The 72,089-nt window shown below is 35.9% G+C and overlaps 3 protein-coding genes across 6 annotated transcripts in view; 1 reads left to right on the top strand and 2 right to left on the bottom strand.

The window, feature by feature from the left end:
- Positions 1 to 13,818, bottom strand: part of LOC121407247 (geranylgeranyl transferase type-2 subunit alpha-like) — a 15,650-nt gene extending 1,832 nt beyond the window's left edge. Inside the window, exons 1-12 of the mRNA XM_041598222.1 lie at positions 13,710 to 13,818; positions 12,210 to 12,320; positions 9,520 to 9,644; positions 8,996 to 9,183; positions 7,041 to 7,238; positions 6,721 to 6,804; positions 5,588 to 5,766; positions 4,504 to 4,603; positions 3,643 to 3,783; positions 1,981 to 2,213; positions 922 to 1,120; positions 1 to 332 (exon numbers count right to left, since the gene is read on the bottom strand). The exon at positions 1 to 332 is cut by the window's left edge and continues 1,832 nt beyond it. Coding sequence (XP_041454156.1) covers positions 175 to 332; positions 922 to 1,120; positions 1,981 to 2,213; positions 3,643 to 3,783; positions 4,504 to 4,603; positions 5,588 to 5,766; positions 6,721 to 6,804; positions 7,041 to 7,238; positions 8,996 to 9,183; positions 9,520 to 9,644; positions 12,210 to 12,320; positions 13,710 to 13,802 — 1,809 coding nt within the window. The 5' untranslated portion in view covers positions 13,803 to 13,818 and the 3' untranslated portion in view covers positions 1 to 174. The remainder of the gene's footprint in view (positions 333 to 921; positions 1,121 to 1,980; positions 2,214 to 3,642; positions 3,784 to 4,503; positions 4,604 to 5,587; positions 5,767 to 6,720; positions 6,805 to 7,040; positions 7,239 to 8,995; positions 9,184 to 9,519; positions 9,645 to 12,209; positions 12,321 to 13,709) is intronic.
- A 12,553-nt stretch (positions 13,819 to 26,371) lies between these two features.
- Positions 26,372 to 56,995, bottom strand: LOC121407246 (D-aspartate oxidase-like). 4 transcript variants are annotated; one of them, XM_041598221.1, is made up of 11 exons: positions 56,941 to 56,984; positions 51,984 to 52,181; positions 51,300 to 51,411; positions 49,256 to 49,338; positions 48,417 to 48,482; positions 47,872 to 47,926; positions 47,497 to 47,598; positions 35,082 to 35,155; positions 29,011 to 29,128; positions 28,329 to 28,430; positions 26,372 to 27,711 (listed from the first exon to the last, which is right to left on the bottom strand). In XM_041598221.1, the coding sequence occupies exons 2-11, from the start codon at positions 52,175 to 52,177 to the stop codon at positions 27,595 to 27,597; spliced, it is 1,023 nt and encodes a 340-aa protein (XP_041454155.1). In that variant the 5' UTR covers positions 52,178 to 52,181; positions 56,941 to 56,984; the 3' UTR covers positions 26,372 to 27,594. The 4 variants fall into 4 exon arrangements, with proteins under 4 accessions (XP_041454155.1, XP_041454154.1, XP_041454153.1 ...); XM_041598220.1 differs by lacking the exon at positions 35,082 to 35,155 and adding an exon at positions 32,917 to 32,999 and having other exon boundaries at positions 26,373 to 27,711; positions 56,952 to 56,995; XM_041598219.1 differs by lacking the exon at positions 35,082 to 35,155 and adding an exon at positions 45,827 to 45,909 and having other exon boundaries at positions 26,373 to 27,711.
- An 8,441-nt stretch (positions 56,996 to 65,436) lies between these two features.
- On the top strand, positions 65,437 to 68,650 carry LOC121407245 (transcriptional adapter 1-like). The gene is made up of 2 exons (XM_041598216.1): positions 65,437 to 65,492; positions 67,107 to 68,650. Exon 2 carries the CDS (start codon positions 67,134 to 67,136, stop codon positions 68,145 to 68,147), a length of 1,014 nt encoding a protein of 337 aa, XP_041454150.1. The 5' UTR covers positions 65,437 to 65,492; positions 67,107 to 67,133; the 3' UTR covers positions 68,148 to 68,650.
- The last annotated feature ends 3,439 nt before the right edge of the window (positions 68,651 to 72,089 follow it).

Genomic DNA, 72,089 nt, shown 5'->3' with positions numbered 1-72,089 from the left:
CGATAATGTTATTGTTATATGCAAGCTTACATCAAAATTGATCCATACTGACATTCATCTATTCATTCAACTTAATTTCTTCCTCTCTTGATTTGGTACAAAACAATAATGAGCGATTAATGTTATTTGCACTTGAAAATGAGTAACACGGACCTAAACACAAACTAATTATTGTCATAGAGACTCTTTATTCAGACTTTTTAGCTGTGGAAGTAGTCGTCCTACTTCAGACCTAAACATGTCAATGTCGCAAATTGGATTACCTGTCAGATCTAAATTTTGAAGATTTGGACAGGCTGCCAGGGGCTCTATGTGTATGAGAGAAGAGATATCTGAAAATATGGAGTTAAGAAACTATTTCAATTGATCTACATATTTGTTGAGTGGATGGTTGCATCATCATCCTCCTCCTTTTCATCCTCCTCCTCATCATCATCCTCCTCCTCATCATTATCATCATCCTTATCATCATCCTTATCATCATCATTCATCATCATCATCCTTATCATCATCATCCTTATCATCATCCTTTTCATCATCATCCTCATCCTCATCATCATCATGACATAATCATCATCCTTATCATTATCTATGTCACCACCACCACCATCAAGATCATCATACCGTAATTATCACAACCACTTGCATTACCATCATAGCATCATCGATTCATTATCACCACCACCACCACCACCACCATCATCACCACCACCACCATCATCATAATCATCAACATCATCATCATCATCAACATCATCATCATCATCATTTTCATCACCATCATTATCACCATTATCTTTATCTTCATCTTCTTCATCTTCGTTGTCACTATCATCCTCCTCCTCATCATCATTACCATCCTGGTATCATCATCACCTTATCTTCTTAATCTTAATCATTTTGCTATTTTTGAAAGGATACTGTTGTTTTTCAGTGATAAAGTTTCCAAGGAAGGCAACCCACGCAGGTGTGAGATGTCTTTGATCTTGTTGTCATCAGCCTTTAAATCAGACACACTAAACAGTAGATCGACATCATTGAGGGCAAGAAGATCGTTGGTTGAAAAATCCATGAATCGTAAAGATGATAAGTACTCGAGATGATGTAGTGTTGTTAACTCCTGTAAGAAAGATAGGTTACAACATTTGGAACTATCTATCCACCACATACAGTAATTTGTACCTTGTACATTAGTTTTGATAACCGAATTGGATTGAACATCCAATTTTTTTTCTCACTAATGTCTGGTAAAATCCTAGCTATTTATCTATATCTCTAGCCAAATTTTGTGTGTATATTTACCACCCACATTTATTATCACGAGGGTTGTCGGTCAAACACTTTTTTTAAGACATACCAGATAACCTGGGATTGCAAAAGTGTATTGAAATATTGAAAGAACATTCAACTGAATGATGAATCTTAACTAAAAGAAGAATTCCAGGAGAACTGCAATATCTAAATGGAGTTTGTAATTACTTTGGAAGAGAAATACTGCGAGTACATCTCTCAGGATTAACAAGAATGAATGACGTCACAATAAGGGCACAACTTATGTGCATGCAAAGTTGGTAAGAGGTCCTAAAGGTACACACCACTCGTTCCTTATCACTCATTTTGCATCAATTGCAATGGTGACATGCATGCTCTCCATGTATGGGACTAGCAACTGCAGACTGTACCCGCAGTGTGACAAACGATTCAGATTTTCTACAGTGGCTGCAATGATTCAAAAGATGCAGAGAAAAATCCTGTAACTGTTTGCACATTTGAAGTTATATTCTCTTGAATGTCTTATTTCCCTTTTTGTTGGAAATCAAGGCACAGGAAATACAATTTCTGCATATGATTAATGATTGTGTAGCTTTAGGACCCCTTCAAAATCCAGTTACAAAATAAAGGGGGTGTTTGGAAAACATGGCAGAAAGTTTAGTGTGTTTTGAGATGAACTTTTCGGCATTAACCAACACTAAAACTGACCTTGCCAGATACATCAAATGTCATTTTGTTGACCTCTGACTCTGTGACCTTTGACCTCTCCTGTAGATATCTCATGATGGCATTCTCCATGATAAACTTGGACCTGAGATCCTTGAAATAATCTGCTCTGTAGGTATCTTGAGCCAGGATGGTTGTGAAGCAGCTAAGCATCTCCGTCTCTAGTTTCAAGGGGTCGAGAACCCTCATGAGAAGGATCACTGTCAATAAACACCCTATACAAACATACAAACAATGGCTATAAATAACAGCACAGAAAATATGATATGGGACTACAGATAGAAAAGACGGGAATAAGGTGAATGAGAAAGCTCTGGTCTAAAGTTGTGCTTTAACTATGGATAGCCAAGTGTGACACAAATCTTAAACAGTACAGGGGGGTGTTTCACAAAGAAATAAGTTTGACTTAAGTCGCACTTAGATGCTGATGCATACATGATATGCAACACGCAATCTTCATTAATCAATACCCAATAATGTGCGTCCTCCTCGCATGATCTGACCAATGCAGTGAAGCCTTTTATACCGCGCACAACACAACTAGACATTTAAATGTAACCCTAAGTCATTCTTAAATATTTGTGAAACACCCCATGGTTTTGATTTATGAGCTAATTTGACACTCAATAACTGACTAGGAGTAATTACTGATATTGTTCTCATTAAAACATGAATAGGCAAGATAGGATTCTTTTTTTTAGGTAACATATGATGTAAATGCAATTTTGAAATTTTTGGCTTCCCATAAATTTAGCAGCCAGTTAAGCTATAATCTCAGTTCATTTCATTTCAGAATAGGGGCATGAGAGGCCCGCGTATGTTTGATATTTTTTTTTTTTGGGGGGGGGACCATCCGCCCCTAAGAATTCAGTCTCATATTGCATGATTACAGCAAAAATTTGCATGATGGAAGAAATTGCTTTCCTAACTTTAATTCACGTTATATAAATTAAAGGACAAGTCCACCCCCAAAAAAATTGATTTGAATAAAAAGAGAAAAATTCAACAAGCATAACACTGAAAATTTCATTAAAAACGGATGTAAAATAAGAAAGTTATAGCATTTTAAATTTTCAAAACAGTTATATGCACATCTCGGCCGGTACGCAAATGGGGAATTGATGACATCACTCACTCACTGTATTTTTTTGTATGAAATATATGTATTTTCTCGTCATTGTCATGTGAAATGAACTTTCATTCCTCCCTGAACACATGGAATTCCATTATTTTAACATTTTGCGCTTCAGGCAAGGAGGTCCTAATCGTCAAATTCATAAAAATTGAAATATTGTGTAATTCAAACCATAAAAAACAAAAGAAATAGTGAGTGAGTGACATCATTGACTCTCTCATTCGGATGTAACTGGCTCGTTCATATTACTATTTTGTTAAAAATAAGCGAAACTTTGAAATGTCATAACTTTCTTATTTTACATCCGATTTTGATGAGATTTTCAGCATTGTGCTTGTCTGATTTTTCTCTATTGATTCAAATCAACATATTTCTGAAATAGACTTGACCTTTAAGTATGCAAATTTTTGCATGAAAAAAATTCAGTTGTATCCATCAAATAAACTTGAAGACCCAAAAATATTTTAAAAGCAGTTATTGCCTTCTTTCATATTGTAACAAAGACTCACATTTATTGTCCGGTTCCAATTCTCTTAGTTGCTGACATGACTCTAGTTCTGTTTTGAGGAATTCTGTTTTTTCATCACTGAGTTCAGCAGTGAAGAGTGATCCTGAATCTTGAACGTCCTTACACCAACATTCCGTCACACCTGAAGTTTAAATCCAAATTTTTGTTACATAAAATGTCAATTTCAATAAAGGAATGAGAGAATATCAAAAAAATGGCACAAATAAAAATGCCATATTTTCAGAGCATTTCTGTTTCAGATTTCTATTTTGAACAATAAATCATTTTTTTTAATTTACATGCATGATTTTGGCAATAACATACGAGCTCAACATACTGAAATATAATTTTATCAAAAGCACAAAACTGAGAATGACTGAACAGAAAAGCTGTTGCAGTAAGAAAAATGGCCTAATTTTAAAGTGTCACTGTAATATATCAAAAGACCTGTTACCAGCCTAAAGGCTAAACATAGGCAAATCAATATATTCAATGCCGCCTCCGTCAGAAAAGCGGTGCCTATTGAGTCACTCAGCTATGCAGGTGAGATAAAATGAAATTCATTGTAACTTGGTGGTGTTTCAAAAAGCTATTTGAAGAACAGAAAAGCCCCCACCCCCCAAAAAATCCAAGTATTTTAAGGATTAAATACACTTTGATCAAGACCATAAACTAACTTTTATATCTAAAACATAGGTTCTAGGAGTAAACATGTCTTGTTTCTCAGCTGAAATAATCCATTCTCAACATAAAGCAAATGGAGATCAATACTAAGTATACTAAGCGAAGCCAATGCTAGACTTTAGGAGTAAAAATTGTTAGACAGGACCCTAAGTCTCAATTCTACATCTTTTTATCTTACCTTTATCTAGATGGCATGTTCTACAAACATCTTCGCTCAGTTTGACTTCAAGTTTTCTTCTATTCTCCTGATTTAATGCATCACTGTTGACTGTGTAGATCTTACCAAGAATTAAGGTTTATTTCTGCTCTAATAATATCACATCATTGCTGATTATTCATATGACAATGCCAAATGATAAATATTCAGAGTCTGAAAAATTAAATTTGAATATACTATTCGAAATAAACTTCAGAATATACAATCTAATTCTCAAATTGTTGTAATGTTGTTGTGATGTGGATCATAAGGACTGATAAACTATTTGTTCAATGCATGTTGAGAAATGAAATCACCAAGTTCTTTTCAACAATGTGGAAACAAAAAGTGCCAAAATGAAAGAAGATTGACACAAAACAAGTAGTGGGTATTAAAAAATTCTAGCCCTCTAAACAGACAGGATCAGAATTGATTTTATTATTTACAAAATTTAATATATGTGTCTACCTGTGTTGCTTGAAGTACTCAAATACACAAAGCCCTAGATTCATTACCCCTGATCACAAGCACATGGACATATAATACAGACTTCCTCTAAAAAGCATCCATAGTCAACTAAAAGAAGTTCACCCTGACGATAAATTGGTCTTTATAAAAGCAGAAAGATTGAACATGTCGCTAAGCAAGGAGAGGGGTAGATGGGCTGGACACAGGTAGACCCACATATCTTCAGTCTAACCGGCCACCTGTCTAAAGTGAACACCAGACTTTAGTGGCCACAATAATATTCTCCCTATTGGAAAAAATAATGTTATAGAACCTGTTAATAAAGGTCACCTGTCTCTAGTGGCTCCTCTTTATGTTTCCACTTGGTGGTCTTAATAGACAGGGTTGACTTGACTGTAAATGATATGACCAGTTTAATTATTGCTTGGTTTAAAAACGAATCAATGTTTCTGCCTGTTTTGCTTAGATCAACACAAATTACATGGAATGTTCAGACATGGATCGTAGTGTGATCCATGATTCAAAAGAGGATTAGAAAAAACCATCAACTGTTTCACCGCAATGAACATTATTTATTCTTTTTACATAGAAAGGATACCCACATGATGCTGTGGTATTGATTATTCCTTGAATTCTTCCACGTTCCATCTACGATTTGATCATTTACAGACACCACCGCTGATTGCTGCTGGAGGTTTACAGGTTGACTGAATATCACCATGATTTGATTGAGGGCGCTGTTTACATACATTACTGGGATCCCTAACGGTTTCTCACCTGTAAGTCAACAAATAAACAAATAATAGCCATCAAAGAAAAAGAAAAAGTCAATAATTCATTGGAGAGAAAAAGAAAATTCAATAAATCACTGGAGTGCAAGAGTAGGCATACTGGGCCAAAGCATAAGCATTGTCTGGTTGAGATCAAGGGAGTTTTTCATGAAGCAAACAGTCAGTGATTTTCACTGACTAACTTGCTCTGAGCCAATTAGATGCGATGATTTCAGTAGCTTATAACAGTTGTTAGTGAAAATCCCCATTTGTTTCATAGAATGTTCCCCCTGTTCTATACTGCCAGTGTAAAATAAACAACACTTAGAAACAAAGGTGTGTGCTGTATCGTTGGAGACAAATACAAAATGAACATTTCCGTCTTAAAAATAGCCTATGGGATTGAAATCATTTTCCTTTAAAACCAAAGGGGTGTGTTTGACTTTTTGATTAGCATAAACAGATGTCTGACAAATAAAGGGGAAGTTCACCATGATACCAGAAAAAAAAAGTTAAATGATCTGTCTGTTGGTATAATGAAGGTTCAATAAAAAAACATTTTCATTTTGAGAAATTTACATTTCATTATTTTTATTTTTTTACTATACGATACATGGGAAAGCTGGTGGCATTTGATGTCAATATGAAGAAAAAAAATTCTGATAACTGTCTAATTTTTTATGGAATTTCATCAAACCTTCACTGTCACTGATATTTTTCATAATTTTTGTCTACTATTTAACAAATATGGTGTCCCTTTCAACCTCCATAACAGTAATATTTCCTTTTAAATTCCATTTTTAAAAACATTCTTATAGATTGTAAATCATTATTAATAGTAAAAAAAAGTGTAACTTTCAACCTCATTTCTTTTCAACCTATTTCCTATTTTGAATATATTAAGTTTTTTTTATAAAAAAGCAGATGTGTGTAGGGCTATGTTGCTTATCTAGTCACTTACCTCTACCCATGAGCCATCTGTGATAGAACCATGCACTTTGATCATTGGGGTCAGTAAAGAAAGCATTCTGCACCAACTCATATTCTAGTATATTATAAAGAAAAAACAACGACAATGGTTTAATATTATTAAAAACTAGCAGTGAGTCAAAACTGTCTTTAATTTGATTTAGGCTACCATATTGGTATGTACCATGGACATCTGAAAATTGGCCGTAGAGAATAGTTATGATTAGTTATACGTCAGATATCCTTCAGCTGCTACTCCTACTCATCATAATTTTGATAAAAAAGTAAGTAGAAAAAAAGCCTTGACGATACCTTGCATGAGGATTTCCTCTTTGATTCGCCCTTTCTTTTCTTGATCAGGATGAAGTTGAGGGAGTAGCTTACTCCTGTAATGCCAGGAGGAGTAGTTGGAGAAGTTTGTACTGATCTTAGTACTGGTAAATTCAAGATCGTCTGACGGTGCTACAGCTGACCTAGCGACGACAAACCTACGGTAGTCCCAGCAGTGAACTGAATGAAGACATGAAGGTGAAAATCAAGATAAGAAAAAGTAAATCTCACTTGACATTGCATCTTAAAGCCTCTAATAAGTTTTGGTAAAACCCCTAAATGTGGCTGCTACTGTTTCGGTTCATTATTCCACCAAATGATCGAGTGTGTCCTAAAGCTGGTATGGTGCAGATGATATGTAATAAAACAAAATGTTTCAGTGGATTTCTTAACAATATTACAGGATCACTAATTTGATAGTGAGTCTAATCTAAAGTAAACATAATGCATACATTTTTTTTTAGCTTTGTTTTGAAATTTCATGATCTATGTATGTAGCTATCAGATGTCCAATTACTAAATTTGTAAGATAAGAGTTGAAAGGTCCTTTTCAATGAAAAAGATTAAAGAGAGATGGTGCTAGAAACCTAAAACTTACAATTTTTACAGAGAACAGAAAAAATGAAAATCACGAAACAATACAAAAATTATAATTTTATAGCATTAACTGACATAAAAGTACTTTAAAAGTCATATTCATTTTAATAATATTCATCTCATTTGCTTATAAACACACTGGTTTCAAACACGAATCTACTTTGTCAGAAGTCTCTAAGCTCTCTACTATAAGACCCCCCCCCAAAAAAAAAAATGTTGTATTGGTTTAACCAACCATACCTGAAAAGTATCCCCTACCCTAGCCTAGGATTTGTTTAGTATTTGTACTGTTATCGAAAGCATCAATATCAGATCATGTCCTGCTGACTTTGTCATCAAAGTATAAACACAAAAGTATTGTAGACAGTAAAGTGATTTCTTCATTCCAAAAAATTTGTCAAAAATTGAATATTCACTGAGGAATAATTTTCACCCCCCCCAAAAAAAAAAAAAAAATATGTACCCGTACACCACTATTTACTCTTGAAAATGTTGGTATTTTATATCTTGGTCTGTTGTGTATAATGACGTGGTGCATGAGAATCTCACGCTGGGGTGAATGGGTAACCATTTACTTTGGTGAAATGAATCTTCAATGGGTGTATGTTTGTATGAGTGTGAGTGTTGGGGGTGTATACAGTGGAACATCAATTATATGCAGACTGGAAAAAAACCCACACAAACCTACCTTATTTTCAAAGACACCTACTTCAATAAACAATTTTTTTTGCCTAATACAGCTCTATCAGAGCAGCTGTATACCTGTTTCTACATCAAGGAATGAAAGGTCCCCATTTAATACCCTACTTGGATAGCATGCAGCACAATATTTATATAATTCTTTCTGAAGAAAATTAATGCCCGGAGAAGAACTTATGGTAATGACCCTCTAATTATCAAGAGACAGAAATCAGAACCATTTTTCATGCTGCCAATTTAGTCTAACTACAACCAAAGAGGAGAGTATTTAAACATGAATAATAATTTCTTACAGGTAATCAATCCCCAGGCACTGGTTGTTGGCTTATAAATGTTGGTTATACATTGTTACAGTTTCCGAAGGAAAATTTGTTGCCAAGTCATTGTTCATTGTTATATGTTCCTGGAAATTAAATAAACATAAACATGAAATACATCTATAGTTGCACAGCTCAGTGTATTCTATTCAATACTCTTCATTCTTCCTTCCCCTTTCATCTTTTTAATCACTTGAAATATCAATGATGGCCACATCACATCCCATCCTCCTCTGAGGCACTGTCCCGAGTGTGGAAATTGGGGGAAAAACAGGATTTTTTATCAAATGATGGATAACAAACAGAATGATGGATTAGACTTACAATTTCTCTCATCATATTCCAGATAGAGATTACAGAGCTTGAGTTCCTGTTTCCAATCTGGTTTTGGTGTATGATCCATAACCCAGCATCGATGATACCAAGCACCATAGGATTTAGGGTTCACCCTCAAGCAATTCTCAATAAATCCCAACTCTCGATCGTACAGATCCTCCATCTCATCACATGACCTGGACGTAATATATTAAGCCACCATTATAATGCTGTGAAGAGTTTGTTTTTAAAGATTGAATGAATAATATAAATTTAATGGGCTATTATTTTAACATGCAAATATTAATGACTCCGCTTTTACTTTCATTGACTTGTGACGTAAAAAAATTCTGTTTTTTCCCTGTTGCTATTATTATATCATTATCGTCATCATCTTCATCATCATCATCATCATCATCATCACCATCATCATTATTATTATTACAATACGTGATTTTACTCTAAAGATATTTTGAGAGTTGATTTTGACTCCACACAGAGGATAAAATCAGGTGTAAAGAGTTCCAACTTACTTAGTCTCTGCAAATACTTGGAATGTTTCTTTTCTTACATTCCATAGTGTGTAGACATCAGGATTTGCTGAAAGAAGCTGAGCACACACTTCTAAGATCTCCCCATCATATTCTTTCTTCTTTCTCTGAAATGACATTGGGAAGAATTTGATAAATTCACATTCAGTTTTAAAGGGAATGAATCCCTGAGAGAGTTGTAAGTAAACAGAAAAATGAAACAAACAAATCTATGAAAGTTTTTTTGAAAAATTGAACAAAAAACAAGAAAGTTATGAGCATTTGATTGAGATCACAAATTGTTGAAATCCTCCCATCCGCAACAATTTGTGACATCAGAGAAGCGCAACTCTCCCATTTGTGCACTGAAATATACCCCCAAACATCTATTTTCACCCATTCTAATCAGTCACGTTTTAAAACAATAAAATGGCTGTTTCCATTAATGTTGTAACCGATTTTTATTCCAATTCCCAATCCGATCTTCCCCTTTTTTCTACATTTTTCCGAACTCCGATTTCTGACAAGTGGGGAAAAAATCGGATCAGAAAAACCAAAACATAACAAGACAAAAAAAAACATGTGGCGACATGTTTGCCGTCAAAATGCGCTGGTGATTTGTTTTGATCTCGGACAAAAGCGGTGGAAGGAAAAGAAAAAAGAAGATAGAGGAGAAGAAAATTATGATTTGTTTTTATCTCCGATATTAGCGGAAAGGGAGGTGGAGGAGGAGATGAAGATTTGTTTTGATCTCCGACATAGTCGGTGGAAGAACAAAAAGATGATGATAATTGGTAATAATTTGTTTTGATCTTAAGCGGAGGAAAATAAGATTTAGTTGAACACGCTGACATGCGCTGTAATATTTACGATTATCTGACTATGCGTCCTCTAAGAGTTTAGGATTACCTCCGCAATCACAACGATGTTGTAGAGAAAGTGAATATCATCGTAAACAACTTGGGATAATAATGCGTCTTTTTTGGGAGTTCATGCGACCTTTAAGAGTTTACGATTACCTCCGCCATCACTACGATGTTGTAGAGAAGGTGAATATCATCGTAAACAACTTTGGATAATAGTGCGTCTTTTTCGGTAAGTAATGCGACCTCTAAAAGTTCACAACCGACTCCGCCATCACCACAATGTTATAGAGAAGATGAATATCATCGTAAACAACTCTGGATAATAATGCATCTTTTTCGGGAGGTCATGCGACCTTTAAGAGTTTACGATTACCTCCGCCATCACTACGATGTTGTAGAGAAGGTGAATATCATCGTAAACAACTTGGGATAATAATGCGTCTTTTTCGGGAGGTCATGCAACCTTTAAGAGTTTACCATTACCTCCGCCATCACTACGATGTTGTAGAGAAGGTGAATATCATCGGAAACAACTTTGGATAAAAGTGCGTCTTTTTCGATAAGTAATGCGACCTCTAAAAGTTCACGACAGACTCCGCCATCACCACAATGTTATAGAGAAGATGAATATCATTGTAAACAACTTTGGATAATAGTGCGTCTTTTTCGGGAGGTCATGCGACCTCTAAGAGTTTATGATCACCATCACTACGATGTTGTAGAAAAGGTGAATATCATCGTAAACAACTTTGGATAATAATGCGCCTTTTTTGGGAGGTCATGCGACCTCTAAGAGTTTACGATTACCTCCGCCATCACTACGATGTTGTAGAGAAGGTGAATATCATTTGAAACAACTTTGGGTAGTAGTGCGTCCTTTTCGGTAAGTAATGCGACCTCTAAAAGTTCACGACGGACTCAGCCATCACCACGATGTTGTAGAGAAGAGGGCAGAGGCCTATCGCTGATCAGCGGTAGTGTCGCGCGCTGCAATGCCATTATCTTCTTTTCCTTCCTCCGATTATGTCGGAGATCAAAACAAATCATCATCTTCTTCCTCCGCTTTTGTCATAGATCAAAACAAATTCTGTCATCAATGTAGCTTGCAGCATTTGTCCACGTGCCGGCCACATAAAAATTTTAATGTATTTTTTTGTTTTTGAATATCTTCCGATCCGATATCCGAACCGATTTCGATTTTAGGAGCAAAACTTCCGAACCGAACTCCGATCCCGTTATTGCTCCAACTTACAACATTAGTTTCCATAATAAATGCCACAAAGGGTCTGACATATTTTAATAAACTTTTAAAATCACATTTAGATGCAAGATTACTTTTAAGCAGTTTATAAATAATGCATGGCTTAACGCACGATTGGTGACAGGTGATCGTTTTTTTTTTCTTTGTGAGATACCCCAAAATGTCCACTTCTGTTTAAGACGGAATATCCTAGAACCCTTTTTAAATTTTGACATAACAAACTGTGCATGAGTTTAATTTTTTTTACAACAAGAAATATTGATGAGATGACAGGCAGAAAGATAAACGAATGCTGCAAGATACCACTGGATAGAGACAGATGGAAAACCATGACATCCAACCTCTTCAAAGAGAAGGAACGGCGAGTGGTAAGGTAAGGTAAGCAACAAGAATTTTAACTGACAAATGTTTGGTTTTCAATTGTAGCTGTTGGGAATCAACATGACTCAGAATCTGATAGCAACTGAGAGAGTGTGTCAATGTCATGCGCACCTTACAGTATATGGCTTATGATACACCTCAGAGCTCACCTTAGCTGATGGTTTAATGTGCTGAAATAATCTTACCTTTTCAAACACTTTCTGGGTTCCAGCTGTATAGAGTTTTAGTTTCTTTTCACGTTCCTTTCTCTTTGCCTCTTGCTGCTCTTCAGTCGTCTTCACTTTCAAACGGCCATGCTGCAACACAAGCACATGAATGTCAATGCAGGGTCACTGGACTTGGTGGATGACATATCATTTAAAACAAAACAATTTTTACAAAAAAATAATTTGCTGGTAAATGGATAAATATTTATTTGTTCTGTATTAACCAGACAGATTTATCCAGACAGTACACAAAAACAAACTTCTGTTGCCATTTCTTAACAAAATTTACATGCAAGTCTAACAATTACATGCAGGAAGTAGAACTAGGCATTAGACATATTATTCTTATAAATAATTTGTCAAACAGTTTGGGATTATTGAATGAATTTTGGTATGTTGTGGCAGAGTGAATAAGTCTCCTAACTTTGAAACAGAGAGGATCATGGATATGGTTTCGAGTCTTAAAAAATCTTCTCCAGCAAGAAATCGATCCACATTATGCTGCACTCAACCCAGGTGAGGTAAATGGGCACCTGGCAGGTATTTCTTTGAATGTTTAAAATTATGACTTTATTATATCAACAGCCATCAGAAAGTTGTACAAGGGTTTAGTATAGTGAGTGATTGGAGGCTATTACAGACTGGCGTGTACCTAATGCGCACATCATACGCATTAGATAATTTTATCCACTCAAAATTTGCAACATCCTTCTAAAGGGAAAATAAATAGAAAAAGATGAATGGTCAAAAACACATTTTCAGTGTATTCATAATTATATTCTCCAAATGATACAATATGGTCAAATAGCTCATCAGTGATTTTGTTGTTTTCTCAACTTTTAGCGATGATAGTATGCTGTTTAGAAGAACAATTTATAATTATAGATAAATTATTCAATAATAATTTTTATCAATAAATTGTTCTTCAAAATGTTTATCGAAGGTCATCATAACGGAGCGGTTCAAGGGTCAGACCTTTTGTATTTGCTTTGACAAACACATCACATCGAGAGATCTACATGACATTGGTCTGGTAAGAAACCCCTCATTTTTGCCATTCATAGAATAGTGAAATAATTTTCATCCCTTCAATGAAGGGACAAAAATTATACGCAAATCATACGAAAATCAGGTTTCCGCCACATTACAGAGTACGTGTACGGGCCTCCAAGCTCTTCAGTCTATGTATTGGTGAGTGGAGCCAACGCAGTTCAGCAGAACAACCAAAATACAGAGACTGAAGCTTTTGGTCTACTAGATCTACCAGCTGACCCCATCCTTGCACCCGAGCGTCCCCGAAACTTCAGCGGCGCAGAGGAACTTTCCGAGCCCTGGCAGCCCGCGACGGGTGTTGCCGGTTCTCAGATAAGTCAGTCAGTCTCTCACTCTTTCTTTCTCAAACGCGCCAAACGTACCACACTGTAAAAAAAATCAACCATCAAATAAATATTAAGATAAGATTAATGTACAAAAATATACCATTATGTCTCTATAAATATCCGGAAGGATGTAAAAATTCCCTAAAATTCTGACAAATCGACAGGTCTTCTTCGAGAAATCTTGCGAGATCATCGACTACCTACGGTGTCGCCGAAATGTTGAATTTATGAAAAGAAAGGAAAATAATCAAAATGACGCACCGGTACTGTATTACCGTATGCATTATTAAGAAGAATTATTCATTTATTATTTATTATTGATATGAAGAATTATTGAGTAAAAATGGAACATCCTACTTTGTTAGTTTCCTTTTCAATCCTCCTTTCCTTTTATTCTCTCTTTCCTTCTTATAAAGATTCTCAAACCTTCACCACTATTTCGATTTTTGCTGCTATTTTTACAAATTTTTTGTCAGGGTGAACTTCCCTTTAACTGTTATTTGAAACGTTGTCTCCCCCACTCCATTGTGATCTCTTATGCTTGATTCTTGTTTTTCACTCTCTTTTGTTTCCATATCTCCCCCTCTTTTTCTCTCTTTTCTGTATCTTGTCTTTTTCCTTCCATTTTCTCCCCTCTCTTTATGTTTCTATTTTTTTTGGGGGGGGGGCACAAGCCAGATGTGGCCCAGTGGATACACCACTGCACCATTCTGTTTAAAAGTGGAAAAGATTTGCTTAAAGGTCAAGTCCACCTCAGAAAAATGTTGATTTGAATCAATAGAAAAAAATCAGACAATATTAGGTAAAATAGGAACATTTTACGTAATGTTTTGTTTAAATAGCCGAATCTGGGGTAGAAAATACACAGCAAACATGCATGTTCCCTTTCTACCAAATATTGGATAAAATTTAACTGTGTTTCTAGAGTGTATGATACAAAAACTAGTGATTTTGTAGAGACAATGTTCTCACAAAATATGTTCCCACTAATATCTCAGATTGTAACTACATCTACTTTAACATACAATCATATACAAATGTTATTCATGACCAATATCATCTGGGGCGATTGTGTTCCTAATTATCTGACCTCCCAATATGATCACCTCCCTTTTGTCATCCAATTTGATAGGAAGAATATAATAGGAATGCCAAAAATGTCTTGATGGTTTGAGCGACCGTTCAGGGTAGCCATGCTATAAGGCCGGGTAGTAGTATGCAAAGTTTAGAAACATTTAAGCACTACATAAATTTTACATATTATTTTTATTATGTGATGATTGCTGATGTGGTTTACGGTACACCATGTGGAGTGTTATAGAAACAGTGGATAGAAGAGAAGAAGTGGATAGGCGAGAAAGTGGAGATTTGAGAATAGAGTATTCTTTCTGAAGACGGACAATCAACCTGTCCGAAACGTCGAGTCTCTCTACTACTCATCATCTCTATGGAAGCAGGAGACCGTCAAAAACACGGATATACGTCGTGTCGTAATTCATTTTACTACACGACGTAAATAATTACGTAGTGTAGTAATTCGAATTACTACACGACGTAAATAATTACGTAGTGTAGTAATTCGAATTACTACACGACGCAATTCCGAATTACTGCCCAACGATTTAATGTCATGACGTTAAATGAATTAGTGTCGCTACATCAAATAATTAAGGTCGTGTAGTAATTCGAATTACTACACGACGTAAATAATTACGTAGTGTAGTAATTCCAATTACTACACTACCTAAAGAATTACGTCGTGTAGTAAATAATTACTACACGACGTAATTCCGAATTACTGCTCAACGATTTAACGTCATGACGTTAAATGAATTAGTGTAGTGACGTTAAATCAACCAATGAGACCGTTCGTTATATGAGCGCAATGCGAAGAGCTGAGACTACAGAGTATTGTACAGGAACGTACCGGCAGGAAGTTAGTTGGATGTCCTGACTAATCTCTTGGTGCCGCCAGTGGATAGAGTAAAAAAAACAAGGAGAGAGAGATTACATAATAGGAGAGAGAGAAGCTAAAGGGGGAGATTGGAAAGAAAAGAAGGGGGAACGGGAGAGAAAGAGAAGGGAAGTTAGTTGGATGTTCGATATTCGATATTCAAACTGTGAAGTTGGTTTGATATTCAGGTTCGATATGCAAACGCCTGTGAAGCTGGACCATTTTTTTTGGTGTGAAATCGCCATTTTGTTTCCGCTCAAGCGCGATCGCATCAATTGTATAGGTGTATACCCATCGTGTTCATGATTACAAAAAGTGCTTAGAACGTCCAGATATCATCCCCGAATATATCAAAGCTCTTCGGCTCGTGAGATATCATCTTCATGGACCAATTAATTATGCAAACTGCTAGTCCTTAACAGGTCCCTTTTCAAGTCACTGATTAGAGACTACATTTAAAATAAAATTTAGCTTGCGCCCCACGCTCTGTTTTTAAAAAAAATGTGTGTCACCCTCCCCCTGGCCCCAAAATGTTACTTTGTCTCCTCCTAGGTTAAAAACCTTGGTGCCGTCACATGCCACGGACCCGATCCGCATAGCACTGCCCCCCAAAAAAGTTCTACAACCGAGAATAGGAAATGATAATAGGAAAGAAAGGAAAGAAAGATGAAAGATACGTCATTTTATGCATAACATGTCAAAATCAATCTCAAAGTTAAAGTTTTTTTTCTCTCGCTGGCTCGAGACTTATTATTAAGCAAATTTTTGCTGCATGCGCCATTGTGTGCCCCCTCTTTTTGTAGTTCATTTTGTTCTTATAACGCACTGAGCTTGGGGCTTCGCCCTATTGCTCGGGGCACAATCATAAAACATCCTGTTCATACAATGATATGACCCCTCCGTTCTCCCTTCTCTTTCTCTCCCGTTCCCCCTCCTTTTCTTTCCAATCTCCCCCTTTCGCTTCTCTCTCTCCTATTATATATTCTCTCTTTCCTTGTTTTTTTTACTCTATCCACTGGCGGCACCAAGAGATTAGTCAGGACATCCAACTACCTGCCGGTACGTTCCTGTACAATACTCTGTAGTCTCAGCTCTTCGCATTGCGCTCATATAACGAACGGTCTCATTGGTTGATTTAACGTCATGACGTTAAATCGTTGAGCAGTAATTCGGAATTACGTCGTGTAGTAATTATTTGCTACACGACGTAATTCTTTAGGTAGTGTAGTAATTGGAATTACTACACTACGTAATTATTTACGTCGTGTAGTAATTCGAATTACTACACGACCTTAATTATTTGATGTAGCGACACTAATTCATTTAACGTCATGACATTAAATCGTTGGGCAGTAATTCGGAATTGCGTCGTGTAGTAATTCGAATTACTACACTACGTAATTATTTACGTCGTGTAGTAATTCGAATTAGTACACTACGTAATTATTTACGTCGTGTAGTAAATTGAATTACGACACGACGTATATACGTGTTTTTGACGGTCTCCTGCTTCCATACATCTCTACTCGCCGACTCAAGCCAGCATCTCCTCATCAGCTCTACTACTCAAGCTGTTATCACTCAACATTCCTTCTGGTTTACAGTCCTTTTCAGGACTATTTTCAAGAAAGAATACTCTATTCTCAAATCTCCACTTTCTCGCCTATCCACTTCTTCTCTTCCCCTACAGAAATTTCCAAGCTTGCGGGAAGCGTGCGACTAGCTTGCGCAAGCTTGCGGCATGCTAGTAACTAGCATGCGGTTAGCTTAATAAGCGTGTGATATGCGTGCAGAGTAATAGTTAAGCGATCTTTTAGCGAGCAGGGACTGTTCGCTAGCATGCACTCGCTTATTAAGCGAGTGCCCTGCTAGTCGCATGCTAGTTACTAGCAAGCGGCACGCTTAAATTTCGGTAGGGGTTCTTCTATCCACTGTTTCTATAACACTCCACATGGTGTACCGTAAACCACATCAGCAATTGTACATGCCACCATGCAAACCTTCAAACATCTATGTGATGATTATTATTAAATATACAATGAACGTCTTTTTCTTGTGCCTGCCCGAATGAAGACAAAGAATATAAGTATAAACAGTCATGGATTATTGGTTGTTGCAGACAGAAATAATATATAACATAAATAAATTAAGTAAATATATTTGAACTGCAAAGCAGCACCATTAAATAATTTCAAAAATTAAAAAAATGATTTAAATAAACAAAAACAAAAAACATCTCCAGTAAAATTTTAAAGGCATTTCTTAACAATATAATGATATGACTTAAGAGTTGAGCTACAATATTTTTTCTTCTGTTTGTGTGATATGGTGTGTTATCCCGGTGTGTTATATAACCTTGAAAAAGAACAATTGAAAATCAGTTAGTGCTCTGAACAGGTAAACGGAACATAAACACTGTAACAATCTTACTCCATATACTACAACTGGAGGCCAGAGCAAAAAAATAAAACAATAATTTTCAGTCACATATATCTTGTATGCATGAATTTATTTTTTCCCACTCTTCCTGAGTGTTTTTTAATATACATCATCAAATATAACACACATCAAAGTTCATGAATTTTTCAACAAAACCTTTGTAATGTTAACCAAAGCATTATATATAATAGCTTGTTAAACAAAATTCTCTTCTGAATAGTCTGCATTTGTGTACCACCTGGTATTAAGATAAACAGAAAATTACTGATGTGTTCAAACTTGAATTGAGCAAATATAAGGGAAACATAGGAAATTATGTAACTGCTATGTGAAACTCATTATAATCGCCTTTCAATAGGTAAAAGTGAGGCTAGATCATATTAAAACCCATTATCTGTTGTTGTTGTTTAGTTTTTAGTGGCACTCTCATCCCCCCCCCAATAAAAATAACATATCCACCACTCAAAATTATCTCACATTACTGTCATTATTTTATTTATCAGTAGAAAAGAGCTTTCATACAAATGAAAGAGAGAAAGATTTAAAGAAAAATAAGACCTTAGTTTGGATGAAAGATATTTTGCAAGGGCATGCAAGTTTTGATACACTCAATTCACACATAAAAGGTAACACCCCTTTGCTATATGAGTCAAAATCTTGCCAATGCCCAGCTCAGTACATTGAGCCAAGCTGCATGGATCAGTTCAGCAACCTAGGCAACTCAGAAGCCACTTGGAGGTGCATACAAGATACTGGTGCAAGATACAATGGCCTGTATTCTGAAGTCGGGTTTAACTTAAACTCAGGTTTAAAGTTTTGAAGTTTTTATTGTGCTCCTTCCTGATTCATCGATGGTGGAGACAATAATATATTTATACATCCTAGACAATTATGAATTATTTGAGAGCCAAATGAGGTGAAGTATGATGTCTCTACTGTTAGTGATTTATGTAACAATTGGCTATCCATACTTACACCACAACTTTAAACCTGAGTTTAAGTTAAACCTACAATCAGAATACGGGCCCATGGGTATAACTCAGAAAACTTGGTTTTCTGTAAAAAAAAAAAAATATCAATAACATACATGTATTATAAAGGTAAACATCAGCTGAATGAAATTAAATGTATGAAGTATATTTATGAAAAAAAAGAATATATAACTGAATGTAGTAAACAACTAAAACCATTTAGAGACATTGTCTGTGATTACACTTTGGGATAATTACATAATTATACATTTCATAGCAGATCCAATAAAATACATCAATTTCCTATAATACATTTACTTGTCAGCACTGACATTTCATTGTTCGTTCATTTTCAAGTTTATGTCTTGTCACATTACTACTTTTTCCTCTCCATGTATAGAAATTCTTGAATTATTATTCAACATCCTTATTACCACATAAAATATTTAAACAAAAATATTGCTTGTATTTATCAAGAGTAAAATTTGTAAAAATGTTATACAAAATCAAAGACCCGTTACACTCTTGCTGATTATTCATGAAGGGTTAATGATAATGAGACACCTGAGAGTATATATTTTCTTCACACAAATATAATTTAACTACATAGCAATTGATTTCAGATAAATGACTCCACTCATCTTGGTGCTCTCCATTTCAACAATATCATTGATTGATAAAGAAGATCTATAACCTTTTAAGTGTCTTCATGGATTTAATCTAAGCGTTTGACACCAATGATCACCAGATACATGTACAACCCCCACCCCCAAAAATATATCCTCATAATAATATAAAATATGTGGTCTCCCTTTTATTTTATTTTTTTTAACAATTATTGAATAGGAAAAAGCATGTGGTAATTTCATGGTGCCAATTCTAAATACATGTATGGTTTACAGTCCTTTTCAGGACTATTTTCAAGAAAGAATACTCTATTCTCAAATCTCCACTTTCTCGCCTATCCACTTCTTCTCTTCTTCTATCCACTGTTTCTATAACACTCCACATGGTGTACCGTAAACCACATCAGCAATTGTACATGCCACCATGCAAACCTTCAAACAACATCTATGTGATGATTATTATTAAATATACAATGAACGTCTTTTTCTTGTGCCTGCCCGAACTAAGACAAAGAACATAAGTATAAACAGTCATGGATTATTGGTTGTTGCAGACAGAAATAATATATAACATAAATAAATTAAGTAAATATATTTGAACTGCAAAGCAGCACCATTAAATAATTTCAAAAATTAAAAAAATGATTTAAATAAACAAAAACAAAAAACATCTCCAGTAAAATTTTAAAGGCATTTCTTAACAATATAATGATATGACTTAAGAGTTGAGCTACAATATTTTTTCTTCTGTTTGTGTGATATGGTGTGTTATCCCGGTGTGTTATATAACCTTGAAAAAGAACAATTGAAAATCAGTTAGTGCTCTGAACAGGTAAACGGAACATAAACACTGTAACAATCTTACTCCATATACTACAACTGGAGGCCAGAGCAAAAAAATGAAACAATAATTTTCAGTCACATATATCTTGTATGCATGAATTTATTTTTTCCCACTCTTCCTGAGTGTTTTTTAATATACATCATCAAATATAATACACATCAAAGTTCATGATTTTTTCAACAAAACCTTTGTAATGTTAACCAAAGCATTATATATAATAGCTTGTTAAACAAAATTCTCTTCTGAATAGTCTGCATTTGTGTACCACCTGGTATTAAGATAAACAGAAAATTACTGATGTGTTCAAACTTGAATTGAGCAAATATAAGGGAAACATAGGAAATTATGTAACTGCTATGTGAAACTCATTTTAATCGCCTTTCAATAGGTAAAAGTGAGGCTACATCATATTAAAACCCATTATCTGTTGTTGTTGTTGTTGTTTAGTTTTTAGTGGCACTCTCACCCCCCAAAAAAAAATAACATATCCACCACTCAAAATTATCTCACATTACTGTCATTATTTTATTTATCAGTAGAAAAGAGCTTTCATACAAATGAAAGAGAGAGAGAAAGATTTAAAGAAAAATAAGACCTTAGTTTGGATGAAAGATATTTTGCAAGGGCATGCAAGTTTTGATACACTCAATTCACACATAAAAGGTAACACCCCTTTGCTATATGAGTCAAAATCTTGCCGATGCCCAGCTCAGTACATTGAGCCAAGCTGCATGGATTGGTTCAGCAACCTAGGCAACTCAGAAGCCACTTGGAGGTGCATACAAGATACTGGTGCAAGATACAATGGCCTGTATTCTGAAGTCGGGTTTAACTTAAACTCAGGTTTAAAGTTGTGGTTTATGTATGGAAAGCCAAAAGTATCCAAGTTTTTATTAAGTTGTATGTTTCCTATGTTTACTGTGCTCCTTCCTGATTCATCGATGGTGGAGACAATAATATATTTATACTTCCTAGACAATTATGAATTATTTGAGAGCCAAATGAGCTGAAGTATGATGTCTCTACTGTTAGTGATTTATGTAACAATTGGCTATCCATACTTACACCACAACTTTAAACCTGAGTTTAAGTTAAACCTACTATCAGAATATGGGCCCATGGGTATAACTCAGAAAACTTGGTTTTCTGTAAAAAAAATATCAATAACATACATGTATTATAAAGGTAAACATCAGCTGAATGAAATTAAATGTAAAAAAAAAGAATATATAACTGAATGTAGTAAACAACTAAAACCATTTAGAGACATTGTCTGTGATTACACTTTGGGATAATTACATAATTATACATTTCATAGCAGATCCAATAAAATACATCAATTTCCTATAATACATTTACTTGTCAGCACTGACATTTCATTGTTCGTTCATTTTCAAGTTTATGTCTTGTCACATTACTACTTTTTCCGCTCCATGTATAGAAATTTGTGAATTATTAATTAACATCATTATTACCACATAAAATATTCAAACAAAAATATTGCTTGTATTTATCAAGATAAAAATGTTATACAAAATCAAAGGCCCGTTACACTCTTGCTGATTATTCATGAGACACCTGAGAGTATATATTTTCTTCATACAAAAATAATTTAACTATAGAGCAAGTGATAACAGACAAATGACTCCACTCATCTTGTGCATTTCAACAATATCATTGATTGATAAAGAAGATCTATAACGTTTTAAGTGTCTTCATGGATTTAATCTAAGCGTTTGACACCAATGATCACCAGATACATGTACAACCCCCACCCAAAAAATCTATCCTAATAATAATATAAAATATGTGGTCTCATTTTTATTTTATTTCTTAAAAATTATTGAATAGGAAAAACCATGCAGCCGTTATTTCATGGTGCCAATTCTAAATACATGTATGAAGAATTTTCAAGCGCAATGCTGAAAATTTCATTAAAATCAGATGTAAATGAAGTCATGAAATTAAATTTTTTTGTTTATTTTAACAAACAAGGCAAAAGCGATTTTGTGTCTCGCCCACGTATGAAAATAACCAGAAATATCGTGATTCGCGAGGGCATGCAACAGAATTGTATCGAAACTTCATTGTAATATGATTGGGATGGAATAACACTTGCCTTAAGAGCCTTGCACGTAAATTTTAATGTTGACCTGAAAATGACCTTTGACCTTATCATGTGACCTCCGACTGCAGCATAACATACAGGTCCCCCAAGTCAATCTACCATCCAAGTTTGGTTGAAAAGCACCTTACGGTTGCGGAGTTAGGTAAGGTTGACCTGAAAATGACCTTTGACCTAATCGTGTGACCTCCGACTACAGCATAACATGCAGGTCCCCCAAGTCCATCTACCATCCAAGTTTGGTTGAAAAGCACCTTACGGTTGTGGAGTTAGGTAAGGTTGACCTGAAAATGACCTTTGACCTTATCATGTGACCTCCGACTGCAGCATAACATGCAGGTCCCCCAAGTCCATCTACCATCCAAGTTTGGTTGAAAAGCACCTTACGGTTGCGGAGTTAGGTGTCATAAGAGAGTCTTGCATGTAAACTTTAACGTTGACCTGAAAATGACCTTTGACCTTACGATGTGACCTCTGACTGCAGCATATCATGCAGGTCCCCACAGTCCATCTACCATCCAAGTTTGGTTGAAAAGCGACCTACGGTTGCGGAGTTAGGTGTCATAAGAGAGTCTTGCATGTAAACTTTAACGTTGACCTGAAAATGACCTTTGACCTTACCATGTGACCTCCAACTGCAGCACAACATGCAGGTCCCCCAAGTCCATCTACCATCCAAGTTTGGTTGAAAAGCGACTTACGGTTGTGGAGTTGTGTCATTAGATTTGTGACGGAGAGACGACAAACGACATTTGGATCCCTAAGTCACCTCTGGTGGGCGAGACAAATATAGTTACCTGCACATCACAGTGATATGTAAATGAGAGAGTCAATAATGCCACTCACTCAATCAGTATTTCACTATTTTATTCATTATTTCATTGCACAAATTTGGCAATATTCATATTTTTGTCCATCTTTAGAAAATGGACATTCAATATGCCTGAAACATCGTTGAACGACATAACAGTGTAGCAGCAACTCCCATCTTTTAATGTCTTTTGGTCTGACACACTGTGGCTTGAACTCCCGACCTCCTGGTTGCGAGACAGGCACTCTACTGCCTGAGCCAACACACCAGTTATATATCATATTCTAATATTAAGTTATATATCATATTCTAAAATTAAGTTATATATCGTATATCATTATATTCTAAAATTAAGTTATATATGGTATATCACATATATCATATTCTAAAATTAAGTTATAAACCCCTCAAAAAAAGTTCTGCAACTCAAGTTTGAGTGCTAATAAATTTCTTAGTGTGCCATCATCATGTGTAAAAGTGATATCTTTAGAAAGCATGATTATTCTTCTTTACAATCATGTGTCATTTGTAATGCTAGTGTTATCATGAAATACACAGACATGATAATACGCAGCAATGTTAGACATGAAATGTTGCAAAATGCGTCGTTTGCAATAGCAAATTTCCAATTGTTTCGAGGATGGACCGAGTGCATTCACTGTCGCCTGCATGGTAGAAATTCTATAGAAATGGAGACTCTTGTTAGAAATCAATGCATTTTGCAACATTTCACTTCTGACTTTTCTCGATGTTCAGGGTGATTGCATATTCCATGATTACATAATCACAGCAAATGGCATGTCATTGTAAAGAATGATTCAGCTTTACAATGATACCAGTTTCATCTTTTATACTTCATTAACCAAAAAGTCATCATCCCCCAAAACTGAGTTGCAAAACTTTTTTTGAGGGGTTTATATCATATACACAACAAAAAAAGTAAATCCCCCTAAATCAAATTGCTGTAACTTTTGAACGTATTTATTTTGAGATATGATATTTATTAGGTAGTTTTCTACACTCATCAAGCAACTCCTGGAAAAAAATGAGATTGATCAGTTGAGTCATGCATGAATAATTAAAGATTGAATTAAAAATGACCATTTTTGAAAGTCACAAGAGTCGTTTTTCAGATTTTGCAAATACAAAATTGGGCAAAAGTTTTTTTTAGGTGAATTTTATGGTGTTAATTTTGTTTTACTATCCATCATTTAGCCATTCCACACACAATTTTGATATCGTATGTTCATGGTTGAGTGAGCACAATATTGCAGGGGCCGCAGAAGCAGGGAGGGGGGGGGGGGGGCTGGGGGCCCCCACTTTTTCCCAAAAGCATGTACAAAAATGTAAAATTGACCATATGATTGTGATTTTTGCATGGTCAGCCCCCCCCCCCACTTTTGGCTCAGCCCCTCCACCACACTTTGAAAACCGTTCCGCAACCCCTGTATTGTGACATATCATCATAGGGGTTTTTGGTAGTATCCTCTACAACTTGTTAAGTCTTATCAAAATTTGAAATTTGAAAATGTTGGTGGCTACCCTGATTATAGGCCCCTCCCCCATTTTTAAATTCTTGATCTACCACTGATTTGTCCATAAATAGAACTAATCATGAGAAATTGTTAGGAAAAGCAATACATTTATGCAGTATAAATAGTATTCATTCTAAATTTTAAAATGAGCCCGCTCAATCATGAAAATGTTTAAAGTTTGGAAAGTGTGTGGTGATAGAAATGATGGATGTTAAAAACAACAGCAATTAAAGTCACATTTGAAACCGAATTTGCCCCCAATATTCAACTTATTACCCTTTAAAATGAGTCTGTGACATTGAAAATACCCATTTTCCCACTTTGATGCGTGCTCACTCATCCATGAATAAACAAATTGATTTCATTTTTGCACAGAAAGACTGCCCATAGGTTGATAAACATTACTGCCAAATGACATTGCTAAAGACAGCCTTGAAAAAAAGTTCCACCATATTTAATAAGGGGTTACTTATTCTTAAACATATGCACCCATAATGTACACAAGTCTATGAGAGAGGAAGTCAAAATTTTAACAAATATGAAATAAGGGTTTGTTTCATGGACGGGTTTTTGTTACTTCTGCCAACAGTTATTTCATGAAACTTCGCACATGACTTCAGAGTAACACTATCCAAAAGGCGCGCACACCAAAATAACAATTCGATACGGCACAGAGTGGGGCCAAGGCCTTGAACTTTCTTCCCATTTGCATAATTTTTGAATATTGTGTGCTCACTGATGCATTAAACATCAGGATTTTCATAAAAATCAAATCAAATGAACCATGCAAGGAGGTTTGTGACAGATATCCATAGTTACAAATTGCATTTTTTCCAATAACGTAAAGAAGAGCTAATCACATTCCACATGTTCATTCAAGCGTGAATGTTTAATTAAACGCCTTTGAATCATTGAAGCATGTTAATTGCTCATGAACATAATGAAAAAATTGATAAAAGATCAGTTTCAGTTACCAAAATGACAATACTTGCCTATGATATTTGAAAATCGTATTTTTTGTTTTCAATAAATGTTCATTGAACCATGAAACGATGAATATTGTTGAAGATACTCTTCCCAAAAATAACTGTCATCATATTCGATCATTTTTATTGATAAAAATGTGTAAAAAATCCAATTATAGCAAATTAGGACTTGTGTTTATTCAACCGTGAAATTTAGCCCAAAAAGTTGTATCGTCTTTTAGAAAGTACCTTTTACAAGCCTTCTGACTATTTTTCATGATGAGAATGTGGAATCAGTTCCTATGAAATGGAATCAAAGTCATGATATTTGGCTTGTGACTTTTGAAAAGTGACATTTTTGCCTTCCGACGGTGCTCACTGAAGCATGACGTAAAATACGTCCATAACATTTACTCAGAGGGTAGCTTATAAAATTACCTACACGCTCATGTAAACATATATCAAAAACTCGCATTGGTTCAGAAATTATTGATGTTTGTTCAAGGGGGGACTTACTTTTTTTGTTGTGTATATATCACCTGTATCATATTCTGAAATTCTAAAAAAGGCAATGAGAAAAAGTACAGAAAAAAAACCCAGAGGAAGTGAAATCTACTTCAATATTTTGATTAACATACATTCAAACAAAAAATAAAATTATAACTTGTATAAATGACATATAGGTCCCCTAAAATGCTTTTTTTTTGCACACACTTTTCTCATTTAATTAATTAAAAAAAAATTACAGAGTAAAAGTATCCTGAAAAATTCTGCTCTATATCAATTGTTACATCTTACTTGTTTGCCTTCTTGTTTCACATCTCACGAGACGAGAAGCCGCATGGTATATGGAACAAGGACGGTAAATAAATGATTTTATCTGTGTAGGCCACCTTTAAAATCTATTTCTTACGTTGACATTGTTTGTGGTACATATTCTAAAGACAATTACCCTGCCAAAGTAGTCTACCTCTAATTTCGCCCCCTCGTTTATGGAAGGGGGTCTCAATAAAGCTACCAACTTGATTTGTTATGAAAAAAAGTTGTACCTAAAATGTCTAAGATCTTTCCATATTATTGTTCAAAATCAAGACACTAGAACTCATAACTGCATCTCGGAATGATTCACTTCAAAGCGAAGCAGTCAATGCCCTACATTTAAAATGCGCATTGCCATTGAGAATGATGCGCAATTAGTGGTGGGCAGTGCGGTGCTCGATTACGCTTTAATAAGCACACACCAAGGAATACAGCCTCATATTCAGAGATTTAAATCAGCACTTGGCATGAGCAGAACAATGATCATTCCAGTATAAAACATTAAAACACCAACAGCCAAACATCAAACAGGCGGTACAGACTTCTATTACCTGAATGACCAAGATAGTGCAGTAAATATGGAATTGTTTCTCAGACAAATTGACCAATCAAATTACAGAATTCATGAATACTACTATTAAATGAAATATGTCAATTCGCAAATCCAAGGAAAGCAGGGGCCACAGAACGGTTTTCAAAGTGGGGGGGCTGACCATGCTAAAAATCACAATCGTATGGTCATTTTTGCGTTTTTGTACACGGTTTTGGAAAAAGTGGGGGACTGAAGCCCCCCCAGCCCCCCCGGTTCCGCGGCCCCTGGAAAGTACTGGGGAGGGAGATGCTTGACACTCCCAATGTCTTCTTGTTCATGTATAATTGCTGAAGTGCAGTGGAGATTAAAGTTTAGATGCAGTTCTTGGAATAAGTTGTTCTTGTACAAGCCTAGCAGCATCCAGCGCACATCCCCAATGCAGGGTAATCCCACATCCACCATGACCATAATTATGGACAATCTGGAAGGATAAACAAAAATGGTAGGAGAGTGAATAAAGCATTCAAAGATACAATGGCAAATATGATGGATTCTTGAATGCACACAGTAGAATGTTATGCCTCCATCGTTGCCAGACCAAGAGAATTATATATACAGTATATACCTAACTTCTATAATGTAAAACAACAAATGAAGAAAAAATATACATCCCCAAATGTACTCAGATCACCCTCACACAAATATGCATACATGAAATAAGATCAAAGATGATCACTAAAAATACAGTTTTATTACTGCAAAAAGGGATACTTTCACATATGACCTTTGACCACTGACCTTGGTCATGAGTGATCTCATGTTTAAGTATGGATAGTGAATAAAATAGTAAGCCTGAAAAATCAAATTGTCAGCACATTTTTCTTCTTTCAATAAGCAAAAAAAAAAAAATAATATAAACAAGCGGCATTTCATTACTAATCCTACATTTCATTACAGAAAAATTAATGAGGAATGCAGGAAAGTCTCTATGAAAAAAACATAGCTTCAACCTAGCAGGATTAATTCCTGCTAATAATAAGACATGACAAAGAATTAAAAAAGGTTTCCTTAATGGTTTTGCCTTTGATGAACTAGTACCTTAATCTTATTTGAGCCATAGGTCAATGTTTCTGCTTCTACCCTCACTCCTTTAGAACGCTGTGGTCTCAGTCCAACCCAGTGTTTCTTGATCTTTGCACCCTGAAAAACAAAAGAAACAATTTCAATGTTTAATCTACATTGTGAGTAAAAGATGAATAAGAAAAAAATCCTCTTGCACTTTGTAATAAAAAAATTAGAAATGTGTACACTATTGTGCAAAATACATCTAGCAGCACCAGCACTATAAATTCCCCATACTAGTGCCGTAACTTCAACCCTGGATTAAACAAATCCCTACCCTAGGCCTATATAACCCCAACCCTTCATCTTAGATGAAATAAAGCCAGGGTGGTGTTTCACAAAGATTTCAGCATGACTTAAGTCGCTCTTAAATGCCGACGCGTACATGATACGCAACGCGCGATCTTATTGATAGATACGCATTAGTGCGCGTCCTCACGACACGATCTGACCAATGCGGTCAAGCCTTTCATACCGTACGCAACTCAGTATTTAAGTGTGACTTTAAGTCATACTTAAATCTTTGTGAAACACCCCCCTGGAGCAATTGTCAAAGGATCAAATGTCATGTCACCCTATTGTATACATTCATGTCTTGATTTCTTCAATTTCCCCCGATATATCCTTAAAAGTTAAAAAGGATGAAAATAGGAAATACCTTAAGACTTGGAATGACATTGCAGGCCCTCTCCCAGATTTGTTGAGCATCTTTTGGGTCTACCTCCGTGTCCCATCTCCCAAGCTGAGCTGTGCCCCCTACAGTGACATCATCTTGACTGTCAACAAAATTAAAAGGTTTCATGATTAATTTTCAAGATATTTCATTAAGAGAGATATTTCTTCTTTCAATATGTGTAAGTGAGGACACAACCGTTCTTCGGGAAGCTATCTTTGCACATTTTGAGCGCGCTACTCCACACGACAGGTATAAAATGCCTGTGCTGCGGTTTCGAATTTCGCGAGAAACGTGTCACCTCACTGAGAGCATTTACATAGCAACAAGATTGCTTTAAGTGAAGTGATTTTGAAAACAACTTTTGCGTGATCAAGTGGGAACGCTTGAAAAGCGATTTTCCAAACTGGTTTCCTGAATCGGTTTCCAGCAAACTAGTTTTAGAGAGTGAAATGAGAACGACCTCTTACAGCACCACCTTCCCGAGAACATTTATATGAACCTGTCCCCAATCCATTACGATCATTAGAAAATGCAGAGATGCCAAGTTAAAAAAACAGCTATGGGTGAGAGTATCTGTAACTAGGCATGAGATTACATTCATTGTGTACAGTATAATGTGTATAAGGATAAGCTGTGTGATTCATGCATGAGAAAGAGATTTGAGGGGATGAGCAAGAGTCCCTAATGCAGGAGTCTGAGGCTTGGCATGTCTGACACATGATGCATGTAATGCAGGCGCAAGATTTGGGGTCAAGAGTTGAATAGTTTGACAGCATGGAAAGCAACATACAATGAATATGACAATAACACTTAAATACATTATAAAGTCTGATGCTAGGAGTCCACTTGGCTGGTGCCAGGTGGTGCCAGTTTGCGCTGATGCAAAGTGGGTGTGGCACCTAGTTTCGCCAATAAGGTGCCTAGTGATGTGCACTGGGTAAAACTGCCTCCCAACTGGCACATGGTGGCAAGAAACGGCACAAGAGAAAAAATATTCAATTTTTGGTGCTGTTATGCTGTTACGCACCACCATGCACCAGTTGGGAGGCAGTTTGAGCCACCGCACACCACTAGACACCTTACTAGCGAGACTAGGCACCACAGCAGCTTTGCATTGGCGCAAACTGGTGCGAGCCTACAGGACTCCTAGCACTGAGGTACCTGGGATTTTCCGCAGGGGGGGGGCGAAACCGATCGAAAAAATTTGACAAGCAAAAAAAAAAAAAAAAAAAAAAGTACTCCAATCAAAAAGCTCTTCATTCGTTCCCGAAAATAATTTGAGAATTGGGATGCTTTCACTAAAATTGTTATCTAGGATCCCCCCCTCAATTAATGAGGATAACAAAGTGCAAACAAGATAAAAACAAAGAAATCAAATAAAATTAAACCACTTAAATATTATATGACATCTTAAAAATGTCAGGACAATGACAGCAATGTCACTAAAAACTGACTTAACTTTGACCCAACCGAAAATGAGGTCATGCAGACCCTCAATACAAGTTAGAATAAAATCTTTTGATAATAAATGGCTAAGATAGTATGAATGGAATGTGATCCTATAAAAGTCAAAATAATTGGAATGCTGTATCGGTAACTAAATTGTTGTTACATAATACCTTCATATCCCTACCCCTTGACTAGCACAACAAATTCAACTAGAACTATCACTGAAGGCGACAGTTTCCAACACATGGCTGGAAAAAATATGTCTTGCCTACATGTAGTATTACCCAAAGACCAATGTGTGAGCTAAATATCATGAGAAGTGGTTAAAAACAGATGAAGTAGTTCAAATCACATATAAAAATGTTAAATGTTACCACGGCAACACAATTTCCAATGTATAGAAAATATGTCCTGTACATCTTTATCTCAAGACCAATGTGTGAGCTAAATTTCATGAGAATTGGTTGAAAACTGATATTTTTTAAACCTAATTTGGGGCATATAATATGTTGTTACCATGGCAACATGATTGGAACTAAAATGGAAATTGCTTTAAAGTAGCCTATATCGTAATGATAAGATTACATGTACCAGATGCTCTTAATATGAAATTAATGAACATATTGTCCTAGGAGTCAAATCAATTTGAAGAACTGAGTGGGTGTCCTGCATCATTTCATATTCACGAAAATAAAGCAAATTACGACACTTCAAATGTGTGTGGTTGTGCTTCTTTTCTGATTTGAATCTGGAGTCATATCATATTAGGATAAATCCAATTTGGCCAATGTGAATATATAGCTAGGACGTATGTGACAATGATCTACTGTTGTGAAACTCTTACGGCTTTGGTTAGAATGATAATGGCATCAGAGAATTGCCTGAAATCGCAGTGTTCATATATCATTTTAGAGGTTTTTCAATATTTTCCTTGTATTAATTTTTTTACAAGAAAAATTATTCCATCCTTTGAGGCAGCATGTGTTCTGTATATTACATACTAAGAAACTCACATCAATACATGGAGGTTTAAATAATAGAAAATCAAGAAAAGAAATAAAGAGTGTTAAACATTCCAGACTGTAACCCGTCAGAATAATTCATTACAAGAGTACCACATACGATCAAAATATAAAACTATTTTATTGTTTTAATGAAAAATGTGTCCCAACTTGATGAACAGACCCATATCACAGATGTGCAGTTTTGGTGTCATGAAAGTACAACAGAAATGCAATGAATTAGGTCTGTCAAAAACATGAAATAATTTGTAGAGTACATGTTTATACAAGTGGAATAAAGTGCAAGGGAAATAGGATTATTCTAATGGGGGAGCTGTACCACACACATATTGCCTTTCCTCTTAACAATACAACCAAATATTTATAGGTAAAAAAAAATGAAGGGCATAAAATAAAACAAGGCATTGTCACCATTTGGCGTCAATGCAATGAATTTCACCAAAAATAATAACAATTAATAACAAAATATTTTCTACAAATATGTTTGAAATTGTAGAATTTTGATAGAGATTTTCAAGGTCAGGTGACAAACTTTGTTGAAATGATTTTCTACACAAATGAGAATCTGCTATAGTCTCTCATATTTTTAAAATGATGATTCTATTTGTAAAGATTTAAAAAATCATGAACTATTTTTTGTTAAAATTAATGATTTTATCTTAGCTAAAATAAAATCTAATGAGAAAGAATGTTTCATAGCACCCTCATCTTATTCAACCAATAAAAATCCTTTCCACCAGTACAAAGGAAATTGCGGCAATTATATTCAAATGTGCTAGCAATACATGCTAGTGAGTCTTGATAGATGTTCGATGTCATTTTAACGACAATATTACTCAAGAGAAGTCTTATGAAGTAATTCCTCATTCTACAGGAATAATGTTAAGCTATTATACCCTCAATGGTTATATAATTTTCCTTTTTTTTCATTTACGGTAAGAATTTGGAGCTGAGTCACCTAGAAAATACAAAATATTGCAGAAATTGATGTCACAAGGATGAAATAGCCCCACTCTATTTAAAGATATTCAATGTTACACGCATGCAAGCATATCATCTGCTTTGTGCACAATAAGCGATGGATATGTCTACGCGGACACTGCTCTGTCGTATAATCGTCATTAGATACACAAGACTAAAAACTATCTCAGATAAAACTTCATACTTTATCTGAGAGATTTCATTTCTAAAGATGACATATTTTAAAACCATAAAATGGCCTAAAAAATTAAGAAATACTGCCCAAGGACTGTATACTCATGAGAAGAAATGTGGTTGAGCAAGAACCACCTAGAGATTTTTATGACCGGTTTAAATATATTGAAGAAAGCATAGTTTTGGAAAAAGCAAGCATACGGATATGTTTAATTACTGATGAAAATAGAGAGTTTCTCTAAAACAGAACAAGAAAACTTACCGCACGAGTGTATGAGTATGTGACTCACCAGTAGATTCTCTTGTTATTATATGTGAGCGACACATGTTCTCATGGTAAGACAACTACAGCATGAAAATGAAAACAATGGAGTTGCTTCGAGAACATTAAATGCATAGTATAGACAATACATTCATGTACACATGACAGGATTTACCAATGGAGCATTTCTGAATAATAAAATGGCTTTGCATGAGCGTGATCATATCATTCCGATGTCTTGAAAATTTTTCAGATTTTGTCAGTGTCCGGTCAAGAGAGAACAATCCCGGCATTTTTATTTCTTTAATTTACGGGGGGGGGGGGGGAGGGATTCAGTTCACAACCTTCTGAATAAATCAGCAGCATTTCTCAAATGACAGCGAATGGGAAATTCCAGGGCTCCTTTTCAGTATTTCTGAGGCGACCCCCCCCCAGCCCTATCGTGTATTTTTTCCTTGGAGCAATCACTGAAATGGGATATTGGTGTAAATAATGCAGTATGTTTGATGGGTTTACTGACAAATTGGTCTAATATCACTTGGTCTAATCTTCAGATGAACTAACAACATTCAAACTAAACCCACTTAGTTCAATTCGCATTTGGTCTGATTACCACTTGGTCTAATAGCCAATTAGTATAATGACCACTTGGTCTAATATCAAATTGGTTTAATGACCACTTGGTCTCATAGCTATTTGATCTAATGCCCAGTTGGGCTAATTATCACTTGGTCTAATTTTCATTTGGTCTAATTGCCATTTCATCTATTTCATTGTCACTTGGTCTGATTGCATTTGGTCTAATACTAGTTCGTCTCATTGTCGGTTAGTCTAATACTAGTTTTAATCCTCTTTTGGTCTATTATTCAATTAGTCTACAATAGTGCAGTTGGTCTAATGTGCAGTTTGGCTTATTTCCACTTTGACTAATTTCCACTCGGTCTAATTACCACTTCGTTTAATTTCCAGATAGTCTAACATTCATTTCATCTACATGCCACTTGGTCTAATTTCCATTTGGGATTAGAAACGAGAGGGGAAAGAAAAGAAAGGGGAAATGAGAGAAAGAAAAGAAAGGGGAAATGGAGAGAAAGAAAAAAGGGAAATGGAGAAAGAGAAAAAATGAAGGAAAGAACAAAAAGAGAAAAAAACGAAAGAGAGAAGGGAGAGGAAAATGAAGGGGAAAAGAAAAGAGAGGGGAGAGAAAAGGAAGGGGGGGAGGAGAAGAAACTACATGTAGAAAGTAGAAATTTGACGTGTCCAAAGGACACAGATGCCCCCACATTACACAATCAGATATTCATTCAATATAATTGAACTTAATATCATGCAGAAACCAAAATGCATATATAAATGAACAAATTTAGGCCTTTGAACCAACTCGCATAGAGCTGTGACCTTTGTCCTGGGGACTCTGAATTTGAACTTAGCCTGTATTTTGGTGTAATCTACTGTACCTACACACCCAAATTGTTTTAAATCTGTTGAATTATTCATTAGTTATCATGAAGAAACCAACTTGCAAATGAGCTGTGACCTTTGACCTGCAGACTCCGAATTCTAACTTAGCCTGTATTTTGGTGTAATCTACCTACACACTCAAATGTTTTAAATCTGTGGAATATTTCAGAAATTATCATGCGGAAACCAACTCGCATATTTAATGACCTGTGAAATTAGACTGAATTAGACTGAATGGAAATAAGACCAACTGTGAGTTAGACCAAACAGTCAGACCATATGACAATTAGAGAAAATGAAAATTAGACCAAGTCAAAATTAGCCAAACTGGAAATTAGACCAAGTGGCGATAGACCAACTGGAAATAAGACTAAATGGTTTTAGCCGAACTACTCATTAGACAATTTGGATATTAACCCAAGAGGGAATTAGACAAATTGGATATTAGACCAAGTGAGAATTAGCCCAACTGGTCATTAGACCAAATGGGAATTAGACGAATTGGATATTACACCAAGTGGGAAGTAGACCAATTGTCTATTAGACAAACCGGTTGTAGACGGTTTAGGCTAGTCGAAGTTGGATGAACAGATAAGTAGACCAAGTGGTATTGACCGTCTAATAATTCACAGTTTGCTGATGTAAAATGTAGATGGTTACTGGAGTAAAAAAAAAGAAAAATGCAATTGGGACTTTTGGTTTACCGTGCAAACAAGTAAGTTTCAGAACTGTCTTCATATCTATACTCGCAGAGTTCTTTGACAAAGGGGGCCTGTATCTATAGGAACAAATAAGGAGGAAATTTTACGGTCAAACTGTAAAAGAAACTCAAATATGAACAAGTTTTACATAGAATGAACTGTAAATTGGACGATTAACAAAATTTGCACTACATCTCTGTATGGTTTCCATTTGTTCACTCCGAGAAGTGCTTTTAGACCATAATCGATTAGATATGTAGGACCTCAAATCTGAATTTATGAATTTGCAACAACATTTTATCATTTAAAAATATGAGGGTTCTATTTCTACTTTTTCAAAGTGATTTTCATAAATGTATGGTGCATTATAGATCTTTGACTATCTGAAGATGGGAAAAGTTTTTTCCCATCATTTTTCTATGAAATATATTACTATTAATATAATACTTCCAGTCATCTTTTGCAGTACTTAAACAAATTTATACCTATACATGTATATTTAAAGGACTCTGCACTTCAAACATCTTTACTTTATGCTAGTTCCTAGTACTTCCTACTACTAATATTATGTACTGTTATCTGCAAATATAACACTACTTTGTTGTCATTGAGAAAATTCTATATTGTACATGACGAGATAATAAAAAAAAACTGCCACTCCACTCAAACTAATTTCATTAGTAGGCCTATTGTGTAAAATATTCCAAATTTCAACGAGAAGACAGATAATTTTTACTGTAAAATAGAAAAGGAAAAATTTTTAATTTAAAAAATCCTTAAAACAGTACAAGATGGTGCAATCAGATTCAAATTGTGCTTACTTTGTTCAATGAATTTGTGGAAAACACAATTTGAATTAAAGGAAACCAAAATCCAAGAAGAGAAGTAATCTTATTGGAAATAGTAAAATGAGAGGAACAATTAAAAAAAAGTTTCATCAAAATTGGTTATGAAATAAGCAAGTTATGGGAATTTGAAAACTCCTGTGTTGTACTTTCTATGGGCATCCTCAAATTGGCAAACGTGCTTCAAAATGGCTGATTTTGTGGACAACTCTCCATTTGTTTTTCACACAAATTTCCAGATTTTCCTCATTATCTTTCAAATTGCATCTTGCCTTCACATAATAATCAAGATAACTTGTCAATGAATTTCGGAGCCAGAGTAAAAAGTGGTATAAATAATAATCAAATCAATCTGTCACAATGTCCATAAAAAGCTTCAATCTCTAGTTCACTTGAGAAATATCTTCTTGGATTTTAACTAAGGAAAGAAAATAAAAGCCAACTCATTAATAGAAGACAGAACATGATTCTAGAGCTACTAATTGTTCAATATGAAAATCTGATTTCCAAGTCAGTGATGTACAATCCTACCTCACAGTGTCCTAACTGGAGTGAATGCATACATAAATTCAATCCAATCTACATTGCTGGGGTAGATTTAACACACAGCCCCTTATGTCCTAACCAGGGAAAATATTACATGGGAGCTTGTGGCCCCTGGAAACTAAAAACATACCCATTCACTACAATATTAATGCCTAACCATTGTAGCAGATTCAAGCAGTAGGTTATGAAAAGTAGCACAAGAAAGAAAATGAATTTTTATCCAAACACCACAAGAATCAACATGTTTATCAATATTGTCCCATCATGCTAGAAAGATACATATTACAGAACAATGGAATCCAGAACTTAATCTATAAAATTATACAGGCTTATTTGGGAAAAGGAATTTGGCAGTATATTGCGATCTACATGTACAAGACGGAACAATGCCAAGTAAATATTCTGGTGACAAACCAACATCCTGATCTCGCAATAGCATGGGAAATTCAATTCCATTCAATTCATTTCCATTCTATTTCTTTAGATGATACATAGAAACATTTCCTCAAATGAAAATCATTTGAAATGAACATCTACACCAATCAAGGAAAGACAGATCCAAAACACTTCATTGCAGACCAAAGCAAAAATAAATTTGACGTTAATGTCTGAAGCAATGAAAGAGGACAGGAAAAAATCCACAAAGCGAATGAACTACAACTATTCCATTAAAATTGTTTCAATCAATATTTCCTTCATAATAATTTACAATAGGAAAGAATAGGTGTCAGACGGCTTATATGACTGTACACTTAACATTGTCATGTAATTAATAATACATTTATAACAAAAACATTGACCCCCCCACCCAACCCACTTTCCGGCTTTGGGAAATCTTATAGTATTTTTTTGAAATTTTTGAAAGGCACATACAGACATGTAATAGGCCTACATATTAATATTTAGAATGTGACTACATGTATTGATATTAACTTGCTCATGCAGTTTGGAGTAGTTTACATGATGTTGCATTTATTTTCACATTTGAGCATGCAAACAAGCAAGCACTTAATGAGTTTCCTCAATATAATTTATCTAATAATAGGATACATTGGTTTTGGTGACAAGACGATACTTGTATCTGCAAATGAGCTCAGCAAACAAATTATAAAAGCTCACAAAACTAAACTTTTTGAAATAAATTCCTTGAACTTAGGTTTCAAGCATGGTATACTTTAACAGGGCATTATAAACAAAGATGTAAATTTATAAATAGGCAATTTAGGGTGTTTTTTATTTTTTTAAACAGACAGACTAGCAATCTATTCATTCGATTCAATTATTTTCTGAGTAAAAGAACAATTTAGATATAAAAACAGGAATGGGAAATATAACAAAGAATAGGGAGGGGGGACTAAATTGATGCAAAAATCTTGATATGCCTGGAAAGTTCTTTGGGTTATCAAGGCTTCAAATTCTTATGGCGTACTGAAGGCCAAGGCATTGATAGGCCTTTATAAGGTGTCATAAGGCCCGAGGGGGAGGGCACTTATAGTATAAATGTATGATACACATGTACCGTCATGAAGACCCCCATTTTCAATCTAAATTTTGTTACAGAGCATCACTGATTTAGAAAGAAATTCCTATTTTCCCCATTCCAAAGACCTACAATTTTGTTTTTTTTCTCATTCCAGTGCCAACTCATACTCAGCACAGCACAGTGGCAAATAATCATTAACTGTGTTCAATGGACAGCGATTTGGAGACCGCTGATATCGCGCAGAAACGTCATGACCAATTTCATGCATATTCATGCAACGCTCTGAAAAACAGAATTTGTGCCCTTCCAGAGCATTGCATTTTAGCAATCACTGATCCAAGAACAGTTCAAGAGATCGCCATTTTAAGACCAAATTTTAGTTCCAGAGCACCCTATTTTCACTTTTGGTATGGCACATATGTATCATGTTATAATTCGAGTGCATCCCCCCTCGGGCACAAGGCCATGGACGAGCATTAAGGCACCACAACACTGATCTACATGTGTGCCAAATGTAGTTCCATTGACTTCATGCACGATTAAGGTACTTTAGGTATAGGCCTCTTGTGAATATAATACAACTTTATATTTTGTTCAGGTGTGGGGTGGTGTGGTCTAGTGGTTAGAGCATTGGACTCATAATCCCAAGGTTTTGAGTTTGAATCCCTGCTCTGCTAATGTCTCTACTTTGATAAAAAGACCCGAGAGTAATATTGGTCGTCTAGGTCAGTCACTATGTCTGAATAACTTAAACGTAAAATGTTTCATAGATGTAATTGTTTATTAATCAGCTTGGCATCCCGGGGGGCCACTTCCATTCACGAGTGGATACCATGCGCGACCATGGGGTCTCGAAAAGCACCCTAAACACGTAATTTCCATATTCTGAAAATGCACCCCTTAACAAGTATTGGAAACAAAACTATACTCTTGGCAAATATTCCCTGAAATGAACCCCTAAACAAGTACAGGAATGTTTTGTTGTTACGGGTCCTTCGGTCGTCGGCTTTACCTTATTTGGTTTAGTACGACCCCACCTTCTACACCTCGCGCAAATCGGACTCTAAACACGAAGTGTTGGAGCAAAAAGGACATCCTTTATAAAACATTTTGATTTCGTTTTATCATCCCCGCAAATTCGACCCTAAACACGTAATTTTCCTCGTGAAATAGATACCCTTTTTTCATTATTTTTGTGTTTTTGACACCCTTATCACGTTACGTACGTAACGTGCCCTATCGTGAAAAGGACATCCTTTTTACGTGTTTTTTTGATCGCGCATGGTATACAATCGTCAATGTAAATGGCCTCCAACCAGCTTGGCATTTACCAACAAAAAGCTGTCCTGCCGAGTTCCTGCGGGAGTTTACAATAATCGATTTTATGAAGACATGCACCGTTTCTTTTATTTTCATATTTTTTTCTTCTCTTAAAAGAACAGGGTTTGATCCAGTGACTCATATTTTGGGGATTCTTCATTTATTTGGATCATGTATCAAGTTATCAACTACACTACATATTTTTCCTCACTATCTTCATTGTCTGAGCCCTGTAGCATAAAGCAGAGTGATTGATCATGGGAGTGATTTCAAAGAATTGATTGAATTGCTAATTGTGTATGATCAATTGTAAAAATCAGCCCTATAATCAATATCTAAGCTTTATGTTACAGGGGAACAGGTGTATTGTTTCATGTATAAATAACATTTCCTTTGACATCCAACACCAACCTACGGAAATCATTCCTTTGAGCATGTCACACTTCAGGAAATATATAATCCTGTTAAAGGAGGAAATACCTGTATCATAAAAATTCCTAACATTACATTCAAGAGCTATATTATAAACCATTTTCACTCATCAGTCATAAAAAACATAATCTTTTGATATGAACAATGTGTAGAAGACTATGTGAATAAAGTGAAGAGGGTTTATGCTTTTTGAACTTGCCCTACTGCATTTTGTCCCCCATAGTGCTCATATCAGAATAAAGAGTCATAACATATCTTAAAGAGGTATAAAAGAATAAAGAACGAAGAGTTAAAGACCCAGACCAGACCAAAAACTTAAATTGACAAATCATATACCAGCCAATAGCTTATAAACTAATAAACAAACAAAGGCAAGCTTCATGCATTTTCACCGCTTTCAAGCTGAATATTTGCTTAAGAATAGCTTCAATTATCAGACTATGAATATAGACTTTTTTGTACATGCTTTCAAAGGCCTTGAGACCATGACTTTGTGTTGTGTTAGAAGCATTGTGATTCCATTGGTTCTACCAAAAGAAATGGGTAATTTTTCCGGTTTTCAGATTATATATTTTAATTTCTTTACTTCTATAACAAAGGGATGTCATATCTTTTCTGCAAGCTTGAATTAATGAAATCTTAAGCTTTTGAATACTTCTTACCATATTTTAATTTCTCCTTATTTGGCACAGCTTTCCAATTCTATCTGCACTCAAATTATGTGTAACCTAGCAATTTGGGCCCAATAGGAGCAAAACAATGATATCATTAAAAAAATCTTGTGAAGAGTTGTAGGTTTCCATCGATTTGAACACTAGAAATTTTAAACATTGAATTCAGAATCTGAAAAGCAGAAAAATTAGCATTGATTTCTGTGTACAAACCAATGGAATCACAGCGCTTTCTAACACAACTTGACATCATGGTCTCGAGGCCAGTGAAAGCATGTACAAGAAAGTCTATTTTCGAAGACTGATAATTGGACTTATTCTTAAGTGAAATACTCAGCTGGAAAGATGTGAAAACAGATAAAGCTTGAATTTCTGTGTTAAGTAGTTTATAAGTATTTGATTGGTATATGGCTTGTCAATTTCACTTTTAGGTCTGATCTAATGAGTAAAGATATAAATTTTCAGGACATAGTCTGAAAAGGTGCTGGGGAAAAACTAAAAATGTCACGATACATCACAACAAGATCTTTTCGTGTTGCGAAAATAATGCACGAAACATCGGGGGGGAGGGGCTCCAATCCCCTCCCTGGCCTACATCTAATTAGGATTATAATGAGACTAAATCAAATAGGCCCGTTTCGGGTACACGAGTACACGTGTACACGCACGGTCAAGTCAGTGCACGTGTACTAAATTCCATCACCGTGTACACGGTAGCATCTGCATAAAGCTTGCGTGGGACTGTAAAGTCAGTGAACAAGCTCACAGCCTCACATTAATTCTTAGTTCTAAGACACTGTACATGTTTTAATCACTAATATGTCAATATATTGGCATTATCGTGATCCAAGTCCCCGGTGACTCGGATCCACGGACAATTTTTCACAACGTAAAACATGTCCTACCTGTTTCTTCCAACTTCCATCGTAGTTGTGTGTGACTTGTCTCTTTTCAGTCTCCACCAAAGATTGTAGAGCGCCGCGTACGCGCGCTCTACAATCTTTGGTCTATCTTCACTTTATTGGCGTTATAAATCAGATCGAATTGCATCTATATACTTCTTTTCAATCTCTATTGCTTTAGTTGGTAAATTATACTTTTCATATAAATAAATCATGATTATATTCATCTTTTTATGTTTCCCACACTATGAAATTTGCTTTATTTCGTTTTCATTTTTACTAAATAAATCGGCCCCAAGTATATCCCTCGAACAGTCTCAATTGCTTTATTTCGTTGATTCCTAATTTACTAAATAAATCAGGATTGAATCATCTTTTCAATCTCCATTGCTTTATTTCGTAAATTAGTACTTTTCATATACATAAATCAAGATTATATTCATCTTCTTATGTTTCCCACACTATGAAATTTGCTTTATTTCGTTTACATTTTTACTAAATAAATCGGCCCCGAGTATATCCCTCGAACAGTCTCAATTGCTTTATTTCGTTGATTCCTAATTTACTAAATAAATCAGGATTGAATCATCTTTTCAATCTCCATTGCTTTATTTCGTAAATTAGTACTTTTCATATACATAAATCAAGATTATTTTCATCTTATGTTTCCCACACTATGAAATTTGCTTTATTTCGTTTACATTTTTACTAAATAAATCGGCCCCGAGTATCCCTCTTCTGCAGACATTGCTTTATTTCGTTTATCCCTAATTTACTAAATAAATCAAAATTGCATCTACTTCTTTTCAGTATATATAGGCTTTATTTCGTCGTACTTTTAATTATACTATGAATAAATCTCATTATGTTTGTCATGATTATGCTTTATTTCGTCTATCACATTTTTACTAAATAAATCAAAACGCATATCTCTCTCTTAACTGCATGTCTCCATTGCTTTATTTCGTGAGGTACGTCATTAGAATGTCGGTCTATAATTACTCCTCGTGATTCAAGTCCCCCTTCATCAGAATTAAACCACTGTGTCACTTGTTTCCTATTTTCGATGATGAATTATTAAGATCAATAGAATTGAATTAAAACAGTATATACTACTCCTCGTGATCCAAGTCCCCTCTCCTAAAAATACAAAACGGCAATTAACCCGTTGATATTCATCTACCCCTCATTTCCCTCCTCTTCAAAACCACTCTGCCACTTTTAGACAGTTTCCTAGAGATGATTAATAAATATTTTCGATAATAAGAATCATTAAAATCAATGAAAATCACATTAAAGACACTATTTAACTGTCTAAAGAATTGAATTAAAACAGTATATACTACTCCTCGTGATCCAAGTCCCCTCTCCTAAAAAATACAAAACGGCAATTAACCCGTTGATATTCATCTACCCCTCATTTCCCTCCTCTTCAAAACCACTCTGCCACTTTTAGACAGTTTAATAGACATGATTAATGAATATTTTCGATAATAAGAATCATTAAAATCAATGAAAATCACATTAAAAACACTATTTAACTGTCTAAATACTCCTCGTGATCCAAGTCCCCTTCCCGTGTTAAGTTCGTCCAATTTCCCATAGGAGGGGACTTGGATAACGAGGAGTACTATTACTCGTGATCCAAGTCCCCTCTCCTAAAAATACAAAACGGCAATTAACCCGTTGATATTCATCTACCCCTCATTTCCCTCCTCTTCAAAACCACTCTGCCACTTTTAGATAGTTTAATAGACATGATTATAACGAATATTTTCGATAGTAAGAATCATTAAAATCAATGAAAATCACATTAAAAACACTATTTAACTGTCTAAATACTCCTCGTGATCCAAGTCCCCTTCCCGTGTTAAGTTCGTCCAATTTCCCATAGGAGGGGACTTGGATAACGAGGAGTACTATTACTCGTGATCCAAGTCCCCTCTCCTAAAAATACAAAACGGCGATTAACCCGTTGATATTCATCTACCCCTCATTTCCCTCCTCTTCAAAACCACTCTGCCACTTTTAGACAGTTTAATAGACATGATTAATGAATATTTTCGATAATAAGAATCATTAAAATCAATGAAAATCACATTAAAAACACTATTTAACTGTCTAAATACTCCTCGTGATCCAAGTCCCCTTCCCGTGTTGAGTTCGTCCAATTTCCCATAGGAGGGGACTTGGATAACGAGGAGTACTATTACTCGTGATCCAAGTCCCCTCTCCTAAAAATACAAAACGGCGATTAACCCGTTGATATTCATCTACCACTCATTTCCCTCCTCTTCAAAACCACTCTGCCACTTTTAGACAGTTTAATAGACATGATTAATGAATATTTTCGATAATAAGAATCATTAAAATCAATGAAAATCACATTAAAAACACTATTTAACTGTCTAAATACTCCTCGTGATCCGAGTCCCCTTCCTGTGTTGAGTTCGTCCTATTTCCCATAGGAGGGGACTTGGATAACGACTAATAGTACTCCTCGTTATCCAAGTCCCCTCCTATGGGAAATTAGAACGAACTCAACACGAGAAGGGGACTCGGATCACGAGGAGTATTTAGACAGTTGAATAGTGTTTTTAGTGTTATTAAATTTGTCTTATTTAGTGTTTTGATCATTGTTTCATCAACTTGGAAGAATATACCGCCACAGGAGTGAAAAGAAAGAGACTATTTTTGTCGTTTGAAAAAGTGTCCGAGTCAGTTGTTATTGTGTCAATGGGAAAACGTGTGGTGGAAGGAAGTCCCCGCTCAGTGAGAAGCTTCGCATCGTTTCGCATCGCGAACAATAGATTTCTTTTGAAAATCTTCCAACCGTGGATTCTATTGAAAGATTGCTGATATTTGAGGTGTGTCTCAAGTTTGTCCCCAGTGACTTGGATGACGATAAGGCCAATATATTTCAATTAACCTAGAGTGAGTTTACTTCCAAAATCGCCGATTTAATCCATATTTATTCTGGACCACACGAAATGGGTAGCTGCAGAATTGAGTGTAACTGAAGTTATCGATTGATTTTCATTATTTTATTGCCAATTTGAGGAGCGTGTGTTTGTAGGCTTGTAGCACATGTGTATGAGCGTATAACACGTAACGAGACTCTTAAGCGTTCTTCAATCACTTTTAGAGCCAATTTGAGAATCACCAATTGCGACAGCGATCATTGCTCCAGTTACGTGTTATACGCTCATAAACATATGCTACAAGCCTACAAACACACGCTCCTCAAATTGGCAATAAAATAATGAAAATCAATCGATAACTTCAGTTACACTTAATTCTGCAGCGATCTGTGCATGCATGTACGGTACAGTATGCAAAATGCGCATCCAACGAACGTCGGCGCTAACTAGGGCCCTGCACTGATTTACTTTTGCATTCTTTATTAATTTAATGCGCTGCTAAGCTGAGTAAACTTTTTAATTGCACCAATTTTTGTGGATTGATACTTCTAACTTCTCAGGTAAGCTTTAAAACCGTGACTTAGGCTACATGTAGGAAACACTGAAAACATACTGTAACTCACTCTCACTCAGTGTTTACAACGTGTACACGACCGAAAAACACGCCGTGTACACGTGCATCAAAAATGGACTTTCAAACCGGGCCTAAAATCAAATGTATAGGCCAGTTTGCACTCAATCCATTTATATTTAATACCAAAGTACACAAACCCAAATGCTCATATTATGAACTCTGGTTTATCTTAAACCATGGTCTTAAGTTGTGGTTTAACTACAGGAGGCCAAGTGTTACATCAATACAAACACGAATCTGGAATTAGATGATCAATTTAACATCACATTTGGCATACAAACATCCCAAGTTTCATGAAGTGATAAATACAACATTTTTTTTTCACCATTAATCCATTATGACTGGATCCCATACAAGAAGTTGACAGTCATACCTTCCTAAATTTTTAAACTTTAGTCCAGACTTCGACCATGATTTAAGTTAAACCAGAGTATGGGCCAGTAAGTTACATGTGATACTACTTCCACCACTCTCGAATCACCCTCACTATTTGGCATGATAAATGTTGCAAATTTCTGTGCATATGAGCTTGAACCAGAGTATACATTCAGCTTTAAAATAACATCAACTTCATGACAATGCCTCTCTGTTCACGTATACATGTAACTAGCAATAAAATGAATGAACAGTGAATAAAAACATTTATAAATGATGAAAAAAAAAAAGCTTGAAAGTCTACAATGCATTAAAACAAAAAAGAGCATCAAACCCTGTCACATATTGCCATCTATTAAACCACCTACATCTATATACTGTAGCTCTTAGTCTTTTCAGCTGTTTTCAGACTTACTGACATATACTAATATTCTAGACATTGACAGATTACGCTAGCCATTTCTTCACAGCCTTTAAAAATGTTCTGAGGTATTTTTAGATGGCAAAATGTGACAGGGCATAGAGAGTATTTGCACAGGTAGGCCTACTATATAAATTAGTACTTTGTGAAAATGCAAGAAAAAGCTTTTTCACATATTGACAGCTTGAATAGGCTCACCGAGCATAGATATGAAGCTTATCTGCCCCTGTACCTGGATCTCCACGGTAACGAGTATTACCCATGATCCACGGCGCATGAACCTGAGGTCAATCACAGTCAAAATAAAATGATTGAACAAACTGAACAAGAGGAAATAATAAGAATAAATGAGATTTGTATAACGCATTTTCCATCTTGATAAGATGCTAAAGGCGCTTTGACGCTTCTTGTGAAGCTCATATACTGTATGATATAAGGTCCCAATGTGCTGTTTTCAAAGGACTTGGATATTATTACCCCAGCTTTTATATAGCCCTTCAGCCTACATGTATGCTGCACAAAAGCATTTCAAGGAATAAATTCCTGCCAGGTACCCATTAACCTCACCTGGGTTGAGTGCAGCACAATGTGGATCAATTTTTGTAACAAAGGAAATTATGCCATTGCAAAGATTCGAATCCACGACCCTCTGTTTCAAAGAAAGACTAATGCATCACTGAGCCACAAAATTTCCAGATACAGCCATCTTATAAGGTTACTTGAGGTCATTGTAATGGTTAACACTCAAATACTGTGCTTCCTCGCCAAAACAATTTCATGCAATTCTCTAAAGCCTGACTAACAACTTTGCATTATTAATCCTGCATTCAGTCGTGTATTGCCTGAATGCAGATAAATACAGTCAACCCAACAAAACGCAATGGAACGAGCCAATTAATACAAGTTCAATATGAAGACTAACATACAGGCCTTGAATTCTGGCTCATTTTTTTCTCCATACATCCGCAACTTAACACAACCAAAATCCATATGGACGGAAAGACGATTCAGAAAGATAATGCCTTCAATGGGGGGGCATAAAAATCATGACTAACATAGCAACATTGCCTTGATAAAAATATGTTGTGCCAGTTGACTTTTCAAAACAATAAAATTTATTTTTATCATCCGAATTCAATCTTGAAGGTGATACAATTACCACTTGTATCCTGGTGCATTAATTAGCATCCAACTTTGAACATTCCCTCTTCAATCTTTAAAGATTTAATATCTCCCCTGGAAGAGTCATCAATAAATCTTGCTAAAGACTTAGGCTCTTGAAAAAAAACAGTAGAGCTACAATTCCAAAGGTATAAGGTTATTGACTGTGACCTAGAGACCTGGGCTGGGCTAGCATTTCTTTTAAATAACATCAGCTTCTCAAAACTTCTGAAACAGTAAAAGTTAAAGTTCCATCCACTCAAAGAATGTGGCCAATTGATTATTATGGCAAGGAATAAGTATGAAATGAGTATCAAAAATGTTAGAGCTATCCAAGATGGAATTATTCAAAAAGATATGAAATTACTCATAATGCAAACAGCAAATGAATTGACTGTGCAAACATGAGCAGGATCTCAAGGTAATTTCTTTGTGAAATGGTGAAATTAATAAACCATTCATAAAATGTGTCAAGTCACTGAAAGTATTAAACTTATATGACAGACACATGAATATAACCATTCTTACTTAGAATTATTTAACAAAAAGAAATTAACAGAAAAACTTATTTACATAGTCATTAAAAGAAAAAAATACTTTATCCAACTATACAGAAAACATTATATTTTAGGCTAGCATAATTTTGACCTGAAGTTGTTTGATATAATTTTATTTTAAGCTGAAATTAAGAAGGTGCAGTGACATACCCTCATGACCTGTCCTCTGACTGGCTCTACTGAATCATCATTAGCAAGAAATCTGGCTCCAATACCAGTACAGTTGACTATTACATCATATTGATCACCCAGCTGTAAAGGGACAAAAACAACACTAATTATACTTGTTGCTTACATGTAGCAATTAAAATACTCTATTAGAAGTTTATGATAATTGTTAAATACCTTTATATGCAAGAGAAAACATGATCATAGAAAGCGTGCCTTCAAACCGGAAATGTAGTGCCACAGGAGGCCAGATTTGTACAGCTATATGCAATGGGGAGAATTACTCTGGCTACGACAGAGCATTGGTTACACGATCTGCATATCAAATTCCTGTCAGGTGCCCTTTATATTACTCACCTCTGCAAAATTATTAACCCTCCTCTGGATCAGTTTTCCTCCATTTTTCAGAAATCTAGGTGAAGAAATTAAAGATACTATTGATTCAATATCTTCCTAAAATGAAAACGGGCAAATCCAAGCTGTTCTGTGGTATCCCATGGGACATTCACAGCTAAGAAAATATATATATTCACAGATGTCAAAAAGAAAATACTAATTTTTGTCTCATATTGTAGGGCCTAAAAGCCTTCACCTGACATCAAAGTAAATGCTGAATTGCTTATTTATGACCTTCTCCAGACTTATTGATCAAAAACATGTAATGTAGCAATATTTTTTAAAAACAGTTACATGCATGCTGACATTAATTCTCATACCGTGGGCTGATGATGTCACATCACCCAGATCTGTTAAAATCATATTACTTCCAGCCTGGAGTATCCCTTTAAAAAGCCACAGGCATTCTGTCCTTAAATGATACTTAAACATGATTTCTTATTAAAGCAGCTAATTTCCTTCAAGTAAATGTAAAATTGTAGAAAATGATGGATAGGAATACTTACTTTTCAGTTAGGAATGGGATATATCTCTCACTCTCACAAATCAAAGAAGTGAAGAACCATCCATGCCTGATTTGAAATAAAAAATAAACAAAACCAAATACACATTAATAATAATAATAGCCTGAGGATACAAAGCGCTGCTATTATTACCCCGGCTGTAGCTCGAGCTACCATCACCGGCACTCAGTGCATGCAAGGAATTAATCCTGCCAGGTACCCATTCACCTCTACTGGGTCGAGTGCAGCACAGTGCGGATAAATTTCTTGCTGAAGGAAAACATGCCATGGTTAGGATTAGAACCCACAACCCTCTGAAAGGCGAGAGTCAGAACCACTAGACCACGACGCGCCCGCCATTACACATTGTAAATTAATTGTGCAAGATCATCAAATTACAATTCAATTTTCCATCATAACAAACAATGTTGGAAAAGCTCAATTCTATTTTTTTAAGTACATGTATGTCTGTGTAAAAAAAAAAATTTTTTGAAAAGTGACAGGCAGTATGGACGATTACCAGTCCCCAACAAAAAAATGCAACAAAAAGAGAAAACTGTAAATAGAGAGGGGGAAAACAGAAGAGGAAAGTAAAAAGAGAACAAGGAAGAAAGTATTAAACATAATGTGCATGTCTTATGTTTTTCTCAAACTGAAGCATCATATCTCCTTCAAAAAAGGGGAATACCCTCTTTACTGCAAGTTCCTTATTATAGAGATTTGTGGTCATATAATTGAAGTACACAAACTTATAAAAAGCACTCATATACATGTAACTAACAAATCAAAGCTAAAATTATGTTCGTTAGTTTTCTGTTTATTTGCTAATCATTTTAACTTACTTAAACGATGGAAATAAATCATTGAGTTCATATTGAGTTGCATGCCTGAATCCAAGTACCTCATCTTTCCATTCAGGGTCAGGCTGCAAGAGAAAAAAAAATGGAAAAAAAAAAATCTTTTTCAAATATGGTAGAGGTCTTGGACATGGAAAGGGATGAAAGTTTAGATAAAATTGAAGAGTAAACTACACATAATTTCTAATCAATTCATCAATATACTTAAGGAAACATTTCACTTGGCCTATTTATCAAAAATCTTTATGCAATAGTTTGAACACAGCCTCAACCTGTGTTTGCACATACAATGAACTTGTGTTTGTGTATCATTTGCAAATCATTTGATATTCTATGACATGTACACAGATCCTTGTCATTTGATTGGTTGTTTGATATTTATCATTCAGCCCATTTTACAAAGACGTCATCCCCTCTCCAGAACCAACAGCATTAGTACAATGTACATGTAAGAAACACTTTCATTTGCAGCATGTTGTATATGTGAAAATAAACAGACCACGCACGCTCAGGTACATGCACTTTTACATCCAAATTCCTAAATGTCAAATGATAGGGATCTAATCTTAGGTTTCATATATACAGTGCGTATCAAAAAAAAGTTTACACTTTGAAAAAATCCTGTAAAATTATACAATTGTAATATCCTGAAGATTTTTCCACATTTTAACGTTGGTACAGATCCATTTAAGCAAATGACGATATAACTATCGAAAAATATTTCCGCTTGAGTGAGCACCACTTACTTTTGAAAAGTTAGTGAAAAATGATTTGCGCAGAACTTTGAAATAGCTATGCGAATAAAAGTAAACCTTTATCATGAAGAACACGTAGAATTTAGCAAGTAAAATTTATTTGAAGATATCTTTGACCTCTTTTAACTTGTTTCCTTGCCCAATACACTTCAAAGAGTGCATTGCGCCCCGCCCCACTCCCCCACACACCAAGGCCATCAAGACGATATTTGATTTACACTAAGCTGTGATATACATAAAATGAATTAGGCTTGATTTTCATTTTGTTAATCATTGACAAGCTTGGGAAAAGTGTGGAGAAACAAGTCTTCAATGAAAAATTAAATGTCAACCCACTTTAAATAATAAAAACCTAGTGAAAAGGTGCTGGAGATATCTGATGTAAACTTTTGTTCAGATTCAGTTATGTCCTCAGATCCAGCTGGCACACTAAGGGTAAAAGTTGTGCTTACTAAGTGTTGACATTTCAATTTGGGTGGTAAATTTGATTAAAAATGCCTGAATGTATCTGCTTTATCTTAATTGACTAAAAGTGCAAGGGAAATGTAGGAAAAATGTATCGCAGGGTAAGTTTGATTTCGCCCTTTCCCCTTGACACTGCGTGAAAACGAGCATTTCTGCGCAAACAGATTTCTGCGAGCTTTACAAAACTGGACAGTGCTCACTCAAGTGTAACATTCTGTCAAAACTTTTACTTTCATTGGATATATGAGACCCAAACCCAAGATTATATGTGAAAAAATTACCCTCATTTTGTATATTTTTAATTTCCCAGGTCTTTTTCAAAGTGTAAACTTTTTTTTGATACGCACTGTATAATGGGGTTTTTTCCATTCATGTAATGGACAGAATACTCCTTGAGGTGAAAGATTAAATATTCTGTCTATTGCATTCATAACTACCATCTCACAAGTTATCATATACCAAGGGTAAATACAATTGATGTAGAAATAAAGAAATAAGAATAAATTTGAACAAAAACTAACATATTTGTAACAGACCAACGGGAAAATTGATTACTACATGTAGGTCTCCACCAAACTTTGTTAGGACAAGACTACGTGAAAAAAAGGAAATGAGGGGGAAAAGAAAAGCCAGTATAAAATGGAAGACCTATGTTCTGTAACTCTATCTTACCCCGGTTCCTTAACTGGGAAGAAAATATGACATCCCATTAGTGACATCCCAGCCCCCCCCCCCACTTTTGGCTCAGCCAACCCACTTTGAAAACCATGCCACAGCCCCTGTAAGTAGCTACGTAGTCATGGTCATACCTCAAATTTCTTAAAGACATTGTAGCCTGATGTAAAATGTACCCCAGCCTTTCCAGCATCAGCAGATTTGATGATCTTGGTAAGGTGCATCCATGTTGATTTAAACCATCTCCTGTATAACAATATCATTTGTTTGGATCATGCTACAGCAGTTTCAGTTCAAGTTTAACTATTTTTTTACTCTTAAAAGAATTACAACATAAAATTCATGACATAAATTTTGTCAAAAAACAATCAATAAAAATAAACGATAACATATAATAATTCCCGACCACCAACTTTTACATTTTGTATAGTCCCCAGGGAAATTAACAATTAATCCAGAGTCTCATTGTCATTTTTGTCTGCAAATTTTTAATGCCCAGGTACATACTTCCAAGAATTGATACTTGAATGTCAGGCCAAAATTACCTAGATGTGATAAAGCCAAAATAATTCATAAAGGCTTTGCTTTCACTACATGAAATCAATAACTTTAGGATGTTTGTAGGAACTAGTCCATTGAAAGTTAAAGTTTAAAACTCACTCGGACCCAAGTGGTTCTTCAGTCATCATGAGGAAATGTTTTCATATATTACCAATGTAAAAGACAAACTGAATATATTTTTAGATTTGATGTATCCAAGACTCATTTACAATACATAATAAGGGTAGGACCTCTCAGATAAGATTCCAAAGACTCACTGTATGTCTTCTTTTGGTGTGCCAGGAGCAAGATAAGGCTGAATGAAACCTGCTGCACCATCAGATGTTGTGTTTGGTGAAAACTCTGCAGCAATTATTGACACTTCGGCATTGGGACATAACAACTGTACATTATATGCCGTGGACACCCCAATAATACCAGCACCAATAACGCCTACTCTCACATTCTTCATAGTGCTATGTGATAGGAGAGACATTAATATTTCAACAACAAAAGAAATGCAATTATGCAAAAGATGAAGCAATAAAAAAAAATATTGAACATGGAATCGATAAATCCAATGTGATAACTATGGTAATAATAGCAAGTGGAGATTTGATACAAATTCTTTTTTCTTTACTCAAAATTTGATCAAACGTGTTTGCTTCCACCCTTTGGGCAGGAAGTAGCTTATCTGATATGCGTCGGGCTAGTGGGCAAACTACTGACAGGCGAGGGCGCAGCCCGCACGACCAGTAACTTGCCCACTATAGCCCGGCGCATATCAGATAGGCTAGGCAGGAAGAGGAATTATTTCAAATTCATAAAATGTCCTTTTCTGCGCATCATAATATTTTAAAAACAAGTCTCATAATCACAGCAAGTCAACTGAATTCGAGCTGATAGTTTTATTGCGTACACCAGAGGTTGAGGTCAACCAATGTAGATTAAAGCTTGTGTATAGTTTTGGTAAATCCACCAAAATGCACCTATCACTATTCCAATTCATTGCTAGCTAATATGAATGGATATGCCCTATAACAGTTATGATGTGGAGGATATGAAATGAAAATGTGTTTTACAGGATAAATTTTGCGATTTTACATGGAAATTTAACTTGATCGGGTCACCCGATCAAATTAAAATATCTGTGTGTTTTTGTCTTTCAATTAAATCCTATTCCAAATCATGGAATAGGCTGAAACTTTCAAGATATATGTTCTTTGTCTGTAACTTTTGGATATCTAATCACTAAATTTATAAGATAAGTGCTTGAATGCCCATTTTTTAAATTTAAAACAAGCATCGCCGAGAGAGGGCGCTATATATCCAAGATTTGAATATTTGAAATTTTTTCAGAGAAGTGCAGTCGGAAAAATATCTAACGGTCTCTACGCTTCAGTAAGACTGTCATATTAGATGATATTCGATTATCAATCAAATTATTGACCCTTTACCAAAGCTATACACAGGCTTTAACATCATTTCCGCCCAATGCCTTTTTTTGACACCTGATGAATATTTCTTCATGAAAAGAGATGTTGAAAACCTCTTTTAATTGCAGTCATGATAAAAGCGTATATCAAATACAATTTTTTGAGACATACATGTATGTCCAAGATATGTGATGCATGTATGTACATATTCAACCTATAATACAATGTTCAAGTGTTTTCTATACATTACACGCAAGAAAGCTCTGTATGTGGTTTGGTTTATTCTTTATCAAACTTATCTTTTCTTTTCTTTTTGTATTGTTTATGTCATTACTTAAGTTATCATTCTAATTCTATTTCCCACACGTAACGCTATTTCATTTTTTTATGTATGTGTTGATTTTTCTTAACTATTTTTTTGAAAATTATAAATGAGAGCCATATTCACATGTTATATATTGTTAAAGAAATGTCTATTTTGAAAGCACTTATCTGTTTATTTTATGTTGGGTGCCTGATTTTAAGACTTATTTTGTCTTCTTTGGCTCCCCCACAGTAATGTACATTTCTTTGTATTACTTTTGATCAACTCGGTTTACTTTCCTTTTTCAATTATGTTTGTTTCCTATTCTATACATATTTGTAATGTTTTTTACATTATTGTGGAAATAAATAATTTGATTTAATTTGATTTCTATAAACACATTTCATTTCTTTTTCCTTTAAAGGACAAGTCCACCAGAAAGTTATGACATTTGCTCAATTTCACAAAACAGTTATACGCACATCCTGGTCAGTATGCAAATGAGGCAACTTATGACATCATCCACTCACCATTTCTTTTGTTTATCATTATATGAAATATGATGTAGCTTCTATTAGCGATGTTACGAAATGCCGTTTTGAAAAACAATTCATAGATAATATTTAGTTTGTAAATAATAATTATTCTAATAAAAATTATTACAATCAATATTAAAAAAAAAAAGTTTTTACACATTTGCTCACTTAAAATGAACAAATGTTCTATGCATATAGAATCAGCCCTCCACTCTCACATATGCAAACTCACTCTCATGCATCTCACAGGTGCACACACACACCAGGGTTACCAGACGTCCCATATTTCCTGGGATCGTCCCGTATTTTGCTCCTTTGTCCCGGCCTCCCGACAAACCCTTTCCAGGATGCCTATTTGTTCCATATTTTAGAATATTCAACAAAACATACATAAAGTGATGAATTTTCATCCAATTACCAAGAGAAGACGAAACAGAGACAACAATAAAATTGAAAAATGTAAACTTTTGCGAGGTTCTGCAGTGATTTTCTTGCTAACCCAATACATTGCAAATGAAATGGCCTCCTGCCTGTGTGTGGCAAGCTACTAGCTTCACTTGTAGGATTGTAGCAGATTCTCAATGGTGCAAACAATCTCACATGATTAACAGTTTTTCCACCAAAATAATCACAAAATCGGAAAGAAATTTTTATGATTGTATTATGGATTCTAAGATTACTGATTTGGAGATCGTAATCCAAGGAACAAGTTATTGAGTTTTCATAACTAGATCTAGTTGTTTCCACTTTCATTTTGAGTCTTTGTTGTGATCCATGCGAACTTGAAATGGGATCGGAGAGATGCCTGCACGTATGAGGCCGTGATGTTTCATCTAATTTCAAGTTTGACAATGCTTCACTTTGATATTTTATTCATTTCTAAAACATTTCAATTTTTTAAAATTTCAAAAGTATCTTAAAAAAATGAATATCAATATTATTATGATTTTTGTTAGATGATTGGATTTTTTGTTTGCTTGAAGTTTAAACTCTTTTCCTTTTTCTTTCTTTTCTATCCTTCTTTTTCATCCTTCTATCCTTCCTGCTTGCCCTTTTTGTTCCATCTATCTTTATTTCCTATCTTCTTTCCCGATCCTTTCTCTCTGTTCATTTTTCTTACTTTCCTCCTTTTTTTAAATTTACTTTTATTTCCTTCATTCTATCTTTCCTTAATCTTTTCTTTGCTTCCTTCTCCCTTCCTCTGTTTCTTTTGGTTCTTTCTCTCCTTCCATTATTTTCTTCTTTTTTCATACTCTCCTCCCTTCATTCTTTCCTCCCTCTCTTTAATCCCTTTCTTTCATTTTTTCCTTCTAATTTTTGCCCTTTTCTTTCTTTTTTTCCCTCCCTCCCTTTCTTCTTTCCTTCCTGTTTTCTTCTTTGTTTCTTTATAGTTTCAAAGAAATGAAGGAAACATTTTTGTTTCTTTCCTCCTCCTTTTTTATTATTTTCTTTTTCCCTTTCTCTCCTTTGTTTTTTCTTTCACATATTTATTCATCTTCCCTTACTTTCTTATTCTTTCTTTCTACATGTATATTCATTTCAAAGAATGATGGAAACCTATTTTCTCTCCTTTATTCTTTCTTTCATCCTTTTATTCTTTCTTTATAATTTTTTCTTCTTTCCTTCATTTTCCCCTTAATATTCTTTCTTTCTTCTCAATTCATCTCTTTCTTTCGTCGCTTCTTTCTCTCCTTCATTCTTTTGTTCACCGTCCCTTCCAATTCTTTTCATTTTTTTCACAAGTCTAATTCTGTGTCACCTTCTGTAGGTGGTTTCAGACCACCTCGAAGTTCGCCAGTTCCAGGTATTCTCTGATCGGGAAATTTACCCCGATCAGAAAATACCAGGTATTTTGGTAATGTGAAAGCAAACTACGCGTAATCTCCCCGAAAGAAAATACCCGCTAAATAGTAGGTACTTGGCGAAATTACGAGAACTTTCGCGGGGATTTTTCCAAGGTCGCAGGTATTTTGGCGATGTGAAAGCAAATTACGGGAACTTTTAGCCCAGCGTGTCGTTGGGCGCCGGAGCTGTGGGTGGCTGCTGGGCTAGTGATTTTGAATCTCGTGCCTTGCCTGCTTATCAGACCATACTGCGCATGCTCGTAACTTCAGGAACTTATCCCGAAGGGTATGTTTCAGGGCGGTGTGAATGCAGGAATAATTAACAGGTATTTTTCAGCCTAAAAAAGTTCTCGTAATTTAACGGGGATTCTTGTGATCGAGGCGGTTTGAAACCACCTTGTGTTGATCTTTCTGGCTCGGTAGATCTTATCCGCTCGTGCAGCATGCTTTGTCGATTGTCCCGTGTGTCATTTTGTGAAATCTGGTCACCTGATCTGACACACACACACACCCTTCCAGAGCTAGGTTCAAATCATCCACCTTCATCACTACTCATGCACTCTCTTTAATACTTAACTACATAAATGCTGCATGTATACAAAACAAAATGACTACAGATCTACTCGACTCTCTAATGCTAATTATATAAATTATCATTATTTCAACAACTAAACTGAGCCGAGGCAGAGCTGCAAATGAATTTAAATATCAATTTTATTTTTAACAAGACACAACATCAACATACCATATGAAATTGTTGACATAACATACGGTCCTAGTGCAAGCAAAGAGTGAGATCCTTTCTTTTCAAGTTTTCATGTTGTTGTTCATGCATTTGGTTCGACTCCGCCTTGTCTTGAGCTCGGGCTCCTGCTTGACTTGTCTTGCGGGGGCGGCATTGGCGGCGCGCTGGCGGGAGAGCTCGGCGTTGGCAATGTCAGACTACCGGCGCGGCGTAGCGCGTAGAAAAAGTAAGGTAGATCTCTATCGACCTAAATTGCCAATTGGTACCAATTTTTTGTATGACTGAGGTAAATTAGAATATTGAAAATATTTTTTAAGTAACTCCTAAAATTTGATTTTTCTTCTATAAAACCTGCAGGTATGAAACTCACCTGGAATTTACCTTAATTTCGATGATTTTTCGACGGACGAGTACGAGCGAGTACATTAAACGTTCCTAAAATCTGGTCAGCTGATTGGTATTTAATTTGTATGGAATGCTGACGGTATAAAGATCAAATTATTTTGTTAAAATAGGTTTAAAATACTCATACAGGGACAGGGGGAACGATTTTTTGATAAGGGGTGCTTGGGGTTTGTTCAGAAAAAAATGACAAGCCACCCCCTCCCCCAAAAGTTATTACTCCTATCGAGCAAATATTCAGCTTTTTTTTTGCTCCCAACCCATGCATGCATGCAGGGCCATGAAAATATATGTTTCAACTCTTGTATCCTCTCGATGATCAGTGGTACCATGAAAGGAGTCCTCAGTAAACCGATAGATCGGGCAAACATTTTCTCACCAGAGCCGTTTTATAAAACTCGTATACAAATTTGCAATAACATTTAAAAGCCACTGACTGAAATCCTTCAACTATTTTGATTGGCTGATAGTAAACTTGCTACAAAAACTGTGTATTTGTTGATATAACAAGTCTTAAATTTATGAATGGGACACTTGGGAGCGAAAGAGAGAGCAAAAAATTTGACCTTGTCAAAATCTAGCACAAAATTAATTTTAAGAACTAATTCAGTGCTAGATTTTGACATTGTCTTGTTTCCCCATTTGTTTGATTTACAAACTAATTTTTAAAAAGTGCTTTGTATGAAACGTCCGCTTTATGGATAGGATCAACATTTTTAGCTCACGCTGCGCGCTCGATCGCATGCATTAGTTTGATTTCCCCGGGACCTATCCTTTTCGTATAAAAGTTTCTAAAAGTTTGGCCTATCCCTTTTCAGGTCTCAGTTGTCAAAACGTATCATCTATAGCGCTGCGCGCTCGTATTTTGATTGTGTTATAATATTTCTATAACAAAGTTAAAATTTATGTTGCATTCATAAATTGGGCAAAGAACCCGTGATGAAATCTGACAACGAAACCTGATCAAGACGATGACTAGGCCTCGTTATTTTTTTAGAAAATTGTTGATACGAAAAGCAATATTCAGTGGCGAAACTACGGAGGGGGCACGTGCCCCCCCCCCCCCCATCGGGCTGGCAAAAAAACGGAGAAAAGGAGAAAGGAAGAGAAATTAAGTTTAGTGCGAAAGAAGAATTATTGTTCATAATGTTAAAATATATTATATTATAATACTATTAAGAAACATTTTTTTCATAACATTATGAAAAATATAACTTTCTCAGGGCCTATATGTCTTTATTGTTCCTGGTGCTCGCATTGTTTGTTTAACGATACATATAATCCTGTTGTAACCTCCCGTTTTCGAGCAATTTCTCACACTTCGAGTTACTTGTTTTATGTAGTGACATATGCTTCTTTTTCATGACTACTTATAGAGATTGCCACATTTTAAGGTCTTAATATAAAACATTTCCTGTCCGTGCTTAAGTTCGCATTATAGTGGATTAGTACGGGGATATGTCTGCTCTTGAATTCCTAAAAGCAGTCCATAAAATGCCCCCTTTTCTGATCTGAATATCAGAAATTTTCAGCTGGCGCTTTGCGCTCGTATCATTTCGTTATATAGTGAAACACGGATGGTCTTAGTGAATTCATTCAAACATGCCTTAGAATGCCCCTCTTCAGTTCTGAATTTTCTTAATTTTCAGTTCCTCGCAATATTATATTGTAAGATGCGCATATGAAAATCATGATACCATTATGACTTCAAAAAGTGTTTTATGTGTTTAGATATAGCTGAATATAAAAAAATTTCAGCTCGCGCTTCGCGATCGCATTATTTGATAAGTGAGATCAGGGGCAGATCCAGCTTTCGCCAATAGGGGGGCCGAAAAATAATTTTTTTCTCGATTGGCCGCTATAATCTGATTTTTTTGTTGGTTGTTCAGGGGGTAGTCCTATAAAAAGACTGAAGTTTTAAGTATATGTTAGTTGTTATTGTTATAAACAAGATAAGGTATCTCATGTGGTTTTAATAAATATTGCGAGCGCGAAGCGCGAGCTAAAATTCTTTGATATTTTATGTCCTTAGAGCTGAAGATTCTGAGCAGTTTTTATAATCATGAACAAAGATAAGTATCCAAGTAAACAATGCGAGCGCGAAGCGCGAGCTGAAATTTTATTATAGTAACGTGAAAAGGGACTCAATTAGGACTGTTTTTAGTGATTAATGAAGAGGATACAAGTATCACCAATTAAATAATGAGTGCGAGCTCAAAATTTTTGATATTCCGACCTGAAAACTGGACAGTCTAAGCGCGTTTTTATTTAAATAAAGAACAAGCTGTGTGTCTCAAACAATTAAATGCGAGCGCGAAGCACGAGCTTATTTTTTTTTATATACTGACATGATAAACAGATAAAGGAGCATTTTGACAATTTTTTGAAAGAATTTCCAAAGAGGATAGGTATCTCACAAATCAAACAATGCGACCGCGCAGCGCAAGCCTGAAAACTTTGATATAACAATTTGTGTAAATCAAACAAAATAATAAAAGCTTGATGTGCGAGCTAAAACATTGTGAGCAAATTGATATAAGAACTGGATATATTAAGTGTCATTTAACCCTCTTAAATGGGATTCATTACACAGGCAATGCGAGCGCGAAGCGCGAGCGAATTTTTTTTTATATAAAGTCTATTCTCCGATTCTTCCCCTCACCATTTTCTTGTTTCCTTTCGGGGTCGGGCCGGCCGTTACGAGGCTGCATGTATTACATATCATGGTTATAATACCTCTTTCTTACTTTTCTATCTGTTTTTCGTAGTTTCTATCAAGTTAAAGAGTACACTTTTTCTGCAGGTTGTCAAAAAATAGGGGGGCCGGGGCCGGCTCGGCCCCCTCCTGGATCCGCGCCTGGAGATAAAATATCCGTTTAATGGCAATGTACATGCCTCTATGAGGTCAGTATACCTGGCAACTGAGTGCGATTCGCGCGCTCACTATATTGACTCAAGTTTTTTCTGCTGCCCCGCGGCCCCCGCCCCCCCCCCCCCCCATGCCGTGACCCACGGTACGCCACTGAAAATATCAATTGCACAATGCAGTGCATATAGCAATTTGAGTGAATGACCTTTTTGTACAATGCCTAGAGATTATTCACGGAGATCAACGAGGAAGTTTTGAAATCCAGGACGGTGATACGGATCATGCAAAGTGGTCTGTATATACCTGGGTCCCAATTACCAAGCCAATGAGGTAAAACGGACCTTCACTCAAAAATTCTCTGAGCTCCATTTTCAAGAAAACTATTAATTGGGATCAGAAGAAAATGAAAAAGGGCCTTTGTAGGTTTTACCCAATCCTATCCTGCGCGTTGCCCCAAACTTTGAAACTTTTTATATGACAGCGATATGACGAGCCAAAGTTAGGTAATCAGTTTCACCCCACTTTCCACTATATGGGCTGTAACTGCAGGTCCCTTTTCGATCTGGCTATATACCGTACTGTAGAATTAGTCGATTTGACAGTCTCATAGGCTCAATACACCAACCTAGAAATGTTCTTTCCGATGAAGTTTTTTTCTTGATTCGTGTTCCTATGGGGTCCTAGAACAAATTCAGCTTGGTTGCCAAAAGTTGCCGTTTGGGCAATTTTGCTAATTTGCATAAATCCAAAATGGCCGCCAGATGCCATCTTGAAAACCTAACTTTTGAACCCCTGTCCACAAAATGATGAGTAATGACTCGTTTTAGGGGTTTAGAGATGTGTAGAACTGATTTCTGTAATGATTTTTGCAATATAAGGTCATCTTCAGGTCAAATCCAAGATGGCCGCCATATGCCATCTTGAAAAATTGACTTTTGTTCCCCTTGCCCAAGAATGACGAGTAATACCTCTACATAGGGGTTTTGGGGTGTGCAGAATCCATTTCTGCTTTCTATTTTGCAATATAATGTCATCTTCAGGTCAAATCCAAGATGGCCGCCATATGACACCATCTTGAAATATTAACTTTTGAACCCTAATTTGCCCCAGAATCATGCATAATAACTCTATTCATCATTAGGTATGTTGATTCAATTCATGTAGTTATTTTGCACAAAGGATAATCTTCAGATCAAATCCAAGATGGCCGCCAACCGCCATCCTGAAAAATTACTTTCCGAGGCTGAGAGGTGTTAGAACTAATGTAAAGGGATTTCAGTAAGATACTAATTTCTTTTATTAATTCTCAAGTTTTTGTCCCAGAATCATGAATAATCCCTCTTTTCGTGAGTTATTTGGTATGTTTATTCAATTTCTGTTCATAATTTTGCAATGTAGGATCATCTCCAGGTCAAAATAATCCAACATGACCACTAAAACGCCATATTAAGAAAAAAAAACCTACTTCCGAGACTATTGAACCTTGAAGAAGTGCTGTCCCTAATAAGGTTGTTGTTATGTATTGGAGCTCATGTAAGGGGATTTCAGTGAGAATGATTCATTTCTTTTAATCACTCCATTTTTAGTTCGAGGTCAAGTCATGTCTAAGATGGTCAGATGGTTGATAGATTTCGTCATTAACCGCTTACTTTAGAATTAAACCATTCAAGGTTTGGGCTATGATTTCGGGAGTTTTGATCCCTTTCTTTTATTTCTGTGCAACCATACTTTTCCCGTGAAATGACTTTAAAGTATTATTTGAATTAAAAAGTGATTTCTCCATATTTGCTTTCAAAACAATTGATTTGATTATTAACTTCCTTTATAATTAATATTGGACTTTTCCTCCTGACAAGAGCCATTGACTTGGTCAGCAGGAGTGCACTCTTTAGCCTCCTGCAGAAGATAGGCTCCCCAAGACTGTTCCACGGTCAGGATTGTTCTCATTCGTGAAATGTTTTACGGAAACGATGTCGCCCCTGCCTCTCAAGAAGTGGGAGTACAAGACCTAGTCATACATAACAGCTGCCTGTCTTGTGCATGTAAGGGGTTTGGACCATCCATCAGACTTTGAGACAGTCAGAAATCCTGATAGACTCAAGACACCGACTGTCCTCCAGATATGTATATCAACAGCACACACTCGTCTGGTTATGGTGGACTCCTCACCTACCTTGGACCGACTATATGTCTCTTGTCCCCTTTCACAGGACAAGCATATAAGCATCAGGATTGTAAAATCTGTCACAGTCATGGCCAAGCTCCTGCACGGAAGTAAGTCCTGGAAAACGTACGCCGACCAAGAAAAGTGGCTAAACACCTTCCATGTCAGCTGCACGTTAAATGTCAGGACAAATTGAAAAATACAGAGGCCCTTCAGCGTACGTGCTGGCATCAAAAGCTTATTCTCGCTCCTTAGTCAAAGGCACCTCAGGTGGTTGGGGCATGTTTGCCGCATGAAACCTTGGCGAATCCCTTCTTGGATTCGCCAAGGTAAGGTAAGCTGTGTGATTGGTCTCACCCCATCGATAGATCACACCTCCGTTTTAAAGACACATGCAAATATGACATAAAACTTGCCGGCACAGACGCTAACACTTATGAAGGTGTAGATGATAGTCGCCATCCATTCTATGGAGAGCTACTAAGTACAGGGGTCAAGACGTCAGAAAATAATCGGAATGCTAAATTGGCAGACCAAAGGCCTAGGAGGAAGGCTAGGGCAGCATCTCTATATAAACGTGTCTCAGCGCCATCCTCCTTCATCTGTAAAAATTTGCTCTAGAGACTGCCACTCTAGAGTGGAGCTCTATAGTCACTCTCGAAAATGTAAGGCCTAGCGCTACACCATCGTCTTTTAAGGCGAACTGATGCCTACCAATCATTGGACACATTGATTTAGAAAAATAATATTGATAAAACACTTTCAAATTGAAATAAGACCCTAAAAGCCTCTTCAGTACAAAGGTATGAATGGACCTTAAAAAAATACACTCGAAATGGATAGCCCAAACCTAAAGAGGATTCATTCTAATTAGTATTAGTATTCTTACTGAAATCCCTTTACATTAGTTCTAACACGTATAAGCCTCGGACAGTAATTTTTCAAGATGGCGGTTGGCGGCCATCTTGGATTTGATCTGAAGATTATCTTTTGTGCAAAATAACTACATGAATTGAATCAACATACCTAATGACTCATGAATATAGAGTTATTATTCATGATTCTGGGGCAAAGGGTTCAACAATTGATATTTCAAGATGGCGTCATATGGCGGCCATCTTGGATTTGACCTGAAGATGACATTATATTGCAAAATAGAAAGCAGAAATGGATTCTGCACACCCCAAAACCCCTCAATAGAGGTATTACTCGTCATTCTGGGGCAAGGGGAACAAAAGTCAATTTTTCAAGATGGCATATGGCGGCCATCTTGGATTTGACCTAAAGATGACCTTATATTGCAAAAATGCTTACAGAAATCGGTTCTACACATCTCTAAACCCCTAAAACGAGTCATTACTCATCATTTTGTGGACAGGGGTTCAAAAGTTAGGTTTTCAAGATGGCATCTGGCGGCCATTTTGGATTTATGCAAATTAGCAAAATTGCCCAAACGGCAACTTTTGGCAACCAAGCTGAATTTGTTCTAGGACCCCATAGGAACACGAATCAAGAAAAAAACTTCATCGGAAAGAACATTTCTAGGTTCGGAAAATGTCAAATCGACTAAATGCATGGGGTTCCGGCATCGAAACTTTCTACTCGCGGTTGCATCTCGTGCAGGATCACAAACATTGCCCAGAATGTTCCATTTTCAGGACAAAATACATAAAATCTAAAAAAAAAAATATCTCACATAGCTAGGGCTTACACTGCTTTAGGTCTACCCCCTCAAAGAAACAAACAAAAATCAATTTTGAGCGGCTGATCGGGGGAAATAATTCCATAATGGGTGAAACCAAATTTAGGGCACCACGAGTAGTCTGTCGGCAAATTTATTTCATACGTGGCGGATCTAGTGGGCGGGATGAATGCCCCGGCCCTGCAAATCAGGAAAAGGGAGAATAAGGGAAAGGGATACAGGAGATTAAACAAAAACAGGGGAAAGGGAAATAAAAAAAAATGAAAGAGGGGATCTTTGCAAGATACAATAGCTTTTACGCTTAGTTTTCTTAGCATGCTTGATGAACACATTTAAGGGGAATTTTTTTTCTTAATTGGGTAAACAGGGGCACCTTTTTTTAGATTAAAAAAATGGGGGCATTGCCCTGCCGCCCCCACGAGGATCGCCACCCCGCCCTGTGCTGCATGTGCAATATATGCCAAGCTGTTTCGAACTAGGTGAACATTATAAGATTATCGTGTTTTTTTCTTTTTTCTAGCTCCCCTCTTTTTTTTGGGGGGGGGGTGGCCGGGTGCATGGGGGATGAAAAATGCACTTTGCCCCTTCTTTTGCCCGACCCTGCAGACTTTCGTTCAGTGGACTAAATGTATCTGATTCTGTAAATTGTTTTGTTGATCATCTCCCGCGCGGTGGGAACTTGGCAAAACAACTTTCAGTCACCGTCCAATTAAACTGGCGCACATAAAGACAAATTGGCCACTGGGGGCTTATATTTTCATGCAGTTGCTGCTTTATTAATTTGCTTTCTTTTTTTGGGGGGGGGGCCGGGGTACGTAATTTGATTATTGAAACAGTGAGTCATTATCTTTCAGTTTCAGTGAAAAAAGGTAAAAAAAAAAGTTCACAGGAAAGATGAGTCACCACCTCTCCTGTCCTGAATGATACGCTTTTACGCTTTTAATCATGAAGATCTGCTTTTCAAAGAAATTCAAGAGCAAGTTGATAAGAAATAAATAATTCTGACAAAAGATTGGTTTACTATATCAATTTGGTTTTGCAAATACCAAGCAAAATATAGCTAGTCATCATGTAATGTGGTCAAAATTTAGTCATCATATAATGTGGAGCGTTGTGGCCCAGGGGATTAGTCTTCGAACTTTGAAACAGAGGGTCGTGGGTTCGAATCCCAGCCATGGCATCATTTCCTTCGGCAATAAATAAGCCAGGGTAATAATATCCAATGAAGCGCATAAGGACGCTTTTGGCAGTGATATGCACTATAAGCATGTTGGTATTATGATTATTATTTAATATGTTTTATAATTTTGTTATGTTAATTGTGTCTCTTTCTATATACATTTAGTTCATTATTGTTATTATTTTTTTATGTGTTTGTTTATCTATTTATTCATCTATCTATATATCTATCTATCTATATATCTATCTATATCTATCTATCTATCTGTCTGTCTGTCTGTCTGTCCGTCCGTCCGTCCGTCTATCTCTCTCTCTCTCTCTCTATCTATTTATCTATCTATCTATCTATCTATTCATTTCTTTCTTTCTTTCTTTTATTCTTAATTAATTAATCTTAGTTGTTGTTTTTTTTGGGGGGGATGTGGGCCGGGGTGGGTTCCTATCTAGGGCTACGGTACCCTGGGCATTAACCCACAAAAAAGTGTGGCAGTGCCAGTGGAAGTTACCGGTACTTTATTTCCATTTTCGATTGGCAATATTACATACACTATACGGTACCAGGTATGATTGTACGTAAACTGCATTGACTGACTGTCAGTTTCTCTGGTAAAGTATTCTATATTTACCGTATTTCTGTTAGAATGATTATTTTTGCCATTGATTTCCTGACTAAGAAGTAAAAGCAGGTCCTCTGTATTATTTTCGTGGGACATTATTTTCTTGAAAGATAGAACCGGGCTTTTAAATACTCTACTGAAATGCCGCTGCGCTGAGCTTAGACTGTTGGATTTAGAATAGAAGTAGAAGTTATCGGTACCGTATACGGTACCGTACGGTACGCGTACCGTACCGGTGGCCTACCGTATCCGTACGGCGCCGTTTATAATATATAGTGACATACCTCCCGGTACTGTAGCCTATATATAGTCTGTACTACTACTAGGCCTGGCCGCCTTGCCTAGTGTAGCTTGGACTGGAGCGTCGGGCGCTAATGCAGTTTCACACCGGTCGAATCACGTCACAAATTATATTAAATTTAAAGAAAAATGACATTCAAATCACTATTTTAATTTACGATGGACATGGATGGATATTCATATTGTCGCTTCGGTGAAAAACAAAGAAAACAAGATGCAGTAGATCAAGAGAAGCCAAGTTCAAAGACCAGCTATGCGTGAGATTTTCTGTGAATCTGAGTGAGATCACAGACATTGTGTACAATGTATATGGGGATAGGCTGTGATACTAGTTGCGTGAGACAGAGATTTGAGGCCGAAATTGAGGGGATGAACAAGAGTCCAAAATGCTTGAGTCTCACGCATAATGCGTGAGACTTGGTAGCTCTGTAGATCTAGCCAGTAATTTTCCCCCGTCTTCATGATATTTTTTTTCTTTTTTTATTGATTTCTTGTTTAAAAATGAAATTAATATTATTTTGTAGGAATGTCGGAAATGATATGATGGGGGGACCTAAAGCTATGGCATGCACTTTGTTTACAAATGATAAAACTAGATGCCAATTTTAATATTTGAGCACATCATCTTTTACTAATTTTTGGTAAATATTCTAAAGATCCTTATTCCAAAAAGAAAATATTACGAACCTCACTATAATGAAAATCCGGCCGTGTTTTTCTAACACCTCTTGATTTCTATGCGCGATGAAGAAGGGGTCAAGGCTAAAGCTACGCACTCAATTTATCATGCAAATCAAAATAGTATTTCCTGTGCCATAATTTTTAAAGTATGCTCATATTATTACATGATAATACGAAATTAAAGCTAGTATTACCCCAGAATTCCAAAGAGCTGTGGGTTTTCTCTGCATTTAGAGATTTACTGCAGCCTATATGACCTTTTCGTCTCATAACCAGTTGGTCTTATACCCCTTTAATTAATTTTGCCCAATTAATACAGAGTCCAATGGGACCAAATGTTATAAGGACTGAATGACTTTTGGACCAACTGATTATTAGACAAAATGGTGAGCGGACGAAATGGCAGTGTGACTATGTGGATAAGGAAGAACTGACGATAGACCAAATAATAGTAGACGAGTTGGGGATTGGATGAATTGACATTAGACCAATTTAAAATAAACCCTCACAAAGTGCTCTGCGATGTTGCATGAAGTCACAAATTTCACAAGAAATTCTTAACAACACAAGTGGCCTTACCAAAAAATTCAAGTTAAGTCCTCTCTTTATTTTCTGTATACAGGGGGATTGGATATGCCAAGAAAACACCATGGCAATGAATGCAGTGAATGCAGAGCTGAAGCAAGCCAGGAAAAAATTAGAGGAGGCGCTTGGTGATAACCTTCCTGCTTACTGGATGGTGATGAAACAGTGGTATCGTCAGAAAGTAGACAAAGATGAATTTGACAATGAAGCCATACGATTGCTGACAGAGAGGAATGTCCACCTGCATAATGAGTTTATGGTTGCTATCTTTACAAAGTGCCAAACTGCCAACTTCATCCTAGACTCCAATGCAGGTAAAGGAGCAACTTCCGCTGTTACGCCACCAACTCCAGCACCAAGCAAAGTGGCGAAGAAGACAAAGAGCACCAAGAAGAAGAAAGCTGTTGTGAGAGCCACTTTTGAGAATCGCTTCATGCCCAGTGATCCTATGCAGTATCTACCAATCGAAGTGTCGAAGCCTGTAGCCAACGATAAAGTTGATTTCTGTACCAAGGCAGCTTGCCTACCAGATGCTGAAATGCTTCATGGAAGAGTGTTTGTGACGACCTGGGAATGGGGCCTGGAGGGTGTCACAGATTCCACTGTTCCTCTTATCCTCCATGCTATCCAACACACCCTCAAAAGTATTATCAGTGCAATGCTTTCAAGACAGTCTGCCTACGAGATCCGGGATGGGTGCTTCAAGCATGCCAATGGTCAATATTTCACTGAAACAACGCCGCAAGCAAGAGAAAGAGAAAACAAGGCTGATGTCCAGTCTTCTACGGACTCGCCAAGCTCTAATATCGTAAGTAAGCTCGGAGTGGATGAAGTCGAGCAGAAGGCCGTTTATAGACTCGCTACCGGTGGCATGGCCCCCATGAACAAGACGCTAACATTAGAAGATTTACTGGATGCCATGCTGGTCAATGGTAGACTGCTGGCCTCTCATACTGTTTCTTCATTAGCAATAGAAAGGGTTCTGTGTAGTCTTTGGCATCCCGATCAATATCAACTTGACCAGGATGAGAAATTCAGGCAACAACTTGCAAAACCGTTTTCCATGGACAGACGGTAGCATTGAGCAACCAACAATTGTTTTGTTTTGGAGATAACTTGAACTAGAAAGATTATATAGAATTCAGTGAAAATTTGAATTCAGTTTTGTCTCACTGAACTTGTATAGTGGGATGATTGGGATCACTGGAATGAGATGTAGGAGTGAGATACTGGAGTCCATATATTACAAATATGTAATCCTAAGACATCTCTTGAATGCAGATTTAGAAGTGAGTTAAATTTTCAGGTCACTTGTTACATGTATAGCTGCCTGAATGGATCGCCACATGCTCAGAAAATGAAACGCTGAGACTACATGAACATGAAGTGTGAACATAACATTCTATCTCTGTCTTATCTTTCCAAAGCTTCTTTTCAGAAAGGCAACTACATGTACATCCAAACTGCCTCTGAAATCATAAGTATGTCTGATCACCTCCACCAACAGCTATTATATTGTATTTGTGTATTTTCTTGGGTTAGGGCCAAGTCATGCCAGAAATTTTTCACGTCTCTTGTCTACGAAATAATGCTTTGAGTAGGCAATATTACTGGTAACTATGAAGCTCATCAAGCAAATCTTTGCCAGAAATTTTTCAAAAGATACTTGGTCCCTCAGCATGAACTTCGCTATTGTGCTTGTTTAATAAAGCCATTTGTACATGTAAGTTTCAAATGGCTTAATGCATGATCGTTGACCCTTTCTACTAAATGCTGCATCCCAATGTAGCAAACCTTACATATGAATGCATAAAGTCGTTCATAACTTTATGAACATGAACAGCTTTATGGAACAGTATCACCTGGGACGGCTGATTCAGTCTTATCTTGGATGTCATGAAATGCTAATTCTGATATAATTTATGAAAAGGTAATTCTGTTGCCTCTTCCTGGGTGTTCAATGTACGTATGTATGTTTGATTAGTTATCACTTTCACGATTATTTAAAAAGCAGATGTTGGACTTTTTGTTTCATGAAAGTAAAACTAGTAAAACTATATGATATGCTGAATTAACACTGGTCAAGTATGTGTGTGTGAGTCACATGTTGAATGGTGTACTAATGGGGGGGGAAGGGGGCAATCACCCCCAAGGAATAAAAATTGAGTTCATTCTGATTGTAATTGACTCCTGATTTTAGCTGAATGAAATTATTTCCAGGTACACATATTTTTTTTTTGTAGATTTTAACCTGATATCTCTCAATTCTCAGAAGTAGCAGCTACATGTATGTCTATTGTCTGTCAGCTTTAAATTTGAGACTTCATTTGTAAAGGATATTGGTTTGCCTCTTGTCTGTCTAATTGTATGAACATTGATTTCAAATATTTAAAAAAGATCAATATGGAAGTGACAACAACGCTTTTATATGACTTCATTATAATTTTTTTTATTAACTGCAGTGAGAATATCAACAAGATCATGTAAGAAGATATATTTTGTTTCCCTCAAGTCAGGTAATCCCTTATGGAACAAAAACATATAGTCACTCTGTAACAGAATGTGAAAATCAGTGAAATATCCAATTTCACAGTGTTCATGAATATCAAAAATTTCCATACATGTTGTGATAGATTGCAAAATGCAGAGAAAACCTGCAACTGTTTGCAGCTTTTGTAGTTATATTCTCCTGATGAAAAAAATCCAACTATTCATTTTTAATTCAAATACAATACAATTCAACAATAATGTAGTATGAATAGATGAGGCACAGGAAATGCACATTCTTTGTATGACAAACTCAAGTACGTACATGTAGTCTTATGTCCCCATTTAAATAAGGCCGAAAATGTTTGGCAAAAACAGCTCCCTTTTTTGGTTTTAGTGAGTTAAATACTAATATTTATTTTCTTCTTGGGTAGAAAGGCAATTTGTCCAAACTTTCAAGACATTGGTGTTGAAAAGAAAATTTGTTGGTATGGGCGCTCCCAACACCCTGTGCATGCATTTTTTAGGTCTTTGATAGATGGAAGCAATTTGGGTAATATTGCAGTGAATTGATGAAGTACATACATGGCATATACATGTTTTGTTTTATCCTTCATAGATGCAATTTCTCAGATAAAAACTAGGTTTTCCCTTTCCAACGTTCATTTTTTTTTTATTCCAAAGAAATCTGTTTTATTGGGTGTGTACATGTAGGAAAATGCCAACTCTAGTTGATTTTCTCAATTTATTGATCCATGCAAATAGACATCCCTGTATGTAATTGTGTAGTAGTGTAAATTATGGTGAGTTCCTTCTTAGGAATAGGTAATTTAACATGCATGTAAGCAGTATTCATATGTACCTGCATGGAATAATGCAGTTTTCATAATAAAATTTATGAACTTATCATTATGTTGTCTCTGAATTTGTTTACATGTTTACCCCCTTCCCCCCCAAAAAAAAAAAAAATCACAAACTCAAAAGTGATGAAAGAAGCAATCATAGGTATTTATATTCTTCCATGGTTTAAACTGCTGATTTTGCCCTAAACTTCAAACAAACCTAATGTCACAGACAAATACACGAATATTGCTTTTGCGAAGAGAAATTATATTAAGGGGTACACCAGGTTAAAATTATTTTGTGATTTGAACAAAGATAATTAACACTGAAAATTACATCAAAGTATGTCAGTTTTCCATTATTTCATTAGAGCAGTTCTATGCCTGTCCTTGTGCTTATGCAACGAGCAAGCTGATGTCATCCACTCACTTATTCTTTTGTATTTTATAACATGTTTCTTTTTCAAATATTTTCTTCGAAAGTGACAAGTAGGAATGACTGCTGATTTTACCGTGAAAGATATTCATTTCTGAATCTTATTTTTTACAATATCACACAAAGTCATTTGTGAAAAAATTAATGATTTCATGTTATGAGAAAGAGGAAAGTGGGGACATGACATCAGCCATCTTTCATGTATTGCATATTCTTGATAGCATGCATGAACAAAATATTGCCAAACTCGTTCTTTATCAGATATTGATGGAATTATCAGTGTTTTGCTAATTAAATTTTCTCTTCTTTTTTTAGCTATTATATAATTTTCAGTCTGGTGTACCCCTTGATTGTGTTATTTGTCATGTTGACTAATACCATGTGCTGATTTATTTGGAGAAAACACAACCATCAGAAAGCATGCCATTCATTGTTGCTCTTTATTGCAAAAATATGTTCCACGAAACGCTATTTCTGTTTTATCTAATTATATGAAATTTAAAATGTCTTTTCCCTCATTATAATGTAAAAGAATGTTTGATTTTCCCCCTGAAATATGGGATTGCCTTGTGGCAACTTATTGTGATTCATCAAGATGCTTCCATAATGCTGGATCTGCAAAATAATTAAATATTCTATATTTCATATAATACAATACAAAAGAAATAGTGAAACAACTCTTAATTTGCATATCACTTAAATTTTCAGCATTATGCTTGTTTGATTTTCTCTTTTTCTTCAAAATCCACTTGCTGTTGAGGTGGACTTGCCCTTTAAGATCCACCCAAACACAGACTAGTAAAAAATTCCGAACACACTGTAATCAAATGAGGCCCCACGCCAGTTTATAAAGGGGCAAGACAACCTTTAGATGTCATAATAAACTTAAAACCTCTTTTTTTTAAACTCTTCCTTCTCTATTTTTCCTTATCATTTTTCTTCTACTTGAAATTTCATAGGTGGTCAGCCACCCCCTTCCTGTAGGGTTGCCCCTGTCTATAATACCACATGCAATTGGGAACACTAGTTTACAGCATGCAGCTGGGGATGTGCAAATGTGAAATTTGTACATGTAAGACAAATGAACAGTAAGGGGTTCACACATTTTTGGCAATTTCCTTACGTCCTCTCGTGCCATCCACATTCTAATTATAGCCACCCGAGTGGTTGAAAAGTATACCAAAAAATTTTCTATCACACATTCCCCATACCAAAACTGATTTCTTCTCACATTACCACACAACCTCATTAAATC

Source organism: Lytechinus variegatus, chromosome 2, assembly GCF_018143015.1.
Source record: "Lytechinus variegatus isolate NC3 chromosome 2, Lvar_3.0, whole genome shotgun sequence".
Lineage (NCBI taxonomy): Eukaryota > Metazoa > Echinodermata > Echinoidea > Temnopleuroida > Toxopneustidae > Lytechinus > Lytechinus variegatus.
The sequence above is the reverse complement of the archived record's forward strand: the minus strand, read 5'-3'. Positions and strand labels throughout refer to the sequence as shown.

Excerpts from the sequence above, each read along its gene's own strand:
- LOC121407245 (XM_041598216.1), top strand. The coding sequence starts at position 67,134 with ATGGCAATGAATGCAGTGAATGCAGAGCTGAAGCAAGCCAGGAAAAAA.
- LOC121407246 (XM_041598220.1), bottom strand. The coding sequence starts at position 52,177 with ATGAAGAATGTGAGAGTAGGCGTTATTGGTGCTGGTATTATTGGGGTG. Across the intron at positions 47,927-48,416 it reads ATCCCATTCCTAACTGAAAA|ATTTCTGAAAAATGGAGGAA; the intron begins GTAAGTATTCCT and ends TTCTTCACCTAG. Across the intron at positions 27,712-28,328 it reads ATGGCTCAAATAAGATTAAG|ATTGTCCATAATTATGGTCA; the intron begins GTACTAGTTCAT and ends TTATCCTTCCAG.